This window comes from Camelina sativa, chromosome 9 (genome assembly GCF_000633955.1).
Source record: "Camelina sativa cultivar DH55 chromosome 9, Cs, whole genome shotgun sequence".
Lineage (NCBI taxonomy): Eukaryota > Viridiplantae > Streptophyta > Magnoliopsida > Brassicales > Brassicaceae > Camelina > Camelina sativa.
Window position 1 is genome coordinate 4,747,272 of NC_025693.1, and position 72,089 is coordinate 4,819,360.

The 72,089-nt window shown below is 36.8% G+C and overlaps 3 protein-coding genes across 3 annotated transcripts; 2 read left to right on the forward strand and 1 right to left on the reverse strand.

The window, feature by feature from the left end:
- LOC109126644 lies at positions 17,172 to 18,193 on the reverse strand. Its single transcript, XM_019230394.1, has 2 exons — positions 17,675 to 18,193; positions 17,172 to 17,401 (listed from the first exon to the last, which is right to left on the reverse strand). Exons 1-2 carry the CDS (start codon positions 17,936 to 17,938, stop codon positions 17,246 to 17,248), a joined length of 420 nt encoding a protein of 139 aa, XP_019085939.1. The 5' UTR covers positions 17,939 to 18,193; the 3' UTR covers positions 17,172 to 17,245.
- On the forward strand, positions 23,170 to 24,468 carry LOC104715015. Its single transcript, XM_010432474.1, has 2 exons — positions 23,170 to 23,835; positions 24,142 to 24,468. The coding sequence occupies exons 1-2, from the start codon at positions 23,170 to 23,172 to the stop codon at positions 24,466 to 24,468; spliced, it is 993 nt and encodes a 330-aa protein (XP_010430776.1).
- LOC104710495 (acyltransferase-like protein At3g26840, chloroplastic) lies at positions 32,450 to 36,634 on the forward strand. The gene is made up of 14 exons (XM_010427107.2): positions 32,450 to 33,122; positions 33,659 to 33,710; positions 33,814 to 33,869; positions 33,962 to 34,120; positions 34,208 to 34,312; positions 34,428 to 34,543; positions 34,658 to 34,779; positions 34,865 to 34,973; positions 35,060 to 35,190; positions 35,285 to 35,651; positions 35,742 to 35,855; positions 35,965 to 36,050; positions 36,135 to 36,244; positions 36,313 to 36,634. Exons 1-14 carry the CDS (start codon positions 32,744 to 32,746, stop codon positions 36,501 to 36,503), a joined length of 2,097 nt encoding a protein of 698 aa, XP_010425409.1. The 5' UTR covers positions 32,450 to 32,743; the 3' UTR covers positions 36,504 to 36,634.

Consider the following 72,089-nt stretch of genomic DNA (forward strand, 5'->3'; position numbering starts at 1 on the left):
AATGGGAGGTCAAATCAAGGAGTTCCAAGACAAGGCAAGATGTGCCTCAGCTCCTACCTCGGCACAAGCACCTACTTGGATGGGGAGAAGCGGACCGCTAGGAGGAACTCGTGGACTGCCACCTCCGGAACCTCAAAGAGCATCATCATACGAGCCCCGAGCTGAGGAGAACATCACCCGACCAGAAGCATCGAGGAGAAGCTATTCTGACGCTTACCCGACGCCCAACCCGATGGGATACACGATGAACTATCCGATGCACCCGTCGAGCACCCAATCGGGTGATTATGCTGGAATTTTCCCTCCGCCCTACCAGATGCCATTCACGATGCCGTACACGATGCACCCTGCCAGTGGATACACGGTGATTATTCTAGACCTCTTCCGCCATTTCCGTCATACTACCCGATGCCCTACCCGATGAGCTATGCGATCTCACCCTCGATCAACACCTCGGATGCTGGTCCGAGTAAGTCGTCTGTGCACATTACTGAGCTTTCTGACGAGCAAACACCGGCACCTGCTGAAGCCGGTGACGACCCTGGCTACACGTTGGCAAGTATGGAGGCTGCTGCAACCTCCTTCTTCTCCAACCCATGAGATACCAATTTCATCTAACACCTGTATATACCATTGCATTTAGTTTAATTCATTTTTTGTGATTCTTGGATTCTTTTCCAACTTTTATTTACACAGGGACTGTTTAATTTAAGTTTGGGGGAGGGTCCTAGAATGTATTTAACATTGTGTTTTATTATTTCAAATTTTTGCATGCTAGTTTTATTCATTTGAGTCTGCATCTATGTGCATTAAAAAACGCAAAAAATTTGAAAAATTTTGAAAAAAAAAATAATAATAAAAAGAGTGTTCATGTAGTTGCATTTACATATTAGGATTAAGTCTAGTTTGTTTCATATAGGATTGTTGCATATGCATCTTAGGGGACAATGATTAAAACCACCTTGTTTAAAATCAAACCTTAGACCCTTGTTTAAAATCAAATCAAACCTTGTTGCTAGATCAGTCTTTGGAAAAAAAATGAAAAATCTTTGCTTAGACCCTTTGTGTCGATTGAATGCTTCCTCTCCTTGCTTGAACATTAGAACATCTCTACATTACTGGATTTAATTTGAACTTTAATTGTCTTGCTTATGGAACTTGAATACTTGCTCATGGTAACTCTAAACTCGGGTTAGCACTCCACTTTTTACCAATCTTTTCGTTTAACCCAATTCATTTGTCCTACCCATGAACCCAAACTTTTCTTTCAAACCTTGTTGTGAATTGTTGAGTGAGGCCTCTTTCATTGTGCTATAGGTTGTGAAACCTTGAGAGTATTGAGAACGACAAAGAAATGCCTCTTGATTTAGCTAAGTTAGAATTTGAACTAGCTAATAGATTTGGTTTTGAAAGATAGGTGGTTAGAATGTTTATTTGGGGTTGGGTTGTGGAATAAAAAAAAAAAAGTTCCTAAGGTTAGAACCAATTAGCTCTAAATCTCTAGTAAAAAAACAAATAATAAAAAAAAAATTCTTGCTATAGTCTCCTAGAAAGAAAGAAAATGATATATATATTTATATTAGGAGTTTAGCAAAAAAAAAGAAAAAAAAAAANAAATCAAACCTTAGACCCTTGTTTAAAATCAAATCAAACCTTGTTGCTAGATCAGTCTTTGGAAAAAAAATGAAAAATCTTTGCTTAGACCCTTTGTGTCGATTGAATGCTTCCTCTCCTTGCTTGAACATTAGAACATCTCTACATTACTGGATTTAATTTGAACTTTAATTGTCTTGCTTATGGAACTTGAATACTTGCTCATGGTAACTCTAAACTCGGGTTAGCACTCCACTTTTTACCAATCTTTTCGTTTAACCCAATTCATTTGTCCTACCCATGAACCCAAACTTTTCTTTCAAACCTTGTTGTGAATTGTTGAGTGAGGCCTCTTTCATTGTGCTATAGGTTGTGAAACCTTGAGAGTATTGAGAACGACAAAGAAATGCCTCTTGATTTAGCTAAGTTAGAATTTGAACTAGCTAATAGATTTGGTTTTGAAAGATAGGTGGTTAGAATGTTTATTTGGGGTTGGGTTGTGGAATAAAAAAAAAAAAGTTCCTAAGGTTAGAACCAATTAGCTCTAAATCTCTAGTAAAAAAACAAATAATAAAAAAAAAATTCTTGCTATAGTCTCCTAGAAAGAAAGAAAATGATATATATATTTATATTAGGAGTTTAGCAAAAAAAAAGAAAAAAAAAAAAAAAAAAAAAAAAAAAAAAAAAAAAAAAANAAATCTTTGCTTAGACCCTTTGTGTCGATTGAATGCTTCCTCTCCTTGCTTGAACATTAGAACATCTCTACATTACTGGATTTAATTTGAACTTTAATTGTCTTGCTTATGGAACTTGAATACTTGCTCATGGTAACTCTAAACTCGGGTTAGCACTCCANTGATAGTTTTCACAACTGTCTAGCATTCCATTTTGAGAGAAAACCACCTAAAGAATTGGTTTGAAACCACCTTACCAAAAAGCCTTACCCTTGAAACCGATTGAGCTTGATTCACCTTCCATTTGCAAGAATTCGCCAAACACTTAACTGAATGTGAAAGAGATGTTCCTTTTTTTAGTTGGAGGTTGAGCTAGATCGATGCATGGTAATAAGCATAGAAAGATATTTGTAAGTATGTTGATTGATCTTAGCACCATTAAACTATCTTTAAGGACTATAGCTTGAATCCTTCGATTAGCATCTTAAGATTATGAGTCCCCGCTTTCAAACTGTACCCTCTTACTTCCTTGCTAGAGGACTAGCAAGATTTAAGTTTGGGTGCCTGATAACTCTCTAATTTACATGTTTTTAGCATTCTTTTTTGTCCATATTTTGGATTGTTCATACCTCTAACTTAGCATTTTTAGGTCATTAACTGTTAGAATTTATTTTTAGAGCATTTAGGGTGTTGCATTTCTGCATTTGCATATTTTGGATAAAAACAGGTGCTAAAGAGCCAAAAATGGGAAAAACAAGGACAACTCGAGCATGTACACGAAGGATCCATCGAGCTACAAGAACAAGTCCGAACCCCAACACGATCGAAGAGGATCCAAGAGCGTGAAGAGCAACCCGAAGATCCACCCGAGGAGTAACCCGACTTCACCCTCGTGTACCCCATCGAGTAGACCATCGGGCAGGACTGGGAAGCTAGGTCAAACGGTTTCCATATATAACCCCCCTCTTCCCCTAGCTTGCAAACGAGCACGCCGCAGACCCTCAAACCAGAGAGCGAGAGCTTCTGTGAGAGAACTGAGCGACTCAAAATTTTTCTTCTTGTTTTTGCATTTTTATTTTGTAGTTTTCTTAGATTTCTATCCTATACTCTTTCTACTCTACTCTATCTTTTAATTCAATGTCATTTTCATTCATTTTGATTGCTTTGTTATTCGTTTCTATGTCCGAGTAGTGTAGTAAACTTTCTAGGGATGGGATAGATGATTTTGTGTTCTTGATCGGTTAGGATGCTTTAGTTGATTGTAAATGATTGATAGATTTCCTTCTATATTGTTGTTCTTAATGCTGTCAACAGACCGAAAGGAGTAGATAAAATGCTTGATTTAGCCAATGCTAGAGGTTTACTTAACTCTGAGTAAGAAATTAGATGAGTCTAAGTCTACTGACAATAATGAATCGTTCTTAATGCCTGCTTGTTCATATTGCTAGTACGACAGTGTGGTAATGTGTTCAAGGTTGATTGTTGCTAGTGCGAAAGTGTGGTGACAAGGTCTTGGAGGTTCATTGTCTAGGAAATAATTGCTTGAGGCATGTAAGGCATCCGTACTGGTCTAGAACACTTAGGATTCGATTACCCCCATCCTTAGGAACTTTCGTATTTCATTTGTTTGCATTTTCTTCACTTACTCGACTACCTACCTGATCAGGTACACGATAACCTGCATCGAGTAATACCTCGAGCTGTTCATATCTCACTTACATACTCGATCACCCCACTCGATCCTGTACTCGATTGCTTGCATCGAGTGCTTAGGTCGTGTGGTTTACTTGTTTATATTCTTTTATTTTGTGTATTTTAGGATTGTTAGAACCAAAACCTTAACTGCTTGACTTGACTTGTATTGTACTGATCATATCCTTCCTGCTAGCAATACACAACCATTTGGATTGATAACCCTTTGTACTACAACTGCATAGGGGATTGATACCCTGGGTGAAAACCTGTCTATCATATGCTAGCATGTAAACCTTCGGCTGTCCCCATGGAGTTGAATCACAAACTCGATTCCGTTGTTAGTCCTGTCTTTGACAATCCCGAACAGTATCGCAGACTTGTTGGCCGTTTTATCTATCTCACTATTACGCGTCCTGATCTCTGCTATGCTGTTCATATTCCCTTACAGTTCATAAAAAATAGCGTCTTGTTGCTCATTGGGAGGCTGCTATACGACTTGTCAGCTATCTCAAAGGTTCCTCTGAACAAGGTATCTTTCTTCGGTCTAATAGTCTTTTGACACTTACTGCCTATTGTGACGCTGACCATGGTGCTTGTCCACGCACACGACGGTCTCTCTCGGCCTACATTATGTATCTTAGTGATTCGCCTATCTCGTGGAGGACCAAGAAACACTGTGTCTTCTTCCTCAGCCGAAGCGGAATATCGCTCAATGGCTTTCGCTCTCAAAGGATCAAATGGTTGAAGGCTTTGATGACAACTCTTGGTGTTGATCACAAGCATCATATTCCTTTGTTCTGTGACATTCAAGCTGCAATTCATATTGCTGCCAACCCTGTTTTCCATGAGAAGACCAAACACATTGAACGTGACTGTCACCAGGTTCGCGATGCAGTCCAAGACAAGTTGATTTCTACTGAACATATTACTACAAACGATCAAGTTGCCGATCTTCTTACTAATTCTTTACCTCGGCCGGTGTTTGATTATCTTTTGTCCACGTTGGGTATTCGTAACTACGACATACCAACGTGAGGGGTGGTATTAGGATATGTATCAATATATTCTCTAAAGATACGACTCTATCGTATTAGGCAACTTGTACATGTATAAATACCACACTTTACCATATGGAATAAACAACTTTACATTCTACTCAATAATATTTCAAAAATCAATAGTGAAGAGGTGAACGTATGACTGTGAGAAAGATATTCTCTATTAGGAGTATGAAGATTTTGGAAGAGGGAATAAGAACTAGAGATTGCGAGAGAGAAGAGATGGATTGGATGGTATTTTGGCAATAATGTAGTAAGACAAGTTGTAGGCTTCATCGAGAAGAGTATAACTAATGAAATTAGAAAAAAACGACGGTTAAATTTTGACTATGCGATAACCATATTTCTTTATATCTGTCCATCCATATGCAACTACAAGATGATGTTCATTTCAGGAAAATTAAATAAATCATCCAAATGGACTACCTCGATGTTTTGTGAAACTCATCTAAGAACACTCAAAATTAGATGCAAATGATTCTTTTAGAAATTACAGATGTCTAAAATAACCTTATTTGCAATCATAACTCAAATAATATTAATTTTCTGTAATTTTTTTTCGAAATTAAAAACTGTAAGTCGTCGATTATAATTTTCCTTTTAAAATCATGAGTTGTCAATATTTGCTATCATTTTTCTACAAAGCATAACTCATTTTTGCAGTCATAATATATGCTATCATATTTTACAAACTGTAAGTCATCGATTTTTCCAAACTGAAAATCAAAAAGAATACCATTTTCAACCAATATCAAATTTTGGCAAAAAAATGAAAATGTCTTGTTTCCCGCCAAGACTAAAAGTTGGAAAATTGAATTTTCCTTGTCAAAGTAGCAAAATCACGAACAACCTTATACATACAAAAACTTGAAGCACAAAGTTTTGGCAGAAAGGTTTTACAGTAATGTTTTACAGTAATGTTTTCCAGCCAAAACCGTAAAATTATTGGGAAAAATGTCATAAAAATCCACAACTTTTAAATTTGGGACGATTTAATCATCAATTTTCAGGATGCTATTTTAATCACAAACTTTCTGTTGACTTGATCATAAAATAGTGAAGTTTTGTTGACCATGCCGTTTTACGTATGATGTTTACTAAATCTCTAATCCTAGAAAGAAAACCCCAAATTCTCTCTATAATACCAAAATCTCTTATGCAATCTCTCTGTTCCGATGAGTTTAAATTCAAGTTTTGACACATCTGATTGCGTCGGTGAGTGTGGTGTGCCATTGATGATGTAGAGAGAATTTGGGGTTTTCTTTCTAGGGTTATGGATTTGTGAGTTTGGAATCAATTTGGAGATTTAGTTTCTTTAATTTGGTAAACGATGTTGTTTTTGGCGTTAAAAACGTAGTCTTTATGCAAAACGGTAACAGATAACATATAATTTACTCTGTTTTTGAGATCTTTAACAGAGAATAAACGTTGTGGTTAAAATGGCGTAACATTGGGTTTTATTTCCAGCCAAACACGTAACATTGGGGAATTGAATTTTTAATTTACCAAGAATCAAAATCTATATATGTAAAAAATGGAAAGCTACACAAACATGATTTTGACAGAAAATTAAGAAATTTTGTTTTCCCGTCAAAAGTACAAAATTAGAAAATTATGTATTCTCCCGGTAAAAACTGTAAAATTATATTTTTAATTTAGTAAGAATCATATTTCTATATTTAAAAAATAATTATTTATAGTCTTTCAAATTCGAACTTTACTAGAATACTAGGTTATGTATTGGACTAATCATTTTAGCTCAGTTAGTGGATTTTAGATTCGAAGAGATTTTAAAAGATTTTAAGAAAATAATCAAATATTTTTGGTGAAACGATGACATTTACTTGTTAAATTTCATCAGATTTTTGGTTTTGACTTTGAGCAGTGGTGATCAGGGTTGTGCACATTATATAAACTGTGAAACTAGCTTACACAATTGTTTTATGTAAAATGATTTATAGTCCGAATTCATGAGTAATTCAAGTGTATTGATGAACACCTCACAATTATTTAGGATTAAACAATTGAATGTAGATTGACAAAAAAAAAAAAAAAAAAAAAAAAAAAAAAAAAAAAAAAAAAAAAANTGTAATGGTGAGCATCTCATAATTATTTTCTGTTGGTTCAAGTTTTAAAAAATCAATTATTTATTTTCTATATTTCTCTTTATATTTTAAAAACTTGGAAAATCTTTATCCAACTAAATTTGTTTTGGTAAATTTATATTAATAACTAAAAGTTGAACATATTATACTTATGTTTTGCTCAAAAAAAGAAATTGCGTTATATATTGAACACTAAGTCATTTTATGTTGGGTGTTGTAATAGCTTTCTCTTTTCGTCTTCTACAAAAAAAATCTACTAAAATATGCATTTTAAATATGATATAAAATATTTCCTTTATTTTTTAACAAAATTTAAATTGGTAAGAACGGCTATGCTAGCGATCACTATTCACTAGAGGATGAGTGGTCATCCCTTTCTTAGGTGGAAAAGGCAATTGAGTCTTAACGTTGTGTTAAATTTACAAAACCCACCAGCCAATAAGATATTCGACCGAAGACGGAAGAACATACAATTAGATTTTGGGTGAATTACTCAAATGTTACTCATTCTAAGTAATATTATCAGAATCTACAAAAAACTTTTTTATTACTAGAATGTTTCGAGTATTTTCAAAATATCGAGCGTGTCCCTGTTTTATGTTACCGGAAAAAACGTAATTACAAAAATGCCATTGCTGCGTCAGACGCCACGTCAGAAATCGCTGACGTGTAACCATAACTCAGCCGTAACGCGTTACAGAGTATGTTGCGGCTGAGTTATAGGTATGTTGCGGCTGAGTTATCGGAAAAACATTTGAGTAAGAGCGGACGGCTGACTTATTAAAATCTGGCTGAGTTATGCGCATAAGTCAGCAAAGGGTTACAGCTGACTTATTAAATCTGGCTGAGTTATGCGCATAACTCAGCTGTAGTTACGGCTGAGTTTTCACCCGATGGTTGAGTTGTCAAAATTTTGGCTGAGTTATCACAACGACACGGCTGAGTTGTCAAAATTTTGGCTGAGTTATCACTACGACACGGCTGAGTTACCATTTTTCGCCTGGCTGAGTTATGAAAAACGGCTGACTTATGAGATGTTGTTACGGCTGAGTTATGGTAAAAAAACTATAACTCAGCCGTCACAGGCTGACTTATTGACAACTCAGCCATTTGACGCCTGACTTATTAGCAAAAGATTAATTACTAGAATGTTATTCAGTTACGGCTGACTTATCAAACGATACGGCAAAGTTACATATTTTCAGTTGATGAAGCGGCTGAGTTTGGCAGCAATTTTTTTTTACTTTTTAATTACTGTAATGTTTTTCATGTTGTCGCTGAGTTACATTGTTAACTAAACTTCTTTGTTACATTGCAAATTAAAAAATTAACTACATGCATGCCATATATTTAAAATCTTATCATATTTAGGTCTATGTCTATTTTCATTTCAAATGATAATAAAAAATAATAATTTAGGAGAAATAAAATAACTAATTAAAAAAGTTATTAAATAAAAGAAAAACAGTAAAAATTATTTTTCTTGATATATGAATTAAATAAAAACGAAAAAAATATTTTTTTTTGTATTATATAACTGAATTTTTGTTTTTTTAATTAAAAAAAATAGATAACTCAACTTACCACATCTTTAACTCATGAAAATTTCCATGATGTTGAATAATCTTTTGAGTTAACAATTTTACAAAGGATATACCTCAAACTTGTACATCAACCATAACACATGATTATTCAAACTCAACTTCAAAAAAATTAGTTTTGTTAGTGATTGGTAACATTTTTGAATAAAATTTAGGTCTATGTCTATTTTCATTTCAAATGATAATAAAAAATAATAATTTAGGAGAAATAAAATAACTAATTAAAAAGTTATTAAATAAAAGAAAAGCAGTAAAAATTATTTTTCTTGTTATATGAATTAATAAAAACGAAAAAAACAATTTTTTTGTATTATATAACTGAATTTTCGTTTTTTTTTTAATTAAAAACATAGATAACTCAACTTACCACATTTTTAACTCATGAAAATTTCTATGATGTTGAATAATCTTTTGAGTTAACAATTTTACAAAGGATATACCTCAAACTTGTACATCAACCATAACACATGAATATTCAAATTCAACTTAAAAAAAATTAGTTTTTTTAGTGATTGGTAACATTTTTGAATAAAATTTAGGTCTATGTCTATTTTCATTTCAAATGATAATAAAATTAATAATTTAGGAGAAATAAAATAACTAATTAAAAAAGTTATTTAATAAAAGAAAAACAGTAAAAAGTATTTTTCTTGATATATGTATTAAATAAAAACGAAAAAAATAATTTTTTGTATTATATAACTGAATTTTCGTTTTTTTTAATTAAAAAAATAGATAACTCAACTTACCACATCTTTAACTCATGAATATTTCCAAGATGTTGAATAATCTTTTGAGTTAACAATTTTACAAAGGATATACCTCAAACTTGTACATCAACCATAACACATGATTATTCAAACTCAACTTCAAAAAAATTAGTTTTGTTAGTGATTGGTAACATTTTTGAATAAAATTTAGGTCTTTGTCTATTTTCATTTCAAATGATAATAAAAAATAATAATTTAGGAGAAATAAAATAACTAATTAAAAAGTTATTAAATAAAAGAAAAACAGTAAAAATTATTTTTCTTGATATATGAATTAAATAAAAACGAAAAAAATAATTTTTTGTATAATATAACTGAATTTTCGTTTTTTTTTTATTAAAAAAAATAGATAACTCAACTTACCACATCTTTAACTCATGAAAATTTCCATGATGTTGAATAATCTTTTGAGTTAACAATTTTACAAAGGATATACCTCAAACTTGTACATCAACCATAACACATGATTATTCAAACTCAACTTCAAAAAAATTAGTTTTGTTAGTGATTGGTAACATTTTTGAATAAAATTTAGGTCTTTGTCTATTTTCATTTCAAATGATAATAAAAAATAATAATTTAGGAGAAATAAAATAACTAATTAAAAAGTTATTAAATAAAAGAAAAACAGTAAAAATTATTTTTCTTGATATATGAATTAAATAAAAACGAAAAAAATAATTTTTTGTATTATATAACTGAATTTTCGTTTTTTTAATTAAAAAAAATAGATAACTCAACTTACCACATCTTTAACTCATGAAAATTTCCATGATGTTGAATAATCTTTTGAGTTAACAATTTTACAAAGGATATACCTCAAACTTGTACATCAACCATAACACATGATTATTCAAACTCAACTTCAAAAAAATTAGTTTTGTTAGTGATTGGTAACATTTTTGAATAAAATTTAGGTCTATGTCTATTTTCATTTCAAATGATAATAAAAAATAATAATTTAGGAGAAATAAAATAACTAATTAAAAAAGTTATTAAATAAAAGAAAAACAGTAAAAACAATTTTTCTTGATATATGAATTAAATAAAATAAAAAAAATATTTTTTTGTATTATATAACTGAATTTTCGTTTTTTTAATTAAAAAAAATAGATAACTCAACTTACCACATCTTTAACTCATGAAAATTTCCATGATGTTGAATAATCTTTTGAGTTAACAATTTTACAAAGGATATACCTCAAACTTGTACATCAACCATAACACATGATTATTCAAACTCAACTTCAAAAAAATTAGTTTTGTTAGTGATTGGTAACATTTTTGAATAAAATTTAGGTCTATGTCTATTTTCATTTCAAATGATAATAAAAAATAATAATTAGAAGAAATAAAATAACTAATTAAAAAAATTATTAAATAAAATAAAAACAGTAAAAATTATTTTTCTTGATATAGGAATTAAATAAAAACGAATTATATAACTGAATTTTCGTTTTTTTAATTAAAAAAATAGATAACTCAACTTACCACAAAAAAAGTTAGTTTTGTTAGTGATTGGTAACATTTTTAAATAAAATTTGAGTTAAGTCCATAACTCAACTTAAGTCAATAGTAACACATGTTACCAGTCATAGCCTATATCATCTATTTACTTTCAGATTTTTCTTGTGATAACTCAGCCATAACTAACTATAACTCAGCCGTCATATGACATTTCGTTTTCCCGTAAATATTATAACTCAGCCGTAAAGTCATATATATCATCCATTTACTTTCAGATTGTTTCTTGTGATAACTCAGCCATAACTCACTATAACTCAGCCGTCACATGACCTTTCGTTTTCCCGTAATGATTATAACTCAGCCGTAAAGCGATATTTTGGCGTGAAACCATCAGTTAACCTAATAATAGACATATTTCCATTCTAAATTTAAATTTTGAGTTATAATAATTTTAATATTCAATTGTTGGAGAACTACTTTTAGAAAAATAAAATTCTAAATTCGAATAATAATTATTTAATTATTTGCAATAATATTTTGTGATAAAAATCTTATTTTATGAATTTATTATGCGTGTGGATTTGAGTAGGCACAAAATTAGTGATTTTTCGCGCTTCCCTAACAACACTTTTTGTAATATCGAGAGACGTTTCAATACTTTTAGAAAAATAAAATTCTTAATTTGAATAATAATTATTTAATTATTTGCAATAATATCTTGTGATGAAAAGCTCACTTTATGAATTTACTAGGTGTTAGCTCACGCTACGCGTGAGTTCTTACATAATCGTTATTCTATTTTGAAAAATAATATAAATTAACATGTTATTATTATTATTTTTCAGTGCACATCAAAATTTAAAGACTACATAGTATTGAATTTAAATAAAGTAAAGAAATCAAATTTTCTTTTGATAATAATATCTTTAGAGCAATTAAGTCATATTTTCTCTTACATGCCATATATTTTTGTAGTTGTAGTCATTTTTCAAAATCATTGTGATATTTTCATAAAATTGATTTTGTGGTGTTAGTTATGCATATATTTTTTTTATTGTGAGAGCTTAAAGAGATTTAAAATATTTCAATTAAGAAAAAATCAAAACAATAAACAGTAGGTTTGCAGTGTCTCATACATATATAACTAAGTGAGTCTAACAATAGACTAATACATTTTGAAAAATGTTATTAAGCTAAAAAAAAAACAACATCAACTACTTTATTAGGTTATTATCTTAAAGTCTTTAATTGTGTATGAACTTTGATTTATATGAAATTATAGTGTTTCATATAGGAAAAAAATAAGTAAATTATATATTATATATTACATGTATATCCTATTCAAATAAAATGAAACTTTTATTAAGTTAAGATATCATTGGTTAAATCAAGGGGAAAATAATGATGTTGTAGAATTTATAGAATTATGTGAGATTTGAAATATGAGGATATGATAGTTATAATGAGACATGTGTCTTTCTTTTAATAAATAATACAGAAATTTATGTACCAAAGTTGCAATTAAGTGCATATTAACACATTTTTAACATTTTCTATTATATTAAATTAAATTCATTGAGAACACTACTATGATATTATTATGGGAGTTACAAACAAATTTTTATACTTTTCTAACTCTTAAAATTAAAACCCATTTAATTTAAAAGTGAGTGTTGGTGGGTCCATAATTTGATTCAAAAGTATAATATGTTACATATCGGTTGTTTAAAGGAATATGAATATCTAATTCTCAAATAAACTCGATTTTTTTTTTTGTTAAAACCAACATATGTGAAATTAAATTTATCTATGTAAATTTAAAAAATAAATATGAATATATTAGAAAAACAAGAAATATAAAAGGAATAATTATTTTTATATAAATAAAACAAAATTTGAAAACCATGTTAAATATATATAATATTTTCTAAATTAAAATATAGAATTAAACTCTTACAACACATATGAGATATAACAACATTTGATATTGGTGGGAGAGGAGGAGAGAATGATTACTTATAAGATGATAATCCAAATTAGATATTGGAGATGAATCTTTAAAAATAAAAACAATGTAAAATATATATCATGTAGTCTATAATATTAAAATTTAGCATTAAAAATTTACAATGATTTTCATCTGTTTTTTTTGTAATCCATGAAACAAAAATATGAAATTGAAAACAAAACAAAACGAAAAAATGATTTGACGTATTGTGGAAGAGAATGAGAGAAGTGGAGAATGTGAAAATGAGAAAGTAAAAAAAAGCCAATATGGGAGAATGAGAGAATAGTTATTTATATGATGAGAATTGATGGAAGTTACATTTAGAATTATGGGAGTTACAATTATAATTTATTGTGTTTGAATAAAATTGAGGTGTAGAATATGATTAATGCATAATTTATTTTATTTTCAGTTATAATTTTATTTTAATATGTGAATTAAAATTTTTTATTTCAATTAAACAATTAAAAAACAAATAAAAAATTAAAAAAATTAGAAAAAATTAAATGAAAATCAACCAATAAGGAGAGACCAAAACCTTACTTTTATGAGAATGGTTATTTATAGGATAAAAAGTGATGGAAGTTATATTACTAAAATAATTAAATTAAAAGAGTTACAATTATAATTAAATGAAAATGAATGGAGGAGAAAAAGTCAATTCACAATTTATGTTATTTCAGTTACAATTTATTAGTAAAGAATGAATTTAAAGTATGCATTAATGTATATGATTAAATGTGTTGTTTAATTAAAAATAAATATTAAGTTTACAAAAATTAAATGTGATTATATGTTGAATCACAAAATGAATATAATGATTATTATTCTAAAATAAATGTATTACAATTTTGTTGGATGTAAGTGAGAGTTGAGAAAAATTGATTTGATAATTATATTACAATTTTTTTTATATTCCCCTTAATTTAAGTTATACTGCTAGGCTTAGTATTAATTTTTCATCCTTGTAGTAAAAGCTAGAAAGAAAATATATATCAAACTGGTTTTTTATATAGCAAAATCCTTAAGATACATATTTGAATTAAATTTTAAAATAATGAATTTTATATAGTTATATGTTGAATCAAAAACTAAATATAATGATGAGTATTCTAAAATATATTTAATACAATTTTTTTGGAGGTAAGAGAGAGGTAAGAAAATTTGATTTGATAATTATATTACAAAATTTTCTTTCATAAGAACATTTCAAATTTTATAAATTTTATAAATAGACATGAATTTGTAAGAACTAATCAAACATCTAAAGTAAAGAATTAAGATACTTTCTTTAGCTTGATTCCCTTATTATGAGATGGTTATAACCAAAATATTATTATGGTCATCAAAAATTTATTTTACATATTAGAATACATATATATATTTTAAACCAAAATAATATAAGAAAAAAAGAGTACATAAAACAAAGAAACAATAAAATTCAAAACAATGTAAAATATATAGTAAACAAAAAAATATAATCAAACTCTTAATTGGGATTCCAACCTATGCAAGAACAGTATAAAAAAACAAAGAAAATATTTAGGATTTGAGATATGGTGGAGGATCTAAAGTAAAGAATTAAGATACTTTCTTTAGCTTGATTCCCTTATTATGAGATGGTTATAACCAAAATATTATTATGGTCATCAAAAATTTATTTTACATATTAGAATACATATATATTTTAAATCAAAATAATAGAAGAAAAAAAAAGAGTACATAAAACAAAGAAACAATAAAATTCAAAACAATGTAAAATATATAGTAAACAAAAAATATAATCAAACTCTTAATTGGGATTTCAACCTATGCAAGAACAGTATAAAAAAAACAAAGAAAATATTTAGGATTTGAGATGGTGGAGGAGAATGTGAGAATGGTTATTTATAGGATAAAAAGTGATGGAATTTATATTTCTAAAATAATTAAATTAGAAGAGTTACAATTATAATTAATAGTGTGTTTAAATGAAAATGAATGGAAAAGAAAAGGTCAATTCACAATTTATGTAATTTCAGTTACAATTTAGTAGTAAAGAATGAATTTAAAGCATGCATTAATGTATATGATTAAATGTGTTGTTTAATTAAAAATAAAACAATTAGAAATTATTAAATGAAAATCAACCAATAAGGAGAAATCAAAACCTTACTTTTATATATATGATTATGCGTGTGGATTTGAGCAGGCACAAAATTAGTGATTTTTCGCGCTTCTCTAACAATACTTTTTGTAATATGGAGAGACGTTTTAATACTTATTAGGAATCTGATAGAACAAAATACCCAGGAAAGAAGAAGAATACGTTTTCATATTATTGAGAAGATCCTAAACGATAACTCAGCCATAACATTACCATAACTCAGCCAACCCTCAAATTAGAATGACTAAATAACCGACCAAACCGAACCGAACCGGAAACTATTTTTTCCATTATTTTCGGTTAATTACGGTTATATTCGGCTTGCTATCGGTTATATTAAGTTAATCGACCTAATTTGGATAACATTTGGATAATTTATGGTTATATATTCATCTAACCGACCCATAACCGGAAATAACCAAAAAGTAATTTCAAATTTTTTTAAATTTTCAAATGGTTATCATATTAGTATATCCAAATTACCATCTTAAACCAAACACAATATAACCAAAACCAAACTGTTATATTAAAACCTATAATGTTTGAAATATAAACCCTACACCTCAAACCCAAACCCTAACCCTAACCCTAACCCCTAAATGTCATGTTTTGAATATTTTACACATTTTGATCAGACTGTGTAAAAATCAATCTTTGTCTATAATTATTACTTTTTATTGCTTATAATGATTGTAATATTCATTTTTTCATTCTATATTTTAATTTTGAGTTATAATAATTCTAATTTACAAATATTTCACAAGTCAGCCGTTTATGTCGATAACTCAGCCATATCAGTCAATTGTTTGAGAAATACTTTTATTAAAAAAAAAAAATTCAAATTCAAATTTTGATTTCTTTTTAAATAAAAAAATCGCTGAAATCTCATTTATTACGCGTGTGGTTCTTTACAATAAACATAATTATTGTTTGCGTCTCCCCAACAATACTTTTTATATTCTCGAGAAGGTATATAATAAATTAATATATTCGTTGCATAACTCAGCCATAACTTTACCATAACTCAGCCAATCCTCAAATTAGAATGACTAAATAACCGACCAAACCGAACCGAACCGGAAACTATTTTTTCCATTAATTTTGGTTAATTACGGTTATATTCAGCTTGCTATCGATTATATTAAGTTAATCCACCTAATTTGGATAACATTTGGATTATTTATGGTTATATATTCATCTAACCGACCCATAACCGGAAATAACCAAAAAACAATTTCAAAAAATTTTAAATTTTCAAATGGTTATCATATTAGTATATCCAAATTACCACCTTCAACCAAACACAATATAACCAAAACCAAACTGTTATATTAAAACCCATAATGTTGGAAATATGAACCATACACCTCAAACTCTAACCCTAACCCTAACCCTAACCCTAACCCCTAAATGTCATGTTTTGAATGTTTTACATATTTTGATCAGACTGTATAAAAATCAATCTTTGTCTATAATTATTACTTTTTATTGCTTATAATGATTGTAATATTCACTTTTTCATTCTATATTTTAATTTTGAGTTATAATAATTCTAATTTACAAATATTTCATAAGACGGCCGTTTATGTCGATAACTCAGCCATATCAGTCTAATTGTTTGAGAAATACTTTTATTTATTTTATTCGCAATTCGAATTTCACGATTCCCCAACAACACGAGAGACGTTTTAATTAAATAATTTATTAGGAATATGACAGAACAAAAAACCCAGAAAACAAAGAAAAATACATACTAATATCTCATAACTCCGTAATTCATAACTCAGCCGTGTGAAGTATATAACTTAACTGTAAATCAGCCATAACTTTGAAAATAGACAAATCAATCTTTTACATACCCAAATACAATTCATCTCGAATTGAGCATAATCACGAACTATCTTTAAAAGAGTGTAAATGTGATGGTATAATAATAATGTGCAACGCTTTACAAAATTATAGGAAACAAAATTTTTGAATTCTATTTTAAATCTGTTACATCAAATCTAAACAGTTGAAACAGAGAACCCAAAGAGACGATAAGAACCAAACACAACAAAACAGAAGCATAACGAGAGAGAGAGAGAGAGAGAGAGTGATAAAGAGAGTTTTCAGAATAATCCCCGATCTAAATAAAGGAATTACCATCCTCCTCCACCGCTTCCTCCGTAACTTCCTCCTTCACCACCACCGTATCCTCCTCCACCCTCACGTCTTCCACCACCGTATCCTTGCCCTGCAAAGGTAGAAAAAGAGATCCACCTTCCAGTTTACCATCCTTGCCCTGCAAAGGTAAAAAAAAAAGAATTATAAATAGGTGCGATGATATGTCTCGGATCTAATGCAGAACTAAATTGATGTAATTTTCAAAGCTCAATGCAGAACTACATTTTCACAGCTCTGACATATAATGTTAAATGATAGAATTAATCAACGATGCTACACATTACTCAGAAATATAAGTTTTCACATGAATCGAAGCTGCTTGTGTTACTCACTCATCAAATTCAGCTGCGGAACAATCGATAAAGTAAACTAGCAAGTGGGAAAAGCTTACTCTCGAGATAAAACAGGGATGATATCGAAGAGAACGAGCTGTAAGAGGTTGATGCTGAAAATGATTTGAACCAAGGCTCGCTTCTCTTCGTACTCCTTGTAAAGCCTCCGATTGAGAAACAGACACAGAGATCACATCACCACTATCCCCTCGAAGATCGCCCATCCGTAACCCATCTCCGGCGATCTCTCTCTCTCTCTCTCTAACAAGAACAAGTGAGAAATTTTGGTTTTCTTTTTGCCCTAATTTCAAAGCTTGATCCATCAAACCACACTAAACCGGATCTCCGTACCAAACTTATCAATTTCCGGTACAATTACCCAAATTCAGAGACACATTAGTAAATTGCCTTGATCTCGGCGTGTAACAGACCTTGGAATCAACAACGTCGCCGTATTGAGAGAAGGCTGTCTCAAGAGCTGTGTCATCGGTGGCCCAGGCTAGACCTTCAACGAAGCACTGTAACTCAACATCTGCGGACGCCATTGAAAGATTTTGAGAAAGAAGAAGAAGATCTAGGGTTTAACAACTAGGGACGAAAGAGATTTGTGGAGAATGAAGAAGACAAAGTCTCCAATATATAATGGGGGTGAGGGAGGCTGAGACTCAAGGTTAAGATATTTTCTAGGGTTTAGTTAGATATGTCGTTTACTCACAAAAAGCAATTGTCGATTCTAGAAAAAACTGTTTAGTGATGTCGAAAATCGAAAATGATGTGTATTTTAATTTGCTGATGTGTATTTTTTTTTTTTTTATTACTCTAAATCGAAAAATTAAACCCAATGGGTAAATTGTAATTATACCCAGGACATGAAACATTCTAGTAATTTTAAAAAAATTTATAGATATGAGTAATAAACCAACTTTTGGATAACATTTCAGTAATTCTTTCTTAGATTTTCTCCTCTCTGTCTTTTCTAGTAACTTCCATCTATAACTAGAATGAATTCGATTTTATTACATTATAAATAAGAGGAGAAAAAGGCGAAAATATCGACTGTCAATTTTACAAACAACAAGGTATAAACGTATTACTTATGTTTCGACCTTAATAAGTTATTACATGACACGTCCTATGAGTACATCTCCACATAATATTTTGTATATAAACAGTTTTCCACTCCATTGACTCATATGAGCTAATCTTTTGTTGATAAAAAAATAAATAAATAATACATGCATGTTAACATCAGATGTTGAAATTAATAAAAATAATAAATAAGGGTTTAGGGTGATCAAACATGGGTTGAAAAGCGCTAGTCAGAAACTCTTTTACCACCAGCCCACGCATAACTAATTATTTAAAACACACTGAATCAAATCTTAACATCGTTAATAGTTTCGTCCCTGTTAAATCGTAGGTATGAATCTATCAACAAATAAAAAGATGAAATATTTTTCAACCAAATATATTCAATTGAAGTATTTTTCTTTCAATAAAAAAAAACGAAATATCAAACGTCCAAATAAAAAATAGATGGATAATTATTTTTTGGTTTTTTCCTATAATAATATGATCACTAAAACCTTCAACTTTTATCTATGGTAAAGTATTAATTACTACCCTCATCTCAGCTTTCTAACTTTTTTAAAAGCATATCTCATCCTAATAGGTATTATTTGTTTGTACGATATATCTTTTCAACTCAAAAGGTATATGAAATCTCTTGAAGTTTCTTTCAAAAATCTTTTCTGACATAATTGTGAAATTTTGAAAAACACCAGATTTGATCTAATTTGTAGAAATCATTGAGTAACACCAGATTTGATATACCTAAAATGAAAACATGTGTATTGTAAACATTGTTATACTATATGCATCGTGATGGTCTATCTAGATGCATAGCTAAAATACATATACTAACAACATATACATGATTTAAATGCATCATGTAGATGGACCATTTGGATAATGCATTATTTAGATGTACTAAGTACTAACGAACATGTCCAAAATTATTATTTTTGGTTGCATATTGGATCTTAAAGTTAAGATAATTTTCTAAAATCTAATAAAAATACACAATGATAAGAAAAAAAATCTAAAGACATACACCAGGAGGTATGGGATTTTACATGTATGTGGAAGCTCTCTTGGCCTAGTGGTTGGCTTAGGGTTCATTAATGCTTCAACACCAGGAGGTCTGGGATTCGAGTCCCGGATAATACGATTTATTAATTATGCAGATTAATGGAGACAAATTTACAGACGATCTCCAGTGATGCACAATTATCGCCGTTCGCCGTGATTCTACATACACATGAAGGTGAGCATAGAGAAGGAAGGTGTCCATCAAAAGCATGAAACAGGAGAGAGTATGAAGCAAGCAAGGATGTCTACATACACAGGAAGGTGAGCATAGAGAAGGAAGGTGTCCATCAAGAGCATGAAGTAGGAGAGAATATGAAGCAAGCAAGAGTATTTGTTGTGAATCTAATAGAGTCGGAAAGAATTTCCCATTGTAGAACATATGTAATTTGTTTTCATAATTTGCGATCAATAATAAATTCAGACAATAAAAAAAGACATACACACATGTGAACACTCTGCCACTTTTAGAAATTTAGTTTCTAAACTGTAGCAAGATCCAAAAGGTCACTTTTGTTTTTGCTCTAAACCCTCTTAATATACAGGAAGGTGGGAAAAAATGGACTCGATCATTTTGTTTTTTGTTTTTTGGACTAGACAGATGGAAACAAATCTTATTAATCTTTTGTTTTTTGATAACATAGTTAATCATATATTACCAAACTTTTTTTTTTCCTATTAACCCGATCATTATTTGTTTTACAATAATTAGCGCCGTCTGCAAACGTCCTATGCTAATAAATATATGTATGGAAGATATCCAATTTTGTTATATATAGAAATAAGGGTTAAATTAATCTGTAGCCTCCGATAAGAAAAGAATTAAGTCTGTACAATCCATAATCTAAATATTAGTTTTATTTTGACACGTTTTGTTTTTTTTACCGTAAACCCCCTACATACCTAATTGATATTGTGTCGACCCTATAGAAGCATAAACAATATCTAAAACAATATTTTACTCGATATCTAATAAAATCTCTAAAATCTAATGTTGCAGATAGTGGAGCATTTAATGCATCGAGCAAGTGAATCTTCCGCCGTCTGGCACATAGGGAGGAGCAAGATTTTGTTAAAAAAAAATGATTGTAGTAGATATTATTTTCTTTGTTGGGATACCATAAGTATCCGGCTGGCTATTTATTACCGCCATAGCTGTTTGGGTACTAAAATAAAGTGGAAGGGTAAGACACAGAGGATATTGCGAGGTTGGTGAAGATAAACACCCAGAGAATTGAAGTGTAAGGTGGGTATTTACTGCGAGAAATCTATGTTTTTGTCGTGTACACCTTTATTGCAATTAAATATGGTAACATATAACTATGAAAGATCGTCGATAACTAGTTTACTCCAAATATGCTGTTACAGGTGACTGCTGACGATGATTGTACGACTGGTTCAAGGGGAGTGGAAGAGAGATGGGCATGGCAATTACGAGCACATAGCCACTCCCGAAGGTTACTACTTAGCTGTCCGGCTCCGCGAAACCGACGGATTTGAAAAGGTTGTCAGTTCTGTTAAAGAACGAATGGATCTACGGGCAGAGGACAAGATCGAGTTGACGTACCAGTGGCCGCAATGGATGATGGGGCCTGACTAGAAACGTGCCAACCCAATACAGATCCAGAATGATGAAGACACGACTCTATTCATGTCGATACGAGCAGATCTGGAGGAAGTACATCTACGCATGAAGGTTATCAAAGCAGGAAAGAAAAAAGATGACCCGACTAACCGGAACCCGTTAGACGTGGGGCCATATACGGCAAGAGAGATATCGGATATGTATTGGAATACCGCAGAAGCCAGAGCAGTATGGGACACCGCGTTACTTAATATGTTAACGCGTAACGGTTTAGGTAACACAACTTCTGGTGGTACGACAACAAGGTCTACGGATGTTAACCTAAACAGCGGAGAGTCACACTATGGATTTGGACAGCCGTCCGTCCCTCCTTACCAAGGGATACGGATAATCACGGAGCAACCACATGCATCTGCTACCGGTCATACCGCCGAAGGAATTGGAGGATCTGGAATGGGCGCCAAATCAAAGGGAAAAGAGAAGATGGTTGGATATGATCCCAATGATACTGTGGATTTCGAGGCATTTCGCAAGCACTACCAGTCGGAGATGTGGAGAGAAATAAACGCTCCGCAGTTCAGTGTTGACGGTGTACCATTGGGGACAGTTGAACAGACAGCAGCTAGAAATAGGACGGCAAGGGCGCTGCAATTTGGAGTCCCGGTGCAACCTTCTACATCTGAAGATGACCGCTTACGTCTAAGCCTATCAGGTGGTGTTGTAGTAGCTGCTAACCCGCCAGTTATCCTGTCAGTGTCATCGACAAGCTCTACAGATGCTACACCAACGACGCCGACCATGCAACCTACAAGCGAAACATTCTCATCTGAGGAGCTGGACGACGACACAGGTAATGCATGTCCCGCGAATATTCTGAATTACACTTCCAAAACCTGTGAATCTTACTAACAAAGTTATCTCAAAACAGGTGATGAAACGATGGCAGACAATTCCCTTGGTGTGGGGGGGGGTACACCTCGGTATAGCCCCTGCGTCTGCTATACATGGTGCCTTACTTGGGAATGCCAATGAGTGTGTGACCGGTGGCCGCATGGGTATAAGCGTAGTTCCGAGTTGTGAGTTCGGGAACAGTAGCAGGTCTCTGGTGGCAATTAGAGACACTCCAGTACCGACTGTGTTGCGTGACAGTGACGCACCCCCATATTTTGATGATCCCGGTGAAGAAGGTAGGAAAATCAATATCACCACGGATATATTATTAATTTGTATACTAGTTACCCGATATCATGCGTACTAACACATAATAACATTGATAAATCATAATCTGCAAACTTCGTTTTTAATTGCTAAAGTTGTTACTCGATATCATTCGTACTAACAGATAATATATATGTGTTGTGGGTAATGTGTAGATCTGCTAAACAGGGCTCTAAAAGACGCTGATTACGAAGGAGACGAGATATTCGTGGGTAGGATTTTCAAAAACAAGGAAGACTGTACCATCAAAATGGCTATCCACGCAATACGTCAGAAATTCCATTTTATCACTTTGAAATTGTGGACGATGAAAGCGTTGGCTGTCTGTGTAAGTCACACCTGTCCATGGCGAGTGTTTGCGCATAAAATGGATGATAGTGATCGATTTGAGATTAGAAGCATTACTCTACAACACACTTGCAGTGTCGATGCAAGAGGAGACTTCCACAAACAAGCAACAACTGCGGTTATTGGAAGTCTGATGAAGACACGGTATGCTGGCGTTGGTAGGGGACCACGGCCAAATGAACTCCGTCACATACTTCGTCAAGAGTTCAGCCTAAACGTGTCTTATTGGAAGGCATGGAGAGCGAGGGAATAGCGATGGACAATGCCATGAGATCAGCCATAGGAAGCTTTGCATTGGTTCAGCCATATTTCAAGCTGCTCTTACAGACAAATCCAAACTCAAGAGTTGCCCTCAAAACGGAATTAGATAGCAATGGAGTTGATCGGTTTAAGTATCTCTTCCTTTCACTGCACACATCAATCCAAGGATACGCATACATGAGAAAGGTAATCGTCATAGACGGTACGCACCTACGAGGCAGATATGGAGGCTGTCTCATTGCTGCAAGTGNTTGGAAGGCATGTAGAGCGAGGGAAATAGCGATGGACAATGCCATGGGATCAGCCATAGGAAGCTTTGCATTGGTTCAGCCATATTTCAAGCTTCTCTTACAGACAAATCCAAACTCAAGAGTTGCCCTCGAAACGGAATTAGATAGCAATGAAGTTGATCGGTTTAAGTATCTCTTCCTCTCACTGCACGCATCAATCCAAGGATACGCATACATGAGAAAGGTAATCGTCATAGACGGTACGCACCTACGAGGCAGATATGGAGGCTGTCTCATTGCTGCAAGCGCTCAGGATGCAAATTTTCAGGTGTTCCCTCTTGCGTTTGCAATAGTTAACAGTGAGAACGATGACGCGTGGACGTGGTTCTTACAGAAGCTAACGGACGTCGTGCCAGACGAAGCAGACCTGGTATTTGTGTCGGACAGGCACTCTTCAATATACACAAGTATACGTAAGATACATTCTGATCATGGTACTAATATTAGAGTTAAACAGTAATGGTGTTATTAGATAACCTATGTATCAGTTCTAATCCTGAAAATACTAAAATGTTAATGCATAAATTCGTCGCAGTGGCATGTCCACCTATGTCATATGATTAAAATAATATAGTGATCTTAACAAATATGATGTTACATATGATGCTATCATAATTGGTAGCTGTTCTCAATATTTTTATTGTGCAACATGTTTTTTACGTCGCTATCTTGACAGGTGTATCCAATGTCATCGCATGCGGCGTGCGTGGTCCACCTAAAGAGGAACATCATTGTGATTTTCAAGTCAGAGGCTTTGGGCGCATTGGTGTCGAGCGCAGCGAGAGCTTACAGACTAGCTGATTTCAACAAACTCTTTGCAAAGATCGCAATGAACAGCAAATGTGCAGACTACCTAACTGGCATCGGTTTCGAGCACTGGACGCGATCACACTTCGTGGGGGAACGTTTCAACGTAATGACAAGCAACATAGCTGAATCCTTAAACAATGTGTTGACTATGGCACGTGATTACCCCGTTATTTCGATCCTTGAGACCATCTGAACCACATTAGTAACTTGGTTTGCCATTCGGCGTGAAGCAGCACAACAAGAGGAGAACATATTGCCCCCCAAGGTAAATGAAATGGTAATTGAGAACTTTGAAAAGGGATCAGGTTATATGGTTTACAAAATAGATGACGGCATCTATGAGGTGAGGGGTAAAGACGAATCAGCATACGCAGTTCATTTGTGGGAGAGGACATGCACTTGCAGGGAATTTCAGTTATTAACGATCCCCTGCAGTCATGCAATTGCTGCAGCTATTCACGCAGGGGTGAGAGTTGACACTTTGGTGGGGGTTAAGCACACAGTCCCAAATCTCCGTTTGGCATACAAAGCCCTCATAATGCCAGTGCCTGATATTGGTAACCTAACACCTTCACCCGGAGATGTTGGGGGCGGGAAGCTTGGTCCACCATTTGTTCGAAGACCACCAGGACGCCCGCGCAAGTCACATATATTTTCAAAGGGTGAGTTCAAGGTAAGTTAAAAGATAGTAAATAACTTTTCAATTTTCTAACGGATCTCTAACCTTGATAACGACAATATTTGCAGCGGACTTCACGCAAGCGGTGCACACGATGCCGTACACTGGGGCATAACCGTGCGACTTGCCGCAATCCTTTACCGGTAACCATTGTAGTCACCCTTGACACCCGTGTCGTTAATTCACATTGTTCTAATATTAGTAACGTTTTATGCAGGAGCTGTAAGTCTTACAAAAGGCGAATGTTTTTTGGCAGTGAAGAAGCATGATGAATAATCCATGGTCCTTGTACGTCAAAGTAAGCGGGGGAGCAGGTAGATTTCATTTTCAGATGTTGACAGAAGAAATCTAACTGCAACAGTCCATAAGGGAGCCGGCTAGCATTAGAGACAANTTCTAATATTAGTAACGTTTTATGCAGGAGCTGTAAGTCTTACAAAAGGCGAATGTTTTTTGGCAGTGAAGAAGCATGATGAATAATCCATGGTCCTAGTACGTCAAAGTGAGCGGGGGAGCAGGTAGATTTCATTTTCAGATGTTGACAGAAGAAATCCAACTGCAACAGTCCATAAGGGAGCCGGCTAGCGTTAGAGACAAATTTTACTGTATATATCGTAACTCTAACTGCAAATGTATAATTATCAAGAAGAGGGCAGCCTCATCCATGTGTCAAAAAAACAATGTAATGACCATGGCACCTAAATGAATATAAGCATGCTTAATTAGTGATTTTCTTGTTGGGTACACCAAATGGTAAGAATGATATCAACTGTTAAGCCAGTTAGCGTATGAAGAGTTAACATATGGAGAGTGCTAAAAGTAAAGAGAAGTCAAATATATAGCTGCTAAGTAGTTATTTATCGGATCAATAAAAGTATTCGATAACTCATATGGTATGTACTACTTTATGGCGCGACCATTGTAGAATTGTTATCAGTTAACAGTGTGATATGAAAGATGCATATACGGGCGTTAAACTGATAACAATTCTTTCAAATGTGATATCAAATGTTATCAAACTAAAACAAAAATACAGCGTAACATATATGTACCATAGTAATATTGATTAAAGAAAAGAAATTACAGCACAAAATGTTATCACAATGTAACTAGCACAAAATGTTATCATAATGTAAGCAAACTAACACAAAATTACAGGCTAACATATGTACCATAGTAATATTGGATAAATTAAAGAAAAAGGGAGATTTGAAACAGGTATGATAATATGCAAAGTGTTTGAGAAATAGAGGAAAAAGGTTTAGTACATAACGGAGTTAAATCTTTAAATTCTTGATAAGACTAAAGTTAACCAGTAAAAAATCTTGATACCAAAGTAAACTAATAAAGATAATAGTAAAACTACTGAATGCCGAATAGAATGATGGCAGATACGAGTTTCTTGGTCTCGGTTTCCATGTTCCCAACATCAAATGCAACACATTCTTCAATACTGCCTGCAGCATGGGCATGGATGAAAAAGATAGAAAGGATCCCAGCGTCGTTTGGTGAGATTGCCTGAGGGATGACATTGGGCCTTTCTACTGCATATGAGGTAATAGGTACCTGCGCCATACTCGAGTCCAATTCGGCCTGTTTGAATAGGAAAGGAAGCATTACCGCTAGAGGTTGGAGTTCACCAATGATAGCTGAATCGTTCCGGATTTGGACGTTGGGATCAAGGACAATTATTTTACGGCATTGTAGATCAACACACAGTGCCACCCAATGAGTTTTGTTAAAATTGAACGGCATGTAGAGATAATCAGCTTGTGCAAACAGCTCTACACGCTCAGAATCACCATGACCTACCACCGCCTCAAGTAATGGTTTTGGAAAGTTGAAATCCTCAGTATTTTTACACTTGCAAAACTTTGGATAAAGTCTCGACAGGCTGGATACAAACTTCGAGTCAAGGACGTCCACCCGGAGCTTCGCACCGTCAACCTCGTCAACCCTCAACAGATGGCGGCTGAACTTGATAAGACCGTCCATTATCTGATAAGAGACATATTATCAAGTTAATACACATGGCGCTAAAATTCTTCAAAAGCAAAGACACGAATAAATTAAACATTACCTTCTGCACCATCGGTTTCTTCCTAACAATTAACTCCGTGATTTATTTAGTCCCGATATAGAAATCTCCACCAAGGCATATAGAACTGAAAGAGTTATGATGGAAGGCAAAATAATTTTTAAGAATATAATTAGCAGCTACATGAAACAAGAAATCTTTGAAAAGTAAGTAAATAGTTACAGGTCAAACCTTGTCGCATTCAGCTTCTTCATAGAATTTTGGAAACGTTCCTCTGGGTCCGGCAATGTAGCGGCCTCCGGCAAGTTTGGCGAGGGATGGCCTACCAGGTACTTGGTTTTCTTGTCAAAATGATAGCGCGTGTCCAGCCTGGTCGACATCGTCCTAATCCGCTTTGTCCTCTGAACCCCCACCGGCTGTACACATACAACGCCCTCTTTCACACCCTCTGCATTTTTTTCCTTCCCATCCATAACGGGTGAGGCTTGGGCCTACAACGTTTTATTTGTGTAAAGTCACGAGGTTTACAGGAATTATCAGATAAATAGCATACGCGCTTTAATACGAAATATCAAGTAACGTATGGACTATAAACTTACATCAGCTATACCATCATCCGTGTCAGCCACGCCGCCAGCCACAACACCAACCACTTCATGTTGGCTGTCATGTGTAGGTGCATCCGGAAAAACCTAATACCAATGATAAAGGTTAAGGCATTAGTTCTACAATCGCAACTAATGGTTTGAATACAATAGTAATGGTATTCAATATCAGATATAACAACTATATTAAAATATACTGCGGTAACTCTATATTTATGAACAACTAGCTTAAACAAATTGGCGTCCACCTCGTCATGTTGACCGTCTTGTAAGATGTCAGATCCAACCTGGTCCAGAAACAAATGAGTTCAGCTAAGGCTGTTTATAATATATCATGTATTCAAGGATTGCATATTCCAAGCTATAACTAAAGTTAACAATTAACAGATATATATTTCCTATATCCGGTAAAATGCAGTTCGGTATGGTAACAAACGATATTGATAGCGTCGTACCTGCGGGTTTGGGCACTCAGGTAAGGACTCGCAGTCACCCAACTGCACAAATTAGAGGGGGTATGAGATACTTATACTTCTATCAGATAACATGCAGTTTCACACATTAACCAAGATAGTCGTCATCTAACAAAGCTTTCTAAAATTTGTTTCAATGGCGTAATAAACAAGGTCGGGGTAATATAGAACAAAAATACAAGTCTATAGCTAGGAGGAATGAAAGAAAACTAACCACGCCATTGATGTCGTCTACAGTTGCGTCTGAATCAACCTAAAAATACAAAAATATAAGTTATCAGCTAGTTATCATATAACAAATATATATAAACTTTATCTATAGCTAGGAGGAATAGATATATAACAAAGAAAACTAACCACGCCGTTGAGGTCGTCTACAGTTGCGTCTGAATCAACCTAATATACAAAAAAATAAGTTATCAGCTAGTTATCATGTAACAAATATATCTAAACTTAATCTATAGCTAGGAGGAATACAAGTCTATAGCTAGGAAGAATAAAAGAAAACTAACCACGCCGTTGAGGTCGTCTACAGATGCGTCTGAATCCTAAGATACAAAGAAAATAAGTTATCAGATAGTTATCATGTAACAAATATATGTAAACTTTATCTAACAAACAAGATAGTGATAATATAGAACTGAAAATACAAGCCTATAGCTTGGAAGAAGTAGAGAAAACTAACCGCACCGTCGGGTCCGTCCACAGACTCAACCTAATATACAAAAAATATAAGTTATCAGAATGTATCACCTCGTCCATATACAAAGTTAAATAATATTACATACCTAGTCAACGTCCTCCTGGGCACCAGGGACAGCGCCGTCCTGGGTAAAAGATCGTCTTTGTTAGCAAATCAGTTACATATGCAACTTATTATTTATCAGTTACTTAGGTTATATAGTTTTTTGTTTGTCAGGTTAAGCTTAAATTCAAATTTGCTTATTTATCAGTTACCGAGTTAACTTCTTATTTATCAGATACTTAGGTTAATAGGTTTTGTTTGTTTGAGCAATACGTACCAAACCGGCTTCAGGAGATACCGGGCAAGACGCAGCGGTTACGGCAACATCATCCCTCTACACATCATAGCCAAAATAAGAAACAGCATCAGGAACAGAAAAGAAGACCAAAAATAACACACAGAAAAAAGGACGTTACCAGTGAAACGGGTCTGCTGCTGCCACCTTGGTCCCCAGGATGCTCCGCCTGACTATAATAAGCAGCTACCTCAGCAACAGACGTGTTAACGGAGTCATACGCCAACTCAAATTCTGCTACAGAATTGTTCACGTTGTTGTTTGGCGTGATGCCCACCGTGGGGGGGCCGGAACCCGACATCCTCAGCATTGCCGTTATCTTCAGACGCATCAACACCAGATTGAGGCATCCTCGACTCTTTGTTTACCTCATCTTCCCCATCATCTGCAGCAATGGTTGCATTTTTTTTTAACCAGCCAATAACACCGTCGATTATTCTGCCATCCATCCTCGCAAGCTTCTCGTCGAGTGACCGAGATATCGAGTTAATGTCTACATTCCCTGGCTGTGAGGCCGCAAGCTTCTCGTCAAGTAGCCGAGATATCGAGTTAATATCAACATTCCCTGGCTGTGAGGCGTCTGCGTTGTTGGATGCCGGCTGATTTTGCGGATTCAAAGGAACACCTCTCCCATGCTGAACCCCTCTCCGGGCACGCGGTGCTTTGCCCCTCATCCCCTTCCTATTTTTTTTGGGGGCGATCTCAACGTCCGCAGGAATGCAGCCTCCCCGGAACATATCATTAGTGAATTTGTATCCTTCTTCAACCAGCCTCACCATATTATCAACCTTGGGATCTTCTTCATCATCAGACCATGACAAATCTTCCCAACCAGCATCCACTACAGCCTCGGGTAAGATAATGGGATCCACATGAGCCTGGTAAACACACATATACATAGAGTACGTTAGCAGCTAAGAATAATGATAACAAACATGTTTGTTATCAGCTCACAAAAATAGCAGAGACTACGAAGTTGGCAGTCAACATTTTTGGTAAGGAGAAATGGTAGAGACTATTATCCGGTAACTACCTTATATTGAGTTAGTTAGACACGATACTATAGTTACCAAACAATGCTGCAAAAAATATAACCGTCGGATCATATAATTATCTAAATGTTTAAGACCCGATCAAGCCAACAATGGGGTTTCTGAGACAAAGGGAAAAGATGGAAAACTAACTACTTATAAGAACTACCAATTTAATTGTTATCCGCTAACGCTATGTTTATATACAGTTAGCATATAAACCATCCGTTAGTATGTGTTGGCGATGGACACCCGCTAATCCAACATCTGAGAGCTAATCATCAAAAAATTAATAGAAAAGACTACATATACAATGGTGGATGCAAACTAACCACGCATTTTGTATCGATTTCTTTGGCGTTCCCAAGCATGAAGGGTACAGCCTGACGTCTAGGGTGTTCATCCTCTTCCTCTGATTCCGAAAACACTGAATCCTCTACTGCAGACCCCTCTTGGATCGAAGGCGCTGCTTGCAAGACAACAAGCTGGAGAGCATATAGTAGACCCTGAACAGACACAGACGTCGTTGCAAGCTGAAGTATGTCTCTCTCTTTGATCGATGTCATCATCATCTCGAACGACTTCCTCCCCCACGGATATGAAGTAAATCCTTCGAGGTTCTGTGACATTTCAGCATGTTCTTTAACAATCTTCGGATGGTGCGATGTAGGCAGCAAGAAACCATCGACAAGTGCGAGGTATGCAAATCGAAGCCTCATATCAGTGTCCGTGACTGTTTTCTTCTTGAGCATGTATATAACTCTATCAGCAGTGACATCATCCTCAAGACCAAAGAGGGTGCTGTAAAATGGGATTTGTTTTCCGGCGGTACCTTTCCTCTTTTTCTTCTGAACGGTAGAAACTTACCGCATCGCAAGCCGATAACAAGTTTAAACTCACGCAGGGAGAAACGAATAGGAGTGCCCGCAAAAACAACCCAGATCTCGTTTAATTTGGATACGGACAACTGTCTCCCCAATGGAAACAATCCAAAAGTTGCCGACCAACTTGGTCTGTTGGGGAAATCGAACAGACATCCGAGGGGGGATTCTCTTATTGTTTGTATCTCTTCCTGATCCATTGCATCTATGATAGCGAAGAGGGTTTTGAACTTGAAGTAAACATTAGCCCTTTCCCCCAATGGTTCTTCTCCATGCGCAATCAACTGATCCGGTAATTCGACAGTTTCCATCTACGAAAAAGGAAAAAAAAATGTCGGATTAGAAACGCCAACTTGTTAGACACAGAAAGATTGAATCCGAAAGCTTTACTTACCAAAAAAAATGGGATTGTATTGTTCCGGCGTCTCGTCAACTGGTCTCTCCAACGCCGGTTTCTAATCGATAGTAAGATAAGGACTATAATGGGTGTTTTTAGGTTAAATTGGATAATCCTCTTCGTTATGTAAGGAAAGAAGACGACGATTGGAGTTTTGGGACTACAAGCGACGTTTATTGTTTTTTTCTTGTAAATAACGAAGGGTGTACGAACACAATCTCCAACATATCTAAAAAAAGACTTAAGTCTTCTGACAGCCCGTATCTAAGAAGTAAAATAAAATATTTTCATATATCTAATATATCAGCACATGCACGAGTAGTAGGGGCAAAAATGTGAAGAATAAATACACAGTGCAATGCTACAGTGTCTATTTTGTGTCAGTTAATTATCAAGTTTTCGGATGGTACAGATTGCAATTTCCCTAGAAATAAATAAAAAAACTTTTATTATCAAAATGGATATATTCTTTTTTCGACAATAAAAAGAAAAATATATCCATTTTTTAGAATAAAAGATTTTTCTATTTATTTATATATACTAAAAAAATCTCAACTTACACGGATAAAAAGATAGCTACGGGTAGTACAGTCGGTACTAGTTGTTTGACAGAAGTGTTTGAAGCATAATAATTTAGATCAAGTACAGTGCTTGGATTGATGTCGGCTGGTACAATTGTGATGTTCACTATGTTAATATTTTAGGTCTAATTATTCCAATCAGTTTACAGATTTGGAACTTTGAGTCATATAAGAATATGTGACTAGCCGGATTGTCTCTAATAATTATCTTATAATTTCCGGAATTACAAACAATGATCTCTTTCTTATTTTTCATGCATTTTTTAAGATGTAGATAGTGATAACATAGGTCCACAATGATACTCTAAGCATTTCCTGATCATTCAGGCCCTAGTTGGATTTGTATCCTTGTTCAATCTTATATATTAGGAAATATATATCACTAAATTTGTTTCTTTATAATAATATATACATCCGATCCACAAATTTCTCCAGTGAGGTCTAGTGGATTTGTATTTTTTATTTTTCCAGTCATTTCCTCTATCCCCTATTTTTTTTCGTTAATCCAATTATTAACCAATTATATTGACTCTTAAATGATATAAAGGACCACATGACATTACGAATGTGACATGTCGAATCATGTTTTTTTTTTTTTCACAAGAAAGGAAATACTGAAGTTATTTATTTACCGCGCACTTTCTTGGCTCGTTGTTGCCTTGTTGGGAATAGTTTTGTCACATTTTTGAGTATAAGCTAAATAGGAAACCGCTACGTACAACTCTCTATAGAGCTTTTCACAAATGGCAATCACGGTACTTCGCTCGACCTTGTGTCTCTGTTCCGTCTCATCTTCATCAAACCTACGACAACAATGGACCTCAGCCCCGAAGCATCGACTCACTTCGGTCAAATCAGTAACATCCATGACTCCTCCTACTTCTAGGGGTGTTCAACGGAGGCGGAAGAATAATGATGAAAACGGAGCCACGGTGGAAAAGGTGGTGGAGAATCCGTATGCCAAAGTGGAGGCGGCCCGTCCTGATTTGAGGAAGAGCTTGTCCGATTTTTTGGAGGAAGCGAGAGGTTTCGTGGGAGATGGAGGAGGTCCACCTCGTTGGTTTTCTCCTTTGGAGTGTGCCGCTCAAGCTCAAGGCTCTCCTCTGCTCCTCTTTGTACCTGGTTTGTCCTCTTTTCGCCTTCCGATTTTGAATTCATACCAACCTACCCAAGTGTGTGGTGGTAATAATTGGGATTTAAATGGATACCAACCCGCGTGTCGTGGTTGAGGATCCGTGTCTCATAGACGTAAGTGACCTGCCACTTGGAGTCTTGAGTTTAATCCGAGGTGGGCGTGCGGGAACTTGCAAAAGGGCCTACAGACTAGTCTTATTCTTAGAATGTTTGGAAGTAGATATAATATAATACGTGCATGATATCTCCACTCATTATCAATTAATTTATTATTATTATTATTATTGCAAGTAATAAAATATTTGATCGGCACTACCAAAAATAAAATAATACGAATGGATCTTTAGGGGAATATGATATATATTTGTTTGGTTAAATTGTGATAGTTTCTACGGATTTAGGACTTTAATTTCATTTCCATGGATCTATGAAACGTTTACTTTTTTTTTTTAATATATTTTTGGTGTGTCACGCAACGTTAATTAGCTTATTCAAGTTAACAAGACTGAGGATGTAACCTGCAGGGATCGATGGAACTGGACTAGGGCTCATTCGCCATCACAAGAAACTCGGGGAGTGCGTTATTTCACATTAGTTCTCTGTTTTTCCAAGAACTTTTAGTTTTTGAATTATTGACATGTAAGGGATCTTCACTTCTGATGTTGTTCTCTTTGAGTAGGATTTTTGATATATGGTGCCTACACATTCCAGTCAGCGATCGTACTCCTGCTAAAGGTATATTTTTATTGCTCCTTAGAAGCACTACAAAAAAATGGTTAACTAACAGAGAATACAGTTACTTGGAACTAAAGACTTTTTGTATTCAGACTTGGTGAAGCTTATTGAGAAGACTGTTAAGTCGGAGCACCATCGGTTCCCAAACAGACCTATATACTTAGTTGGAGAATATATTGGAGCCTGTCTTGCTTTAGATGTTGCAGCCAGGAATCCCGATATTGATCTTTCTCTAATTTTGGTTAATCCAGGTACAAAGCTCTCTGTCTGTACCCTGTAGGATTCTTAGTCGGTGAATGCCACAAATCTTTTCTAATCGTAGACACTGTTTGTTGCAGCAACACATGTCGACAACTTCATATCGCAACCTCTATCGGGAATGCTGAATGTTTTACCAGATGGTATTCCAACACTATTGGAAGATATATTCAGTGTTAAGCAAGGTACACTTTTATTCTCTTATCATTTTCTGTCTTGAATCATAAGTTACCCAACTAATTGAGTTTCAAGTTAGATCAACAACTTAATTCAAACATATCTTTCTTTGCTATGTGGTAGGCCATCCGCTGACTGGAATGTTAGACTCATTGTCAAATAATATTTCTGGCCAGCAAATGGGCGGAGTGGGTGGAGGGATGCTAAGAGATATCATTGCTGTTTCAACTAATCTTCCTGTAAGTATTCCTTCTTAGAGACTCATGATCTATGGGGCTTTCCTTTTATCGTCGACACATTTTCTATTTCAGTTATAGTGTTCATCTAGTAATGTGATCAAAATATATTTGCAGACTCTTGGTAGGATGTTCCCTAAGGACACACTGCTTTGGAAGCTGGAAATGCTTATGTCTGCTATTGCTTCTGTGAATTCTCACATATACCCAGTCAGAGCAGAGACACTAATACTTTTGAGGTCCAAGAAGTTTCTCTGTTTCATTGATCACCATAAATTTCTGAATAGCTTGGAGCATAAGTTTTCTGGTTGTTGACTATTGCAGTGGACGCGATCAATGGCTACTGAACAAGGAAGACATTGACAGATACTCGCGCACGTTGCCAAAATGTATTGTTCGTAAGCTTGATGACAATGGACAGTTTCCCCTTTTGGTTAGTGATCTCCCTTCATCAAATATTTAATACTTTGGATCATTTTTAACCAACACTTCAACAATCTCTTATACATCTCATGTTAGGAGGACGGCGTAGATCTGGCTACGATCATCAAGTGTACTTCTTTTTATCGCCGTGGGAAGGCTCATGATCACATCACGGATTACATTATGCCTACCACATATGAGTTAAAACAACAAGTAGACGATCACCGGTAAAACGCCTCACTAATTGCTTTGAGACATATATATCTTAGTTTTTTCTGTATACTTAGCAAAACAAATCAGACTATCAAGTAAAAAGTGCAGATTGCTAGTACATAGTACTTCCCCAGTAATGCTGTCAACTCTAGAAGACGGAACACTTGTAAGAAGCCTCGAAGGATTACCTTCAGAGGGACCTGTTCTGTACGTTGGCTATCACATGCTATTGGGATTTGACTTGAGTCCAATGGTAAATCAAATCATGAAAGAAAGAAACATTCACCTGCGGGGTTTGGCACATCCCATGTTTTTCAAGAATCCCCAAGACTCGTTAGTCGACTTGAAGTTGTTGGACAAATACAAGTTGATGGGTGGAGTTCCAGTCTCTAATTTCAGTATTTACAAACTACTACGTGAAAAGGCTCATGTGCTTTTGTATCCTGGAGGTGTCCGTGAAGCCTTGCATAGAAAGGTGATAATATTAGTCTGTGAACTTTTCATAGTTTCTGCATTCTTGGAAATTTTTATTTTAGATGCTTACATGTACAGAGTGACTTTGCAGGGTGAAGAATACAAGCTGTTTTGGCCAGAACGATCCGAGTTTGTGAGAGTTGCATCTAAGTTTGGAGCGAAAATAGTTCCTTTTGGTGTTGTTGGAGTAGACGACATCTGCGAAGTAAGTTTTCTCTACTCTATTCCGCTTCTTTCATGTTTACACACGTTGGCAAGAGGCAAAAGCAGTGTCTCTGTATTCAAAATGATGATAACTCTACTTTATATCTCAGATTGTCCTGGATTCCAATGATCAAAGAAAAATCCCAATATTGAAGGATTTAATGGAAATGGCAACAAATATCGCTGGCAACTTAAGGTGTTTCATCACACACTACTATTTATAAATTGTTCTCCTAATCCTTCAAGTAATACTCATATGAACATTGATTTTGAACGTCAGGGAAGGCGACGAGAGCGAATTGGGGAACCAAGATATCTATTTACCAGGAATTATACCTAAGATTCCAGGGCGGTTCTACTTTTACTTCGGCAAACCAATAGAAACAACAGGTACACATTTAATCAATATGTATGCTCTCTACTTCAAATCACTAACCTCAATAGTCTCATAATGGCAGGTAAGGAGAAAGAGCTGAAAGACAAAGAGAAGGCGCACGAGCTTTACTTGCAAGTCAAGTCTGAGGTCGAACAATGCCTTGCATACTTAAAAATGAAAAGAGAGAGTGATCCTTACAGACACTTGTTGCCAAGGATGTTGTATCAAGCAACACATGGTTGGTCTTCTGAAATTCCTACGTTTGATCTCTAAAATCTCTCTTTATTTTTTTTTTAAATTACGATGTGGGTTTTTATATGTTGTACACATCTCTAATCATATGATATTTAAGATTCTGATTCTTTAGCGATCTAAAATCTTTTAATTGTTACATGGAAAATAAGAAAAGATTATTAATAGGTGTGATTTGTTTGTACCATATTTTCAACTGAAAATGTATATGCAATATCTTTCAAAACTCCTTTCTACCATAATTGTGAAATTCTAAATATATAACACCATATATGATATGTTCTTTATTTATAAATCATTGATTAAATAATAAGAGATTATATATTATTTTATATTTTAAATAAATTCTATATTCAGGTTCATAAGATTTGGGAAGAAATTTCAAAATCATCGTTTGATTAACAGAGAATTTAATATAGAAACACAAAAGTTCCAAAATACTCAATCTAATAGAACCCTCTAAGATGAAGATATGTGTGTGTTAGTTCATTTTGATACTAGTATATGCATTTGGATGTAGATGCATATTCTTACCCAAAACAAAATGTGCATTTTAGTTATTTTGATACTATATGCATCCAGATGATGTATATTAACATTTTTTAAATTCATTTTGGTTTATGCCCTTTAAGTTTTACTTATTTAGTTTTTTTTACAACATTAACCCCTAAAACAATTCCATAAATAACATTGCAGAGAAACTCAAATACTAAACTTTCTTAAATTAACCAACATTTGTTACATTTATTGCCATAAAATCTTAACAACATCTATACATTCCGATTTTTCCAAAAAAAACTCTACCCATTAAAGTTTTAACCCATTAAATATCCAAAACTATTTTTATGGATGCTAGAATCTCTCAAATTTAAATGATATACAACATATTTTCCATAACAAAAGTTTACAATCTCCATAATTATATTAACATTATTAAATTTCCTAAACCGAAAATCCAATTTTAGAATGATTAGAAAACTAATATTCACAAATATTTAACTTTAGCAAGAAGACATATATTTAATTCAATATATATTTTATTTAGAAACTGAATATTGTTTGGTAATAATATAAACAACTAAAAACGGAATACAATTAAATTTTGTTTTTATTGGTCTCGATAAAAGACTCCTTCCTCATCAAGCATATTTAGATATATAAATATCAACTTCAAAAACTATACAAAACATCTATGACCAAAACCTACAACCTCATATCTAAAAAAAAATGGCTGCAACATTTGGTTTTTTGAGAGATATCCGTCCTTACAAGACGGCATGGAGGGTGCAAGTGAAAGTCTTTCACTTGTGGCGTCAATACACAAGCAGCACTGCGGAAACCCGGGAGCTGATCTTGGCACTGTAAGAATCACACAAAAACATAATTTCCATTATTCTCTTTTATTATTCACATGAATCTTACTATGCTGCTTTAATAATTTGAAAGAATGAAAATCCATCAGTCAAAAAACACATGGTTACACGGTATGTTGATTATTTTGATTATTTTTTTATACGCAAAAACTTATTTTGATTATTTTGTTTTTACGCAAAAACCTATTTTAATTTTGGTAAGACGGGTTGGCATTAATCCCATATAGGGAGTTAAGTGAAATTGTTTTTTTTAACACTTTTAAATGTGTACGAGGAGATAAATGTATTACTAAACTATACGTATACCACATGGGTTAAAACCTAGAAAACACTACAAAAATCCTATACTTTGAATATTTATATCATATACCTGTAAAATTTTATATTTTTAAAATTAATAAAACATTAATAAAATAACAAAAAAATACAATATAAATTTTAAATTGTTTAAGTTAAAAATATTGTCTCGTGCTGTATCGCGGGTTAAATCCTAGTTGGTAAAACAAAACTGCATTTTGATGGTTTATCTTAATGCACACCTAAATACATATACGAATAGCATACATATACATTATCTAAATGTATCACATGGGCCATTTGAACAATGCATTATTAGATGAATTAACGAACATCTCCATTTTTTTTTTGGTTTGCATAATGGATCTTATATTGTAGTAGATTAGGATCCGCAATATGTGCGGGTTTTAAAATAAGTTAATAAAATTAATATTTTTAAAAATATATAAATAGCTTTTTGTAAGTGAAATATATTTTTTGAAAATAAATAGATAAATATTTTTAGTTAGAGAGAAGTTTTTATTTTAATACACTAATTTATTTTTTATATTTAAAATTATTATTAAAAAAATTCTTACAATAAACTAAAGCTAAATTATCGACCACCAAAATATTTTTCAAAGATTAACCATTACGAATATTACTATTGTCAAATTTCAAAAATGTTCAACAATTTATTCACAGAATGTTTTATATGCAATCAACCGATCAAAACGTCATTTTATTAGCATCCACATACAATTTAACTTTAGGTTTTACCACTAATAATGTGTTCTTATGCCCTGAAATATTTTATTGTTAAAATATGCTCTTTATCACCACCTGTAAAATGTATATGTGAACAAATTAAACCAATTTTTGTCTCTTTACTTTCACTTTGACGTAATTTCTTTTCACTACCAAAATTTGTAGTGACAGTTTGTTTAACCACTAAATTATTTACACAAAAAATATTTTGGGTGAAAATAGAGGAAAAAATATCTACAAAATCGCAATGAGTTTATGAGCAATCCACTAAAATTTGAGAAATTAAAAAAGTTCAAAAAATAAAAAATTCTAACCACGATGATATAGGAGTCTTAGATAATTTATAGCTATAGTATATAAACTAAAATAATAAATCTAAAAATACTATAAGAAATTTAAAATACTTATTTTAAAAGGAATAAATAAATAAAGATCTTACATATCTTTAACTTAAAAAATAAAAACGAAACTTAAAATAATTGAAAAATCTTATTTTAAAATATCACGAATTTCTAATAAAAAAATCAAATTTAACTAAATAATATAACTAAAATCTAAAAATGCTAAAACATAATCAAATTAAAATATTAAAAAAAGGAATAAAAAAATATTGATAGTATGTAGATTCATTATCCAAAATTGTATAAGAGAAATAGAATAAAAGTCCTTACCATCATCTAAGTTGCGAAGTTGTAATTTGGGAACTCTGTATTTTGGTAAACTATGTTAGACAATAAAAATAAATAAAAATTTAAAATAATATGATGTCTCTTATTCATATATGTGAAAATAGTCAGATATGTGGAAGTAGTCGAAGATTTATGTCTAGCATTATATAAATATTGTACTTACACATTGATTTAGTTTGTCTACTCAAACAACCCGACCCGCTTTTTTAATATAAATAATAACTAGTGGTCTCACACCCATTAGCCTCCTAACCACATTTAAATCAAACAACAGAAAAATAACCAAAAGATACCATTAAATAAATAACCAATAAATAATAAAACCAATAAACCAATATCAATAATAACCAACTAACAGCAACATTAAACATTAAACCAGCAGCCTAGCAATGCTATAATAACTCATCTTTAACAACCTAACAGAAGTTAGACCACAAACAACGAGACACTAGAACATCCTCCTCTTTATCGCATTGATTCCACGATCACACTTTGCCTTTACCTGCACCACAACACATATGAGATGCGTGAGTATTTTATAAACACTCAGTGAGGCAATCCTCCCATCTACTGGGCCATACACACAAGCAATTGAGATAACTCTAACCATCAAACAATAATCAACAAATAAACAACAAACCAGGACCACTGCATCGACCAAAACCAACCCATGCATCGACCAACACCAAACGGGGTTGCATCGACCGACACAAGCTTGCATTGACCGACGCAAGACTCGCCTGCATCGACCGACACCAACACTGCATTGACCGACACATGCTCGGTATTTCACAAAATCCCTAATTGCATCGACCGACACCTCCACATGGCATCGACCGATGCTCCTAAGTCAAATCGCGCCGTCCTCGCATTGCATCAACCGACGCATAGAGTGCATGGATCAATGCATATGCCGAGCATCATTTTCCCCAAAACTCCTCGCCGGATCTCCGTCAAAAACACAATCCAATGCCACAAGGAAGCTTCCCAAAGCCCCTTGCGACTCAACAACGTTCTAACAAGCCAAATAATACATAAAAACAAGCAAATCAGAGAAATCTCAAGCTTAGATAAGCCATGGTCATGCACTCACCTTTGCCAAGGAGATTCTGACCCTAAAACGATAGATCTACACTCCTAGCACGTTCCTACAATGTTCCTAGCTTCAGATCTCGCAAGAACAACCACCAAACTCCCAAGAACTCTTTCTCTCTTTTTTTTTCTCCTGAAATGGCCAAACTCGGCAAAACTCACGAGTTCCAGCTTTTAAACCCGATTCCAACATTTAACTTACTCGTTTCTCCACCAAACCAGGATTCCGGTTCGTGGATGTTACAATTCTCCCCACCAACATAGTTTCGTCCTCGAATCTCGAACAACCATCAGCTGAGGACTCTCGTGCAATCGTCTCCATGGCCACTCCTCCAACCAATCTACGAAGGTCACCTCTATGCGAGAAACTCATGTTCCAAGCATTATTTGCTCTCGACTTTCCTTTACTCATAGACCTCAACCTTGAGTTTCTATTGGCTCCTCATCAGGCCGAAACATGCCTGCCATAATATTGGCTCCTCATCGGGCCTAAGACCGCATGCCATAATGTATAAAGAAGTCCAATTTTCGTTTCTTGGGTTGCCTCTCTATAGAGCGCCCCCGGATCGTCATCCGAAGTCGATATACCAACAATACTCTCAAGCCACAAAGTCTCAGAATATGGCAGTACTAGGAGAACTAAAGTTCCCCAAGAGTCATTAATGACCATCTGTCCTTTGAGCAAACAATTCAGAACACGTGTCCTACCAACCACATATTCCCTCACTAGAATACCTCATGACCACACAAGGATCATTTACATGCCACAAGGGCCGCCACAAAGGCCAAACAAATGTCCTAAACATGACCGTCACAAAGACTACTTGTCCCAAAGGACCGTCACGAAGACCACTTGTCCCGAAGTACCTTCACGAAGACCACTTGTCCCGAAGGACCGTCACAAAGACCATACATCCCGAAGGATTGCCTAAACAGGCCACACGTCCCAAAGGACCGTCACAAAGACCACACATCCCGAAGGACCGCCTAAATAGGAAACATTGGCTAAACAGCCCGTGACAAAGGCCACACAATTAGCTAAAAAGCCCGCCACAAAGGCCACACAATTGGCTAAACATACCGCCACAAAGGCCACACAATGTCTCAAAAGACCGCCACACACGGGCAAACAATGACTCAACAGTCCGTCACGAAGGCCACACAAGCCCCTCCAAGGCCCACAACCACTAAAAATGGAAAAATTCTAACTCCCATAAGACTTTCCATTTTTAGAACTTTCCACTTTTGAAAACTTTCATTTCAAGAAACTTTCCTTTTTAATACCAGCTTCGCGAAAACTCGTACCCCAAACAGCACCTCATCTTGTTACTTAGTCGCACAACCAACCACCCCTAAGCGACCAAGTAACAAGAGAGATGAGCTGAAATACTTCATTCCCGCTCCAGCCACAGACTAAAACTAGGACCAGGCTAGACGAGCTCAAGTCTCAGCCTGCTTCTCAAACCACTTATTAAACCTTGTCTTCATCCTCGCCTATGGATCCCAAGTCTACTCCTCAACACCATCACAGTCCCACAAGACTCTCATCAAAGGAATCTTCTTCTTCTGAAGTTTCTTGATCCTCCTCTCGAGAACCCTCATTGGTCTCGCCTCCAAAGTCATGTTAGGCTGAAGATCCTCTGGAATCTTAGCCAACAACCGATCATCTTTGCTGAGACACTTACGCAACATAGACACATGGAAAACCTTCTGGAACACACACATAACCTCAGGCAACTCCAGCCTATATGCTACTGGTCCCACCCGCTCAATCACTCTGAACGGGCCCATATATATGAGACACAACATAGTCTCTGTCAATGACATGGCCGTACCCCGCAACATGGCCATATTGAGGTACACTCTGTCTCCCACCTAAAACTCAAGATCTTTTCTCCTCCTATCAACATAACTCCTCTGCCGGTCCTGAGTTTCCTTCATGTTCAGCTTGAGAACCCGAATCTTCTCTAAGGTCTCCTGAACAAAATTCGCTCCATACATGCTCCTCTCCCTCACCTGCGTCCAGCATAACAGTGTGCGATATGGCCTCTCATACAATGCCTCATAAGGAGCCATCCCAATACTTGTCTGGTAACTGTTTTTGTAAGCAAACTCTACCAAGCTCAGGTGATCTGCCCAATGGCCACCCCAGATCTGAGGTGTCTGCTCAGTTTCTATCAATCAGAGAGGACAATCCAGTCGTTGGAGGATTTGCTGAGGATGTGTGTGTTGGATTGGGGTGACTATTAGGCAGATCACCTGAACTTGGTAGAGTTTGATTATAACAACAATTACCAGGAGAGTATTGGGATGGATCCTTACGAGGCATTGTATGGAAGGCCATGTCGTATACCGTTATGCTGGACTCAGGTGGGGGAGAGGAGCATGTACGGGGCGAGTTTTGTTCAGGAAACCTCAGAGAAGTTTTAGGTTCTCAAGCTGAACATGAAGGAAGCTCAGGATCAGCAGAGGAGTTATGCCGATAGGAGGAGGAGAGATCTTAAGTTTCAGGTGGGAGACAGAATGTACCTCATGATGGCCATGTTGCAGGGTCTAAAATTAGGTGTCATGTGGCAGTGTTGGTCGATGCCATGTGGAGGTGTCGTTCTATGCAATTAGGGATTTCGTGAAATGTCGAGTATGCATCGGTCGATGTAGTGTTGGTGTCGGTCGATGCAGGCGAGTCTTGCGTCGGTCGATGTAAGCTTGTGTCGGTCGATGCAACCCCAGTTAGTGTCGGTCAATGCATGGCTTGGTGTCGGTCGATGCAGTTGTCCTAGTTTGTTGTTTGTTTGCTGATTGTTGTTTGATGGTTAGAGTTATCTCAATTGCTTGTGTGTTGATAACATGATTTTCACCCAGGGTATCAATTCCCTATGCAGTTGTAGTACAAAGGGTTGTCAATCCAAATGGTTGTTATGCTAGCAGATAGGATGCAATCAGAAACAAGCAAGTCAAGCCAAGTAATAATGGGGGTTTTATCTATCAACCTAAGGTGAACAAAAGTAAGAAAACAAAAAGAACAAAAATCAAGAACAACTCGAAGTACTACATGATGCAGGTGATCAAGTACCAGATCGGGTTGGTGGTCGGGTTGATATAAAAACAGTAAACAATTAAGATGCGAAAGCTCCTAAGGATGGGGTAATCGGTTCATAAGTATTCTTAATCAACCTAGAATGTTTTACAGGCCTCAAGAAAATATTCCCTAGACAATGAGTCTCTAAACCTTGCTAAAACACTCTCGTGATAGAAACAATCAACCTTAGTCACTTCCCTACCCAACTCTTGTTGAAGAAACATGACTAAGCAGACATTAAAATCCGATTCATTATTGCCAATAAACTCCTTACACATCTAATCTCCTAGGCTAAATGAGTAAATCTCTGGCATTAGCTAATTCAGGCATTTCATCGAACACCTCTCGGGCGAAAATGCCTAGAATCTTATCTCAACCTCTCGGTCTGAAACTAGCACTAAGAACACTAATCCAGAAGGGAATTTTCATAAATACAATCAAGCTAAAACATCCTAACCGATTAAGAATACATACTATCCTATCCCATCCCTAGAAACTTTGATTCACTACTCAGATCTAATGGCAAAGAACATAAACCCATAAATAAATAAAAATTGATAAATGTTTTATTAGAAAGAAGCAATAGCAAAATGTAAATAAAATTCAAGTTGAAAGAATAACAAAAACTGGAGAATCTGCTTAAAGAAAAGTGTGAAAACGGCTCTCGCCTCTTGTCTCTAGAAAATATGGTTAAGAGGGGGTATTTATAAGGAAACTGGTTGACCTAGCCACGTCAGCAGGTATCCGACCATGCTACACGAGGTGGAACTCGAGCTCCACTTCGGGTGCATGATCGGATAGACGATCGGGTGGTTCTATTCTTCGATCTGGATGTATATATGCTCACTAAAACAGGAATAATTATTGAACTGCACATCCGATTGGCCTGAAATTACTACCATTGGAAAGAGAACTCGATTTATTATAACTTAGATGAAGAACGCAGAAGCTGAATCCCAACGTAAAATCTTCATTCGAGTCGATATTTTAAGGTCTCGTCATGAACTCGACCAGGTACTATTTGGCAATGATCGGGTGGTATGGTCGGGTGCCTCCTTTTTCCTTCTTGATGCTTCAGATCCTTTTTGGTCATTTTAAGGTTCGGACTGTTCTTCTCACACGATCACTCCATTGGATACATCTCGGGTTTTAGCTCATTCTTGTCCTTATTGGGCTCTAAAGCACCTGTTTACATCCAAAATGCACAAATGCAACAATACAACACCCTAAGTAACCTAAATGCAAATTCCTACGGCTAAGAACCTAAAAATGCTAAGGTTAGGGTATATATAATGCAAAATATGGACAAAAAAAAAGGTGTCTAAAAATGTAAATTAGAGAGTTATCACACCCCCAAACTTATCTTTTGCTAGTCCTCTAGCAAGAAAGTAAGAGGATGAGGTTTGAAAGTGGGGACTCATAACCTCAAAGTACTAATCGAAGGATTCAAGCTATAGTCCTTAAAGATAGTTTAACGGTGCTAAGATCAATCAACATACTTACAAATATTTTTCCATGCTCATTGCCATGCATCGATCTAGTTCATCCTCCAACTATCAGTAAAGACTTGTGATTCCAATGAACATCTCTTTTAAATTCATTAAAATGTTTGGCGAATTCTTGCAAATGGAAAGTGAATCAAGCTCAATCGGTTTCAAGAGTAAGGTTTTTTGGTAGGTGGGTTTCAAACAATATCTTTGGCTGGCTTACTCTCAAAAGAAGGAATGCTAGACAGTTGTGAAAACTATCTAAGATTGAGAACAATTGAGACATACAAAACTTGACTCTTGATGATCTACCCTTTTTCTCATTCACTTTCTTTTAATTAGACACCCTAGAGTAAAACTGCCCACAACCTTGATTTTAGCTCCCTTTTTTTATTTTCTTTACAACCCCTAAGGTTTTAACTTTAAGCATCTAGCTCTCTTTTACAAAACTTTTTTTTCTTTTTCTTTCTTTGCTAAACTCCTAATATACCTATATATTTTTTTCCTTTTTTTTTTCTAGGAGACTATAGCAAGATCTTTCTCTCTGTTTTTTTTTTATTTTTTACTTAGAGACTTAGAGCTAATTAAACTGAAATTTAGAGACTTTCTTCTTTAGCTAGTACGAATGATTCTAAACTTAGCTAAAACAAGAGCCAGTTCTTTGTCATTCTCAATACTCTCAAGGTTTCACAACCTATAGCACCATGAAAAGGCCTCACTCAACAATTCACAACAAGGCTTAAAAGAAAAGGTTTGGGTTTAAGGGTAGGGAAAAACAATTTCGGGTTAAGCGAAAAGACTGGCAAAAGTAGAGTGTTAACCCGAGTTTAGAGTTACCATGAGCAAGCATTCAAATTCCATAAGCAAGATAATTTAAGTTCAGGTTAAGTCCAATAATATAGAGATGATGCAATGTTCAAGCAAGTTTCACACAACTGGAAGAAGCTTTCAAAAGACACAAGGTTTTAAACAAAAAATTTTCATTTTTTTTTCAAAGATTGATCTAGCAACAATGAACTGTGATTAAGGGCTATAACTTCAATCCTAAGGTTGGACTTTAAACAAGGTGGTTTTAATCATTGTCCCCTAAAATGCATATGCAACAATCCAATATGAAGCAATCTAGACTCAATCCTAATATGTAAATTCAACTACATGAACATTCTTTTTTTTTTCAAATTTTTTCGGTTTTTTATGCAAATAGATGCAGACTCAAATGAATAAAACTAGTATGAAAAAATTTGAAATAAGAAAATAAGAAAATAAAACACAATGTTAAATACATTCTAAGACCCTCCTCCAAACTTAAATTACACAGTCCCTGTGTAAATAAAAGTTTGAAAAAGAATCCAAGAATTACAAAATGGAACAAACTTTAATGCAATGTTATTTACAAAGGTTGGATGAATGTGGTACCTCATGGGTTGGTGAAGAAAGACGTCACAACAGCTTCCATACTTCCCAATGTACACTCAGGCTTGTTCTCAGCTCTAGTGGTTGCTGGATTTGACTCATCAGTGAGCTCACTGATGTGTGCGGACCTGTTGCTCGGACCAACATTCGAGTCATGCATCAGGTAGGGCATCGAGTACCCCATCGGGTTAGGTATCGGATAGGCTCTAGCTCATTCAAATATCCCCTTAACACTTAATGTCTTTTATTCCTGGAATTCAAAACACTAAAGAAAAGATATCAAAACCACAAAAATGTAAGCCATATTTATTTACAAGGATACTTTTGGGACTTCCTCCCAAGTGAGCTTGTTTAAAGTCTCTAAGCTTGACTGTGCACACTTCTCATTCTTTGGAAGGATCATAGAGAGGTGATGAAGTCCTCTCTATTCCCTGAGATTTCATTTCTCCTCTTTTTCCAGGGTCAATGCTAAAAAAGTATTTCCTCCTCTGTATACTCAGCCTTTGCTTTGCTTTCGTTGAAGAAGAGCCACTGACTTTCCCTTGGAGTTTCTTGATTTTTCCACTCATCTTCTTCATTGTAGCTGTCAACTCCCTCATAAAATCTGTGAGAATATTAGTAGTTTAAAGTGCTGACAAGTCATCAGATGCAGGATTACTTGACTCTAGCTGTTGGGGAAGCTTGGAGATTAAATATGGGCATTCTCGGAGAGCTGAAGTATGATCCAACCATGGACCCAAAAATGAACCCGACCATGGGGTCGTGCTCTCCTTGGAGCTTCCTCACATGCTGCGAAAATCTCTGCTTTTGGCTTATTTACACCCTCAAAGATTTTAGACTCAGTTTCATGATCTTTCTCTTTAATCCAGAAAGTCTGCCCATAAATAGTTGACTTCTTCTGCTCAAGATCATTAACGTGTGGTTTATCCTTCATTTCAGCATGTTCTAACAAAGGTTCATGAATCAAGACCATCATTGCTGGCTTATCAATATAAGCCTTGTACTTTTTCAGCATTTGCTCTTTAAACCGTCTTTGAAATGGCAAAGGTGTCTGATAGGGAGGAGGAATGAACCGAACTGGATTATCAGGATCTTGAGCAATGACTCGATCAAGCACTCGACCATGTGTATGGTCGAATGGTGGCTTAAGCTCAGTTCTCTTCTCATTCTGCACTTTTGGTTGGAGAAAATCCTCCCCATCTTGGTTGTCACTGTCCATAGTGAGCTTTTTAGGTAGTTCTTTGAGAGATATAGCTTGGGCAGTGGCAAACTCTTTGAGATTGTTAATTGCTGTCCTATTGAATAGTCCAGAAGAAGGAGATGCACTCTTGCTCTCTAGGTGAAGCATTCTACAGGTTAAAGCTTCAATCTTGATATTAAGAGCACCATATGTGCAGTCTATCTTGTTATTCATCTCTTTGAGCTTTTTACTTGTTTCCATAGCTCCATTAGCTTGGCCTTGTAGGAGTTGCTGAAGCATACTCTTCATCTCCTCATCTTGAGCAGGAGCCTGCTTGGGTTGTTGTGGAGGATAGTTTGGGACCATAAACTGCTCATTTTCAGAAACAACATGTACTTACATCTGTTGGGTGAGAAGGAGTTTATCTAGCTTCTCAAGCTTCTCAAGCTTCTCATTTAAGGCTTTTAGTTCCTTTATATGCCCTTCCTCAGAATCAACACCTCCCTTTAAGCTGGGATCATATTCCTCACTGTAATTTTCATTGCACTGAGTAAGATTCTCTACTAATTCCCAACCTTCAGCTACATCTCTATTCATAAAGCTTCCATTAGAGGTTGTGTCTAGAAGTATTCTCATACTGGGAAGAACACCAATATACAAAGAACTCAACAAAGATTCATTGCTTAATCCATGATGTGACCTGTTATGGTGCAGGTAAAGGAAAAGTTTGATCGTGGAATCAATACGATGAAGAGGATGATGTTCTAGTGTCTCGTTGATTGTGTTATAACTTCTGTTAGGTTGTTAGAGGTGAGTTATTATAACATTGCTAGGCTACTGGTTTAATGTCTTATGTTGTTGTTAGTTGGATTATTATTATTATTGGTTTATTGGATTTATTATTTATTGGTTATTTATTTAATGGTATCTTTGAGTTATTTTCCGATGTTTGTGTGATTGTGGTTAGATGACTAGTGGGTATGAACCACTAGTTTAGTAAATAATAGTACGGGCCACTTTTGAAGAACTTCTAAAACTTACATTTTGACGAGCTTGGTGACCGTGCAAAGCTGGAAGAGTCCTCTTTCTCCTCGAAGTGGTATCAAGTCAATCCGTTCGCTCATCAGGAAGTTATGCCCGATTTACCGGGACGTGTTATAAACCAACGTAAAGAGAAGCATCTAGCCGATGGGCTTTTATTGAAGGCCTGGCCAGCAACCATTACGGTGGCCTAGTCGAAGCCTTCAAAACGTTCTAGAAATTTTCTACGCCGCCCCTTGTTCTGCACTCAACAAAAGATGTTTTTACCCTTACAAAACCTTAAACCTTCAAAAACCCTATAGATACTCATCTAAACCTAGAGTTCAGAGTGTGCACAATTTGGAGCAGCCAAGAGACACGACCAGAGGAGCAGCCGACGACCAGAAGCTCACTCTCTCGTCCCTCTCTCAAAGCTTTGAAGTTCACTAACTCTTTTCTATTCTGTTTGCTTTGTTCTTTGTTTCTAAAGGGAGAAGATCCTACAACTTTGTTTTACAATCATTGAAGTAATATCTAAAACACTTTTCTCTATTTATTCTTTTATGTTTATGAATTATTTAAACCTTGCCTTGATGATTCCCTTAAACGTGCTAGAGTAGTTTTCTAGTTGGGTTTTAAGGGATAATCAAAGGGGGAGATGATCTTAGTTTATAAGGCAATTTTTAGGGTTTGTTAGACTTATATTCTGTTTATTCAATGCTTCAATTCTAAGTCTTTGCTTAATGCTTTAAGTTAGCCTCATGAACTAACTATGATCTAAAGTGTGTGTGTGTGTCGTAAAAAACTTGCATGTGTGCTTGACCTAGCTTAGATGTGTGTTGTGTCATAGGAAGGACATACCACTTACCTATGGAACTTCATGGATTAGAATTGAACCTGTTTTAAATGCTTTGATCTATGCGTCGTTGCCTGCGACAGTTGAGTAACGGAGTATAGGGATCTTATCTAGGAAAGTTCGTAGTCCGAGTCTTAGATAAAAAAACTAACCCTAAACTTTCCTAGATAGATAGATCATTGATCCCCTACGATTTCCCTTGATTTCCAACGCTTTTCTTATTTATTTTACTTAATCTATTTACGTTTATTTGCTTACGTACGACCGTGACAACCAAAACCCCCATTTTATTGAGTCCTAGCCTTACATCTCTTCCGACGGATTCTCTAAACAACAACTCTCTCTCTGTGGGTTCAATCCTTAAATACTACTACCGATTAGCTATGCAATTTCAGCCGTCGTGTGGTCTTTTTAAGGTAAAAGTTTTTGAGTGAAAAACCACACACATCAACGCTTTTTGGCGCCGTTGCCGGGGAGAGATTGTTGTTTACAAGAGTCTAGGAACTAGAGTAACTGAAACGACCTGACCTTATTTTTTTTCTTTAATAATAAATAATAGTAATAAATATTCTAAACTAGTGGTCCCATACCCACTAGTCCTCCTAACCCAAATCAAACCAAACAGCGGAAAGTAATTAATACCATTAAACCAATAAACCAATAACCAATATAAATTCATAACAATAAATAAATAATCCAATCATCATAAAACCAAAGAACAAGCAATCCTAAACAACATTCTAGGACTCAACTCTAGCATCCTAACAGAAACCAGACAACAACCAATCGAGCCACTAGAACATCCTCCTCTTCATTGCCTTGATTCCACGATCACACTTTGCCTTTACCTGCACCACAAACACAAATTGAGATGCATGAGTATTTTAAAAACACTCAGTGAGGCAATCCTCTCATCTACTGGGCTATACACACAAACAATTGAGATACTCTAACCATCAAACAACAATCAACAAACAAACCAGGAACTGCATCGACAGACACCAACAGGGGTTGCATCGACCGACACAAGCTTGCATCGACCAATGCAAGGCTAGCCTGCATCGACCGACACTAACACTGCATCGATCCACGCATGCTCAAAATTTCACGAAAAACTCTAGTTGCATCGACCGATGCTCCTAGGTCAAATCGCACCGTCCTCGCATTGCATCGACAGACGTACAAAGTACATCGACCGATGCACATGACGAGCATCGTTTTTCCCCAAAGCTTCTTGCTGGATCTTCGTTCCTACAACCATCAAAATTGATCCCAAGCCACAAGAAACCTTCGCAAAGCCTCAAGTAACGTTCTAACAAGCCAAACAACACATAAACAAGCAGTTCAGAGAAATCTAAAGCTTAGATAAGCCATGGTCATGCACTCACCTTTGCCAAGAAGATTCTGAACCTCAAACAAGAAGATCTACGCTCCTAGGAAGCTCCTACAACGATCCCAGCTACAGATCTCGCAAGAACAACCACCAAACTCCAAGAATCTCACCAAGAACACTCAAAAACACTTCCACTCTTTCTTTTTCTCCAAAAACGGCCAAACTTGGCCAAACCCTCGAGTTTCTGCTTTTATAATCGATCCTAGGGTTTTCCCTAACCCCAAAACGCAACGTTTAACTTAAACTCGTCCGCGAAAAACCGATCATGCATCGACCGACGCACATGATGCATCGTTTGATGCATCCCCTAAACCGTGATTCCGGTTCGCGGATGTTACAGTAACGTCTAGGAAACCTTGCTTTTTATTTTTCTTTTTGATTTTCATTGTTTCAAGAAACATTGAGGATGAACCTCGACGCTCTCCCTGGAGATTTTCAGAATCTCACAATCGCACAGCTCATGTCACACTACCGAGCCACGGACAGATACTCATCCGGTCCGTAAGCTTACTCGCTGCATGGTCCATGCCTTGGTCACTCTCGACCAGTCGATGTATCACCACTTAGGCGCCCTTGTTGCCGCTCTACCATCTCAAGGCCGAGCACTCATTGGACCAGCTCAATCACCCTATGACCCAGCTGCCCATTCATACACGCCATACCACACAGACGTACCATGCTTTGCAACGGACCAATACCTTGATCCGCAAGAATTCATGAATGCTGATGTCAATGAAAACGTTTTCTATGACACTCGAAAACTGATCACTTCAAGAAGCTCTCACACTGAAGACAAGCTCATGAAGATGATGGAAGAACTTATATCAAGTCAAGAGGAGGCTGATAAAGTTCTACATGCTAAATTGGATAAGATGAGTATCGAATTTGGAGCTAAGATCACAACTATCACCAAGGACGTTACCCGCTTGGAGGAACAAATCAATACTGCCAACAATCAATTTTTAAACAACATGGAGTTTATTGATGATGATAGGACGAAGATTATCAACATGGGTTACACCATTGACACCATTGAGAGCCGCCTTGAATGGAAGGTTGAAGCCTTCCAACAACTATTCAACAACCCGGATGAACGCAACAACTGGAGTTATGTATTGATCTAAGTTGTGACCGTACCGTCCGTACTGTACGGACACCGGATCAGGCCTACCATCAGAAGGGCCAAGTATGGTGACTAGAAGAGAGGTGTATGTGCTCGGCCCATCAAGAGAGTCTAGAAATATCTATTCTAGCCATTGGCATAGAAGAGGACGAAGAAGTCACATGTCTCACAAGACAAGGACATGTCGCTATCACCTTGGGCACCTATATCTCTCTCTTAATGTCGCTATCCTTAGTTTCTAATTTTAGTCTTAAGGGGTTGCCCTACTTCTATTCTCTATCTAAAGTTGTATGCATACATTTGTAAGATTCTATTCTAGTGGAACCGATTCTATCTTCTCATATTCTCTTTGTTCTTACTCTCTTTCTCTCTCTTTACTCTACCAAACTCTCAAGTCTTCCGCTAATTCTAACATGGTATCAGAGCCATTGTTTCGATTCTCTACTCTTGTGTGTTGAAAATCTCTCTTTCCTTGGTTCTAAATCTTTTCCTACTCTTTCAAGTCTATATCCTTACACACGCGCTGAATCTCACCATGGAAAACACTAAGCCGATTGTTACACCGGTTGTTCTTAAGGGAACAAACTATTTGCTGTGGACAAGAACCACAAGAACTGCTCTTGGAGGTCGAGGGCTTTGGAGTCATGTCAAAACCGGCTATGTTCCAAAGCAAAACCCCAAAGGAAAAGATAAAGGTGCTTCCAAGGCGGAAGTAGAAGAAGAGACGGAGAGGGAGTCGAAGTGGTTCCAAGCAGACCAAGTTGTCCTGTCCGTTCTCCAAAACTCCTTAGATGCTCTGATTCTTGAAGCCTACTCCTACTATGAGACGGCCAAGGAGCTTTGGGAGACACTTAAGAGTGTTTATGGTAATGTCTCGAACCTGACCAGAGTCTTCGAAGTCAAGAAAACCATCAACAGCTTGAGTCAAGATGACTTAGAGTTTACTAAGCATCTTGGTAAGTTTCGGGCCCTTTGGTTGGAACTCGAGGCTTTGCGGCCAAGTACCCTAGATCCCACGGTTCTAAATGAGAGAAAAGAACAAGATAAGATCTTTGGTCTCTTACTCACGCTCAACCCAACCTTTAACGATCTCTTAAAGCACATTCTAAGAGCGGACAAGCTTCCCAGCTTTGAAGAGGTGTGCTCACAAGTTCAAATGGAACAAGGGACACTCGACCTTTTTAGTGGTAAGGGGTAGCTGGTCACGACCAACAAGGGGGTGTACAAGCAAGAAGACAGAAAGGTATGGGTGTGTGACCACTGCAAGAAGAGAGGTCACATGAAAGACAAATGCTGGATCCTTCACCCTCATCTTAAACCAGCAAAGTTCAAAGCAAATCTCTCTAAGGAAGCGGTAGGTGAGAAAAGGGCCGGGTCATCAAGGCAAGGAGAAGAGACAGCCATGACTGCATCTTATGGTGAGGTGGTGAGGAAGTCTGACATAGAGGCACTCATTCGGTCCATTGCCTCACTCAAAGATTCTGGTACCTCTTTTCTTGCTTCTAAACCAAGTAGGTCTCTTGTTGTTGACTCGGGTTCTTCTCATCACATGATTAGTAACCCTAGTCTAATTAACAACATAAAACCGGCCTTAGGAAGTGTTATTATTGCTAATGGAGAACAGATACCAGTAAAAGGGATAGGGGACTTGAAACTTTTTGATAAAACCTCAAAAGCTTTCTTTATGCCTACTTTTACTTCCAACCTTTTATCGGTTAAGAGGGCCACTAATGATTTGAATTGTTATACTATATTTGGTCCTAATTGTGTTTGTTTTCAGGATATTGAGACTGGAAAGTTCTTGGAGAAGGACAAGCAAGTGGAGATCTCTATGTCCTAGAGAAAACCTCACCAAACCTATCTACTTCTTTAAAATCTTGTTTTGTTGTTAGTTCGAATATGGTGTGGCATGCTAGGCTAGGTCACCCACATTCTCGTGCTCTTCGTTTAATGTTGCCTAATATTTCTTTTGATAACTCAAGTTGTGAGTCTTGTATCCTTGAAAAAAATTGCAAGTCTATCTTTCCTAAATCGAATACTATCTATGAGCATTGCTTTGATTTAGTTCATTCTGATGTATGGACTTCACCATGCCTATCTAAGGATAATAACAAGTATTTTGTGACTTTTATTGACGAAAAATCAAAATATACTTGGGTTACCTTGCTTCCATCTAAAGATAGGGTATTTGATGCCTTTGTCAATTTTCGAAATTATGTTACTAATCATTTCAATGCCAAAATTAAGGTACTGAGATCTGACAATGGTGGAGAATATACAAGTTCAAAAAACACCTATCTAAGCATGACATACTACAACAAAATAGCTGCCCATATACGCCTCAACAAAATGGTGTGGCAGAGAGGAAGAACCGACACCTTATCGAGGTCGCGAGATCCATGATGTTCCATTCAAATGTTACCAAAAGATATTGGGGGTGATGCCGTAATGACTGCATGTTACTTGATCAACCGGACACCAACCAAAATTCTTCATAACTTATCTCCATTTGAAGTATTAAACAAATTTAAACCCTCTTTAGATCACTTACGCGTCTTTGGCTGTGTTTGTTTTGTGTTAGTCTCTGGAGAACAACGAAGCAAGCTTGATGCTAAGAGTACACAGTGCATGTTCATTGGTTATTCTACCACTCAAAAGGGGTACAAGTGCTATGACCCAACCACAAGTCGGTTATATGTCTCAAGAGATGTACAGTTCATGGAGAATGCTGGTTATTTCGACAAAAAGGATTGGAACAGCCTTAAGGATCTCTCCAGCTCACCTAACGACTGGGCCTCTAGCTTGAAGTTTCTCCCTAGACCATCTCGGTAACCCGTCTCTACCGACAAGTAATGTGCGGCCCGAGCCAAATCGAACACCTACCGAGGAGGGGCCAGAACATGATGGTGAGCCAGAGGATGCCTCATCCCCGGATAATGCTACTACTGAGCTTAGCCCTGCCAAGACTGGCGGCCATAGTGCCCCTCTGTTATCTACCGAGGAACACTTGGATGGAACCAACAAGGATGGAGACACTAGTGAGTTACAAGATGCGGTGCAGCCCACACAACCTACCCTGCGTCGGAGTGAACGTCTTAAATCTCAAAAGCGCGTCTACTACAATAGCCAAGCCGTCGCTCATCCTATCTAGGCTGTTTGTTCGCTTGAGCTGTTACCGACTGAACATCAAGCGTTCTTCGGCCAAGTTGATGCTAACTGGGTACCTCAGACCTCTGACGAGGCTAAAGACCACAAAGTGTGGTTAGATGCGGTCGATGACGAAACTGGTGCCATGATTCGAAATCACACGTGGGATGAAGCCGATCTTCCTAAAGGCAAGAAGGCGGTTAGCTCAAAATGGGTGTTCACTATCAAATACTTGAGCACAGGCGCTATTGAACGGCACAAAGCTCGACTGGTCGCACGAGGTTTCACCCAAACGTATGGCACCGATTATACGGAAACCTTTGCACCGGTGGCCAAACTTCACACGGTTCGGGTTGTGTTATCTCTCGTGGTCAACCTCACATGGTACTTGTGGCAGATGGACCTCAAGAATGCTTTTCTTCAAGGCGAACTGGACAAGGAAATATATATGACGCCTCCCCCGGGTCTTGAAAACATAGTGGCTCCCGGGAAAGTCTTGCGGCTTCGTAAGGCCATCTATGGTCTCAAACAGTCTCCACGCGCCTGGTATCATAAGCTGAGCTCCACACTTAAGGCTCATGGGTTTTGGCGGTCGGAGGCTGATCACACTCTCTTCACTCTTAAAACCTCCTGTGGCCTTGTTGTGGTGCTCATCTATGTCGACGACATCATTGTGATAGGGGATGACAAGGATGGTATTCATGACATTAAACAATCCCTCAAGTCTTTCTTTGACATTAAAGACCTTGGTGAACTCAAATATTTCCTAGGAATTGAGATCTGTCGTTCTCTGGAGGGCCTTTTCCTTTCCCAAAGGAAGTATACTATTGATCTCTTGGATGAAACAGGGAAGCTTGGTGTATCCCCGACTCCTACTCCACTCGATGAGGATTACCAGCTCAAGCGAAAGGGGGAGAGCATTCGGGCCAAAGAAGGCAAACCTCGAGATCCTATGGACGAGCCGTTCACCAATGTCACACGTTACCGTCGGCTTGTAGGTAAGTTAATATACCTTACAATTACATGACCTGACATATGTTATGCTGCGAATCAGGTTAGTCAACACATGAAGGCACCAACAAAGTATCAATGGAGCATGGTCGAGAGAATCCTTAGTTACCTCAAGGGAAGCCCGGGTCAAGGCATATGGATGGGCAAGAATGATCACACCGAGATAGTGGGCTATTGTGATGCTGACTATGCTGGAGATACCTTGGATAGGAAGTCAACTACTGGGTATTGTACGTTCGTTGGTGGAAACCTGGTCACATGGAAATCAAAGAAGCAAAAAGTGGTGTCTTGTTCAAGTGTCGAGGCTGAGTATCGGGCGATGAGGAAGCTAACACACGAATTGACTTGGCTAAAGGGATTGCTCAAGGATCTTGGCATCGACGCAAAGCAACCGATAACCATGCATTGCGACAACGAGGCTGCGATCCATATAGCCACAAACTCTGTCTTCCATGAAAGGACCAAGCACATCGACGTTGGTGGAAACCTGGTCACATGGAAATCAAAGAAGCAAAAAGTGGTGTCTTGTTCAAGTGTCGAGGCTGAGTATTGGGCGATGAGGAATCTAACAAACGAATTGACTTGGCTAAAGGGATTGCTCAAGGATCTTGGCATCGACTCAAAGCAACCGATAACCATGCATTGCGACAACGAGGCTGCGATCCATATAGCCACAAACTCTGTCTTCCATGAAAGGACCAAGCACATCGAAGTTGATTGTCACAAAGTTCGTGAGAAGATTGAAGAAGGAGTGGTATTGTCGTGTAACACTAGGAGTCAAGATCAATTGGCCGACATATTCACAAGTCTGCATGTCCCTATTGAGCAAGAGAACGTCGAGTGTGATCGGTCTTGTTCGTACAACCGTCCGTACGGTTATGAGTTGGACCGTCCAGACAAGTCCATGAGCCCGATCACCAAGACATGAATAAGAGGCCGAGTGTCTCCTCTACAAAGGCCCATGAGAAGAGAAGGATCGAGAAGAATTCTTGTAGCCGTTGGAGTCACATGTTTCCTTAAGGGAAACCTCGAGATGTCACTATCACTATAGGGAATTGTCCTCTCTCTCTCTCTCTTTGTGTCGTTATCAAGCTTGTAAAGGGTGTAGCCCTATTATTATTTTCTATTAAGGCTTCTAGCCGACATTGTAATACTACTATTCTAATAGAATCTCTTTTCTTCATTCTCTTTGTTCAACCTTATCTCTTCCCTACTCTCTCAATGATTTACTCTTACCATACTAAACTCACAGTTCTTCACTCTTGTTCCGCTTAAACAAACATGGTATCAGAGCAAGTTTTTCGATTCACCACTCTCTAAACTCACTCTTTCCATACTATGTTCGTTTACTCTCTAGAAAACTATATTCTCTCTCTCGCCATGGAAGCTGCAAAGCCGATAGTTACTCCGGTGGTCCTCAAAGGCGCTAACTATCTCTTGTGGAAAAGAACAACGAAGACCGCTCTTAGTGGCCGGGGACTCTGGATTCATGTTGAAACAAACCAACTCCCTAAGAAAGCCAATAAAGAAGACGGCAAAGAAGAAAAGGAAGAAGACAAGGAGGCTGAGCTCGAAAAGGAAATCAAATGGTTCCAAGAAGATCAGACCGTGCTTGCTATCCTCCAAAACTCGCTAGACGCGCCCATCTTAGAAGCCTACTCGTATTGTGAGACGGCGAAGGAACTATAGGACATGCTAGCTAAAGTGTACGGGAATGTTACAAACCTAACCCGTGTGTTTGAAGTTAAAAAGGCTATTAACAGCCTTCATCAAGAAGACTTGGAGTTTACCAAGCACTTTGGGAAGTTTCGGTCCTTATGGGCTGAACTCGAGATGTTCAGGCTGAGTACCATCGATCCGGCGACTTTGAACGAAAGGAAGGAGCAAGACAAAGTCTTTGGCTTGCTTCTCACCCTCAACCCTGCTTTCAACAATCTCATTAAGCACATACTCCGCGGTGACAAGCTTCCCACTCTCGATGACGTATGTGCTCAAGTTCAAAAAGAACAAGGGTCCCTCGGTCTCTTTAGTGGAAAGGGTGAGCTGATTACCGCTAACAAGGGAGTATACAGGCCGGATGAGAGGAAGACTGTGGTATGTGACCACTGTAAGAAGAAATGTCACGTGAAGGACAAGTGTTGGATCCTTCACCCACATCTCAAGCCGGCTAAGTTTAAGGCGAACCTATCGCATGAAGGTACAAGTGGTCAAGCACCCGGAACGGTGAACCAGGGAGAGACCATGGCTATGACCGCATCCTACGGAGACTTTGTGAGGAAGTCGGACTTGGAGGCTCTCATTAAATCCATCGCCGCACTCAAAGATTCCGATACCACCTTCTTTGCTTCTAAACCTAGTAAAATGCTTGTCATTGACTCGGGGGCTTCTCACCATATGATTAGCAACCCGAGTCTATTAGAGAATATTCAACTGGCTCTAGGTAATGTTGTTATTCTAATGGAGATAGAATTCATGTGAAAGGGGTCGGTAACTTGAAATTGTTTGAACAAAACTCTAAAGCGTTTTACATGCCAACCTTTACCTCTAATCTCCTATCGGTAAAGAAAGCAACTAATGATTTGAATTGCTATACTGTTTTTGGTCCTAATAGCGTTCATTTTCAGGATATTAAGACCGGAAATATACTTAGAGAAGACTTCACAAAGTCCCTCTAATTCAATCTCTTTTACCTCTTGTCTCTCGTCTAATAATAATAATGCACTGTGGCATGCTAGGCTAGGCCATCTCCACTCGTGCTCTTGAGTTGTTGTTGCCTAATGTTTCTTTTAATAGTTCTAGTTGTGAGTCGTGTATTCTTGGAAAACATTGTAGAACTGTGTTTCCTAAATCCTCTACTATTTATGAAAACTGTTTTGACTTAGTTCATTCAGATGTTTGGACATCTCCATGCTTGTCTAGAGATAACAACAAATATTTTGGGACATTTATTGATGAGAAGTCAAAAAATACTTGGTTAACGTTGTTGCCCTCTAAAGATCACGTGTATGATGCATTCATAAATTTCCAAACCTATGTTACTGATCATTTTAATGCCAAGATCAAAGTAATTAGGTCTGATAATGGAGGAGAATACACAAGTCACAAGCTCAAAGAACATTTATCTAGGCACGGCATTCTTCAACAAACGAGCTGTCCATACACTCCTCGACAAAACGGTGTGGCGGAAAGGAAGAATAGGCATCTTATGGAAGTGGCTAGGTCGATGATGTTCCATATGAATGTACCAAAGAGGTTTTGGGGAGACGCGGTCATGACAGCCTGCTACCTTATCAATAGGACGCCAACAAAAATCCTAAGCGAATTTACTCCATTTGAAGTTCTTACTAAGACTAAACCTTCATTAGACCATTTACGAGTATTTGGCTGTGTGTTTTGTCTTAATTCCAGGAGAACAGAGGAGCAAACTCGATGCAAAGAGTACCAAGAGTGTGTTTATTGGCTATTCCACTACACAAAAGGGCTACAAGTGCTATGATCCAGTCAACAGCCGCATGTATGTGTCTCGAGACGTCAAATTCATGGAGGATCAAGGTTACTAAGAGACGAAGGACTGGAATAGTCTCAAAGACCTCTCACATTCAACTACTGGTCGTGCAACAAACCTTCGGTTCCTCCTCGATCATCTTGGTGTCACCAAACCACCATATCCCGAGGTGTCTCTACCAAAACCACCATCCGATGGGCCTACAATATTACCGGAACCTCAGGGAACTCATGATGCTTCTCCTCCCCGTTCGGAGGAAACTATTCAAGAGCCAAGAGAGACACAATCCGAAGGAGCCTTGACTACACCTCCTGATCTATCACCTGACGATAGTACAGCTGAGACAGGCCAGCCCACACCATCTCCACCACCACTTCGGTGCAGTGAACGTTTAAAACAACCGCGGTGTAGTGAAAGGTTAAAGAATCAACGAGTCTACTACAACAATCAGGCTGTCGCCCACCCTATTCAGGCCGTGTGTTCGCTTGTGCTTATCTCCTCGGATCACGCTGCCTTCCTCGGTAAGCTTGATGAGCACTTTGTTCCTCAAACCTACGAGGAAGCTAAGCAATATAAGGAGTGGCTTGATGCGGTGGACGATGAAACGGCGGCTATGATCCGGAATCAAACTTGGGACGAGGCCTCCCTAAAGGTAAAAAGGCTGTCAGCTCCAAGTGGGTGTTCACTGTTAAATTCCTTAGCACTGGAGAAATCGAGCGCTACAATGCCCGCTTGGTTGCACGCGGCTTCACTCAAACCTATGGGCTTGACTATACGGACACCTTTTCTCCGGTGGCCAAACTCCACACAGTCCGGGTCGTCTTGTCCTTGGCCACTAACCTCTCTTGGGAGCTCTGTCAAATGGACGTCAAGAACGCCTTTCATCAGGGGGAGCTGACCGAGGAAGTCTACATGCATCCTCCATCGGGTTTAGAGCACATTGTTGCTCCAGGTAAAGTTCTCCGGCTCCACAAGGTGATCTACGGTCTCAAGCAATCTCCAAGGGCGTGGTACCACAAGCTCAGCTCTACCCTACGCACGAATGGTTTCAAGCGCTCTGAGGCTGATCTTACGCTGTTCACTCTCCGCACCAACGGTGGCCGAGTCATCGTTCTCGTCTATGTCGATGACATTATTATCACCGGTGATGATAAGGAGGGTATTTGTGCCACTAAGGCTCTTCTTAACTCTACCTTTGATATTAAAGATTTGGTGAACTTAAATACTTCCTTGGGATAGAAATCTCTCGCTCTCTGGAGGGATTGTTTCTTTCTCAAAGGAAGTATACACTTGACCTTTTACATGAGACATGTAAGATGGGAGCCAAACCGGTGTCAACGCCACTTGAGGAAGGTTACCAGGTCAAGCGAAAGGGGGAGAAGCCAACACCCGGTGCTCCAGTTAACAAGTCGCAAGAGCCATATGAAGATGTGGGACGCTATCGGAGGCTGGTGGGCAAGCTTATCTATCTACTGATCACAAGGCCGGACATATGCTATGCGGTGAACCAATTTAGTCAACACATGAAGGCTCCAACAAACTTTGACTGGCAAACACTCGAGCGGATCCTACGTTATCTCAAGGGTAGTCCAGGGCGAGGCATTTGGATGGGAAAGAACAACCACACGGAACTTGTCGGCTACTGTGACGTGGACTATGCTGGTGATACAATCGATAGGAGGTCAGGAAATTGTACGTTCGTTGGAGGGAACCTAGTAACCTGGAAGTCGAAGAAACAGAAAGTTGTATCTCATTCAAGTGCCGAGTCGGAATATAGGGCTATGAAGAAGCTAACCAACGAGCTCACATGGCTCAAAGGCCTTCTCAAGGATCTTGGAGTGGAGTTTGATCAACCAATCACTATGCATTGTGACAATAAGGCGGCGATACACATAGCAACCAACTCGGTCTTCCATGAAAGAACTAAACATATCGAGGTAGATTGTCATAAAGTGCGAGAAAAGATCGAGGAAGGTGTAGTCTTACCTTGTTACACGCCCAGCAAAGACCAATTGGCGGACATCTTCACAAAGGCCACTAGTCCTCAAATTTGCGAATACATCTCCAGCAAGCTTGGACTAGTAGATCCTACACACCCATGAGAAACTCCTCTAAANATCAAACTTGGGACGAGGCCTCCCTAAAGGTAAAAAGGCTGTCAGCTCCAAGTGGGTGTTCACTGTTAAATTCCTTAGCACTGGAGAAATCGAGCGCTACAATGCCCGCTTGGTTGCACGCGGCTTCACTCAAACCTATGGGCTTGACTATACGGACACCTTTTCTCCGGTGGCCAAACTCCACACAGTCCGGGTCGTCTTGTCCTTGGCCACTAACCTCTCTTGGGAGCTCTGTCAAATGGACGTCAAGAACGCCTTTCATCAGGGGGAGCTGACCGAGGAAGTCTACATGCATCCTCCACCGGGTTTAGAGCACATTGTTGCTCCAGGTAAAGTTCTCCGGCTCCACAAGGTGATCTACGGTCTCAAGCAATCTCCAAGGGCGTGGTACCACAAGCTCAGCTCTACNATTTTTAATGAGGTGATCCTTTACGGGTTACAAGCTTAGCCATTTCACTTGGCTAAGCTTGAGGGGGAGTATTGAGCAAGAGAACGTCGAGTGTGATCGGTCTTGTCCGTACAACCGTCCGTACGGTTATGAGTTGGACCATCCGTACAAGTCCATGAGCCCGATCACCAAGACATGAATAAGAGGCCGAGTGTCTCCTCTACAAAGGCCATGAGAAGAGAAGGATCGAGAAGAATTCTTGTAGCCGTTGGAGTCACATGTTTCCTTAAGGCAAACCTCGAGATGTCACTATCACTATAGGGAATCGTCCTCTCTCTCTCTCTTAGTGTCGTTATCAAGCTTGTAAAGGGTGTAGCCCTAGTATTATTTTCTATTTAAGGCTTCTAGCCGACATTGTAATACTACTATTCTAATAGAATCTCTTTTCTTCATTCTCTTTGTTCAACCTTATGTCTTCCCTACTCTTTCAACGATTTACTCTTACCATACTAAACTCACAATTCTTCACTCTTGTTCCGCTTAAACTAACAGTCCCAAGGTTTGTAACTACATTCACAACAAACGTGGCCTTGTAGACATCACACGACCTTGATCGACCTCTAATCCGTAGACATCACACTCTTTTTCCCTTGACTTAGTTTTGTTCCATGAGGTTTTCTAAGCCAAGGTTTTTAATGAGGTGATGCATCACGGGTTCCAAGCCTAGCCATTTCATTCAGCTAAGCTTGAGGGGGAGTATTGATCAAAGTTGTGACCGTACCATCCATACTGTACAGACACCGGATCAGGCCTACCATCACAAGGGCCGAGTATGGTGACTAGAAGAGAGGTGTATGTGCTCGGCCCATCAAGAGAGTCTAGAAATATCTATTCTAGCCATTGGCATAGAAGAGGACGAAGAAGTCACATGTCTCACAAGACAAGGACATGTCGCTATCACCTTGGGCCCCTATATCTCTCTCTTAATGTCGCTATCCTTAGTTTCTAATTTTAGTCTTATTACCCTAATTCTATTCTCTATTTAAAGCTGTATGCATACATTTGTAAGATTCTATTCTAGTGGAACCGATTCTATCTTCTCATATTCTCTTTGTTCTTACTCTCTTTCTCTCTCTTTACTCTACCAAACTCTCAAGTCTTCCGCTAATTCTAACATTATGATCAAGTCTATCACCCTAGTGAAGCTGAAGAAGGATATAGAGTCTCACATGAGTAGCCAACTGATCCTAACAAGTCCAAGGAGTGGACTAAGGAAGAAAAACCAATTGATGGAGATGAAGAAAAAAAGGAAATCCTTGACGAAAAAGGAAAATTCTCTTTTACAAAAACACAAGGTAGCCCTATTCCTCCTTTACAAGATCACGATTTGGGAGAGGCCCTAGAAGCCATAGAAGAACTTGAAGAAGATTTGGTGGGAGACAAGCTACAAGTTTCCTTGGAAGCCGAAAGCTTCAACCATAACTCGCTCAACCACTCTCGAGAAGAAGATGAAGCAAACCTTACAAAGGATTGTTTTGCTACAACCACACTCTATGCTCCACCACCACGAGACCTAGAAGGTCTAGGAAAGGGAGAAGCGGAGCAGCCAACCGCGAATAGTACTGCTGAAACAAGAGAAGAAGATGAACTTAAGGAACCACTAGATGCCCACATTGGAGAAAGATCCAAGAAATCTTGGATAAGGACAACCTAATCTCCTCACCTTGCTTGAGAAAGAGAGCTAGCGTCGAGCCAACGACGTTAAACAAGCGCGCTACTTGGGAGGCAACCCATGTCTAGTAAGTTCAAACATAAGGGTTTCATATTTTTACATTTTAGTTTCAGGTTTTTTTTTAAACAAAAAAAAAGAAAATAGAAAAGCAAAAAATAAAGGGAGAAGAAGAAGAAGGTCCATGGATTGGCAACACACTATGACTAGTGGCAAGTACCACCTATTGACCGGCCATGTTCAACATGTCTGAAGCAATCCGATGGCAACGGATCAATCACAATTTTTATGTGATCGATGCCGAGAGTCCCCACTAGTTGTACCAACCGTAGCCGATGCCATGTCCCACGCACCACGACCGACGTACTGTGTACCATGTCCAATGTACCGTGTACCATGCCCCACCGTGCCAGCAGCTATCGTCCGCGACCATTCATCCGTGTACCACGAGACAACTCGAACCACCAGCATTCTCACCACCAACCATCACCATCATCATTATTATTGATGGTTTTAGCTTTTTGTTTCAAGGAGGATGCATTTAGAGATATATCAAAACACAATTCGAATGAAATTAGCCTAGTTCATACTCGATGTCAAGCACCAAAGGAAGTACAAAGGTTAGTCACCACATTTTCATACCACAGCCGACCTCTAAGACAAATTTTGGGTAACTTTAAAATTTCTAAGAGTCGACACAACATCATTCCATCAAGGTGACATTGTTCTTAAACCCTAAATGTTTCTTTATAATTTTTAATTCTCAACTCTTTCTTTTTTCCCACCGAGGACAGTGTGATTTAAGTCTGGGAGGAAGGATGTTCCATTCTATACTAATGCTACTTTCTATTTTGTTTACTTGAGACATTTTTCCACCTTTTACATCTATAATTTTGACACTTTTATTGAGTCACATTTTTTTTATTGAGTCAAAACTAGTAGGAGATTATGATCTTATTCTAACGGTTTATTTGATTTGGATTAACACTCTTATGACTCTTGATTATGCTTGACAACAGAACCAAAGTTTGGAGAGACTGTGAGCCGACTCAACAATCTCCAAAGTCCATATTCGATGGATATTCGGATGATCTAACGTTGTCTCTAACTTTTATAGGACCTAAACCGGACTTAATTATCAAGCCCTGGGATTTGGTATACATTAGACTAGATCTATACATTCAAGCCACACAAGACATTGCACTTCTTCAAAAGTATGTTCCCCTCTCTCTTCCCTTCGAAACTATAAAAAAACAAAAGAGAAAAGAAAAGAAAAGAAAAAAAGAGAGAAGAAAAGAATAAGGATATAGGTAGCAAAGAAGTGGACCAATGGATGTCGCGTAAACCCGTGCATACTTTGGATTTCATGGAAACCTGTCTAAGAAAAAAAAAAAAAAAAGAAGAGCAAGAGATCTATAAAAAAAAATGATACCTTAGAAAATTATGGAGAAATAGATTCCTTGGAAGTGAGAAAAGGGAGAGGAAAGGAAAGGAATCATACGATTAAAGTCTTGGCTTGAAGAGAGTCAACAAGCCATTGATCGATCTTCCCTTGGTAAGATTTCACTTTTTATCATTGCTTAATTTATGTGAAGAGATGACAATGGAGATTCTAGAAACTCCAAAGAATTGTGGGATTAAGGAGCATTGATGATTCTCATGGGAGATTAAATATGTAAGTTCCAAATATCAAGGCGAAGAAGAGTGAAAAGACAATATCCCCAAAGATAAGTGAATTCCCATTATTTTCAAAACCTCTTTTCGATGACTTTATTTTGATTATTTGCTTGAAGATAAGCAAAGTCTAAGTCTGGGGGAGTTGATAACATCATTATTTTACCCATTTTAGCTATAGTTTTAGTATGCATTTAGGAAGAGTTAGATATGATTTCAAGGCTTTAATGTCTATTATCAAATATTTTATGTTTCAATAAGGTTTTTACAGGTTTTATAGCAAAAAGGACCAAAATACAAGGAACATACGTTTCAGGACAGATTTAGAGCTTTACAGTACGGGCCGCTTTTGAAAAACTTCAAAACTCACATTTTGACGTGCTTGGTGTCTATGGAAATATGGAAGAGTCATCTTTCTCCTCGAAGTGAAATCAAGTCAATCCGTTCACTCAACAGGAATTTATGCCCGATTTACCGAGATGTATTATAAACCAACGTAAAGAGAAACATCTAGCCGATGAGCTTTTAGTGAAGGCCTGACCAGAAAACATCACGGCGGTACATTCCAAGCCTTCACCACGTTCCAGAACCTTCCTACGCTGCCTCTTGTTCTGCACTAAACAAGAAAAGACGTTTCTATCCTTACAAAACCCTAAGCCTTCAAAAACCCTATAAATACTCATCTAAACCTAGGGTTTAGAGTGTGCACAATTTGGACCAGCCAAGAGACACGACCAGAGGAGCAGCCAACGACCAGAATCTCTCTCTCGTCCCTCTCTCAAAGCTTTGAAGTTCACCAATGATTTTCTATTCTATTTGCTTTGTTCTTTGTTTCTAAAGGGAGAAGATCCTACAACTTTTTTTTACAATTATTGAAGTAATATCTAAAACCCTTTTCTCTATTTATTCTTCTATGTTTATGAATTATATAAACTTTGCTTTGATGATTCGCTTAAACATGCTAGAGTAGTTTTCTAGTTGGGTTTAAAGGGATAATCAAAGAAGGGAGATGATCTTAGTTTAGGTGGCAATTTTTAGGGTTTGTTAGATTTATATTATGTTTATTCAATGCTTTAATTCTAAGTCTTTGCTTAATGCTTTATGTTAGCCTCATGAACTAACTATGATCTAAAGTGTGTGTGCGTCGCCAAAAACTTGCATGTGTGCTTGACCTAGCTTAGATGTGTGTCGTGTCATAGGAAGCACATACCACTTACCTATGGAACATCATGGATTAGAATCGAACTTGTTTTAAATGCTTTGATCTACGCGTTGTTGCCTGCGACAGTTGAGTAACAGAGTATATGGATCTTAGACGGTTAGCTTGTGATCTATAAGTTAATGGTTCATTCGTGTTTTGTAGTCCGAGTCTTAGATAAACATACTAACTCTAAACTTTCTTAGATAGATAGATCATTGATCCCCTGCGATTTCCCCTTAGATAGATAGATCATTGATCCCCTACGATTTCTCTTGATGTCCAACGCTTTTCTTATTTATTTTACTTGTTCTATTTACGTATATTTGCTTACTTACGATTGTGACAACCAAAACCCCCATTTTATTGAGTCCTAGCCTTACATCTCTTCCGACGGATTCTCTAACCAACAACTCTCTTTCTCTGTGAGATCGATCCTTAAATACTACTACCGATTAGCTGTGCACTTTCAGCCGTCGTGTGGTTTTTTTAAGGTAAAAGATTTGGAGTGAAAAACACACACATCAAAATTGTTTTTATGTAATCCGCTGTTGTTTGATTGAGGCTATGTTGCTAGTGAGTATGGGATCACTAGATATTAGGATATATATAAAAATAAAAAAAAAAACGGGTTGGATTGTTTGAAAAACTTAAATAAACAAACTAAAACTACTATAACATGATAAAATTAAAATATTTTTAAAATAAATAATAAACAACTATTGATCTTACATATCCTTAATTAAAAAAATAATTCAAACGACAATCTAAAATTTTTTAAAATCATCACAAATTTTTCTATTTTTTTTTTGACAATTGTCAAATTCTTTTCGACCTTGTCTAGATCATGTTAAAGTCTAACTTTGAGACAAAGATTTATATAATAACATGTTTCATGATCACGTTAATGATATATTTGGCACTTGTTAACATCTTAAATTAAGAACTTGACATGTGTCATGAACATTAATCACTAACTTTGAAAACAAAATTTAACAATTTTTATAATAAAATTGTTAATTTAATTTTTCTAAATTTTTTTGACATGTTTCAGAATCTTATCGATAGACTCAACATGTGTCGCGTTCATGGTGAGGACTAACTTTGAAACCAAAGTTTATGTATATCTTATTATATAAATACAAAAAAAAAAATCTAGTAGAATTAGCTTAATAATTAGAATTTAGATTTAATATTTTTTTGAATAAAAATAATTGTCACTTAGCATTGGCTAATTTGAGTTAATGTTCTATAGTTCTTGACAAAAAAAATATATATATATGTTGTTAGTTATGTATAAATTTCTTTTTTTTATTATAAATCTAAAACTTTTATAATTTTTATTATTATATATTTTAGTAAAATTAGAATTGACACGTATCGATATCTTAATCAATACAATTGACAAGTGTCATAATTTTGTTAATAAGTAATTTTAAAGCCAAGCTTTATAATATATATATATATATATATATATATATATATATCTATTTATTTATTTCTTATTACTATATGTTTTATGTTTCCATTAGAGTTATTATTACGGTAGCATCATTTTAATTTTTCTTTTTATCCCGATTATTATTTGTTTTACAATAATTTTCACCATTTGAAAACGGCCTATGCTCGAGACCTACTTCCGGAAGCAGAGATGCAACCCTTTGCGAAGGGCATTAAGAACAAGGTTTGGTCTCTTCAAACAGTTCCTAAGATAAAAGCGTTCTTGTGGAGGGCAGTTAGTGATGTGCTACCAGTATCTGATTTGATATCTAAAAAAGGAATTAAGCTGGATTCCAGATGCCAAGTTTTTGGTAAAGAAGGAGAATCAATCAATCATGTCTTATTACCTGTGTGTTAGCAAGGCAGGTTTGGGCTTTAATGGCTGCCTGTCTCCTCTAGATGGTTTTGACGAGCTTTCAGTGCACTCAAACTTTCACTATCTCTACACATCATCAAAGACCACAAGCATTCCTATTGAGATCAGAAGGCTCTTCCCTTGGATACTCTGGCGGCTCTGGAAGAATAGAAATTCTTTCTTCTTTGAAACAAAAATGTTTGATCCTCTTGATACAGTGACAAAAATTAGAGAGGATGCAGAGCAATGGAGTTTATCCCAACAGGTTGATCTTGAATGTGAAATGATAGAAGAAGCTGAGGATCAAAGGGAAGTTACTAATGTCAGTATATTTTTACCATATTTAAGGCCTTGTTTAGTTCATATTTTGCATCATATAGAAGTGTTTCCTTAGGTTTTATAGCCATTTATGTCCAAATATGCATTTAGGATGTTTAGAAGTATGCATTGCATACATTTGTGCATTTGGAGTATTATTAGGTGTTATGGAGCTCTAAAAGGGTAAGGAAGGACTTGGTGTTATTTCTGGAGCTAAACAAGAGGATTGGAAGTATCAGGAAGGGAAAAGTAGGCACTCGACCATACCACTCGAGCAGGCACACGATTGAGTACATGGTCGGATTCATAACGAGCTTCTCAAAGATCCATTCGAATGAAAATCTTCCGTTGCGATTCAGCTTCAGCCTTCTTGGTTAAAGTTGTTGTAAATCGAGTTATATTTCCAATGTCGGTGGTCTCAGGTCAATCGGAGCTGTCGTTCAAGAGTTATTCTTGTTTTACTAAACCGATATCATTCCAGATCGAAGACTGGAGTTACTTGACGGACCAACCACTCGACCATGCACTCGACCGAGCATGGTCGAGCACTTCCAACTACTGATCATAAATCACCAAGAGGCCGAGTCGTGTCCGTACAGTCGTCCGTACAATGTTCGATAAGGCCGAATCCTACCAAGACATATTAAAGGGAGTAAAGGCCTGGTCATCTAAGGCCCATAAGAAGGATCTAGAAATCTCATTATAGCCGTTAGAAGATAAGGAGGGAGCATAGTCATGGGTTGGCTTCATCCTAGGAGACCATGACCGGTCACTATCACCGTTGGGATCACCCCTCTCTCTCTATTTATGTCCTTATCACCTAGTTGTCGACTAAATGTGTGTAGCCCTAGTTTTTGTTCCTCTATTTAAAGGTTGTAGCCGACATTGTAATCCTTACACTAATGGAATTCTATTCTACCATTATTCTCTTTGTTCTTCACTCATTCCACTCCTCTCAATCTCACATTTCTATCTTCACTTCCGCTTAAACTAACATCAGCCGCCTTTGTATTTTGGCCTCTAGCTATTTTAGGGTTACCCCTTCCCCCTATGTAAAGCCTTTTACCCTGCAGCCGTCCAAGACATGTCATAAATAGATTTTTGCCATTTTAGCTGCTTTTACTTTATTGCATCATCTCTTATCTTTTCTAGGATTTTCATAGATTTGTAACCTTCATAACTTTGAATCTATTGAGTATTTGCTTTCACTTCTTTGTATTAAATTGTTCATCTCTCTCTTATCTATATGATCATGTCTGTTTTAGAAATTTCTGGGTTTGTGTTCTTCATGATGATTTTAGATCTGATTAGTGGCTTAGGATCTTAGAGATGGGATTGGTTGGTAAAGAGTTATGTTTATCTAGTTTGTTTAAGCTTGATTGTTTATAGATCCTTTCTGGGTTAGATGTGCTCTATGCTGTTATTATATCTGAGAGGGTAAGAATAGATCTTAAGCTTCCTTGCATCATACCAATGTTTAGGTTGTTAGATAAAGCTAATGATAGAATTTATCATGCTTAACCTAAGAGATTGGATGTTTAAGGTGATTTTTGACATTTAATGATCTGGAGTTTATTGCCTGTTTAGTATGGTTTCACCAATGAGAGTTGGGTTAGGATGTTACTAAACTTGATTGCTATTGTTATGAGAATGGATTAACAAGTATTAGAAGATCATTGTCTAGGGATAGCTTTTATGAAGTTTGTTAAACAATCTGGGGAAGCTTAGCTTGATACCAACCAATTAACCCCATCTCTAGGACCTATTTGCTCATTGTTTGTTACTGCTTTCATATTTAATCATTTGTCATCATTTATTTTGCATCTCTGTTCTTTGTTTTGCTTCTGTTCTTATGTTATGCATCACTCGACCAAGTGTTCGACCTTGCACTCGACCGAGCACTTACTCGAGCGCCAATTTACTTCCTTGTTCATGTTCTGTTTCATTCCAGTTTGCTCTTAATTGCATTTGTTAGTATTTTTCTCTTGCTTAGCATAGTTTATTGCACTTGTTCTATAGTTTAATTCTGCATTAGTATTGTCTTAAGTTGCCTTAGTTCATTGCATTTACATTTCTGTCATTAGGTTGTTAGAAACAAACCAACTTGATATTTGGCTTAACTTGAATGCATTGATCACATCTTGACTGCTTGCATAATCACTCTTTATGGATTGACATCCTTTATGCTACAACATCATAAGGGTATTGAAACACCTTGCATACATTCTGATCATCCATACTTATGTCTGTTTGTTTGATTGCATCATCCATTTATTCATAAGTAAGCCTTTAAAAAGTTCATGTTTCAGTTACTAAATGGAAAGCTCCACCTGCTGGCTGGTTAAAATGTAACATCGGCATCTCTAGAGGCCAAAAGAACTCTCTTTCAGGTGCAGCCTGGTTCCTAAGAGATGAGCATGGTAAGGTTCTTATCTATAGCAGAAAAGCAATCATGGGATCTTTGAATAGAGAAGAAGCAGATATTCAGGGCTTCCTATGGGCGATTGAAAGTATGATCAGCCATAAACATAAGGAAATTATTTTTGTCTTTAAATCAGCTGAGCTTGTTGGTGGGATCTTAAGACCTAAAGCATGGCCTTCTTTCGCACACTAACAATCAGAAATGTTGCTGCGATTAACTAGAATACAAGACTGGAGAGTACAGCTAGAGAAACCATCCAAAAACAGAGGAGCTTCTCTCATAGCTTAAAGTGTTGCATATTATGCTTTATCGCAATCTTATGTAGCCACTGGTTTTCCAACCTGGTTACATGAGAAACTCTTTTCCTCTCTTTAGTATTTGGTTTTTGTCTTCCTTTTAGCTAAAAAGTGTTTAGAACTTACTTTTTCGAGGGATAAGTTAGTTTTTTTTAATCACTTTCCTTTAATAACTTTTGATCAGACTACAAAGTTACC

Excerpts from the sequence above, each read along its gene's own strand:
- LOC109126644 (XM_019230394.1), bottom strand. The coding sequence starts at position 17,938 with ATGGATCAAGCTTTGAAATTAGGGCAAAAAGAAAACCAAAATTTCTCA. Across the intron at positions 17,402-17,674 it reads ATCCCTGTTTTATCTCGAGA|GGCAAGGATGGTAAACTGGA; the intron begins GTAAGCTTTTCC and ends TTACCTTTGCAG.
- LOC104710495 (XM_010427107.2), top strand. The coding sequence starts at position 32,744 with ATGGCAATCACGGTACTTCGCTCGACCTTGTGTCTCTGTTCCGTCTCA. Across the intron at positions 34,544-34,657 it reads CTGTTTCAACTAATCTTCCT|ACTCTTGGTAGGATGTTCCC; the intron begins GTAAGTATTCCT and ends ATATATTTGCAG. Across the intron at positions 35,856-35,964 it reads GAGTAGACGACATCTGCGAA|ATTGTCCTGGATTCCAATGA; the intron begins GTAAGTTTTCTC and ends TTTATATCTCAG.